The sequence below is a fragment of the Spinacia oleracea genome, chromosome 3, assembly GCF_020520425.1.
Source record: "Spinacia oleracea cultivar Varoflay chromosome 3, BTI_SOV_V1, whole genome shotgun sequence".
Taxonomy (NCBI): domain Eukaryota; kingdom Viridiplantae; phylum Streptophyta; class Magnoliopsida; order Caryophyllales; family Amaranthaceae; genus Spinacia; species Spinacia oleracea.
Genome location: NC_079489.1, coordinates 26,433,012 through 26,505,100, shown reverse-complemented (window position 1 = coordinate 26,505,100; position 72,089 = coordinate 26,433,012). Strand labels below are relative to the sequence as shown.

Here is a 72,089-nt window from a genome sequence, read left to right as displayed (position 1 = left end):
AATCAAGTTTGTCTAATCTCTGCCTTAAGCAAATGGATTTACCTCCTGTGGAAATCTCCAAAGATGATTACCGTAAGACGGCAGCACCATATGATGATGATCCCTTGGTCCTGGAAATTAGGGTGGCCAATCTCAGGGTGAAAAGAGTGCTGGTAGATACGAGGAGCTCGTACGACATAATTAGCTTGCAATGCCTGCAAAAATTAAAGCATGATCCTGGAACGATAAAAAAAGGGTTCAGGCCCCTTGTAGGTTTCGGGGGAAGTATCGTTCGCCCCATTGGCTCCATCTTGCTTCCCGTCTCCATTGGCACCCCTCCAGTGACTAAAGAAGGTGCTATCCGATTTACAATTGTAGCAAGCCTCACCTATTTCAATATCATACTTAGCCGCCCAGCACTCAATGACCTAAAAGCAGTAATTGTCCCCCATTTACTACTAGTTAAATTTGTGGGAAGTAATGGTCGCATTGGATCCCTCTACGGAAACCAACAATTGGCCAGAGATTTCTACCTATCTACGTTAGAACCGGCAGCCTGGGGAGCTTCTCCGAAGAAGAGCAAACAGTTGAAACCGCTGAAAAGCAAGCGAAAACTCAAAGAAACACCTATGGCTCATAGTGCGGACAGACGTCCTGAGCCAGTGGGAGAACACTATGATAAAGTTCTGGACCTAAAGGATCCGTCTCGAACTGTTCCTATTGGAATCCCGCCTGACGATCCCATGGGAGCAGCACTGGTACAGCTGCTAAGAGAATATAAAGAAATATTCGCCTTCACAGTAGAAGAAATGCCCGGCATTGATCCAGCAGTAGCCGTGCACAAATTGAATGTAGATAGTGCCATGAAACCAGTACGACAGAAGAAAAATAATCATGGGGAGACAAGAAATTTAGCTGCCGCCGCCGAGGTGCAAAAATTGATGGACGTAGGCTTTATACGCCCATGTCAGTACCCAGACTGGGTGGCCAATGTAGTACTTGTACCCAAGCCCAATGGGACGTTGAGAATGTGCGTCGATTATACAGATTTAAACAAAGCCTGCCCCAAAGACAGCTTTCCATTACCAAAGATAGATCGCCTCGTCGATTCAACGGCAGGGCATGCAATGATGAGCTTTATGGACGCCTACTCTGGATTTCATCAGATTCCCTTATGGCCTGAAGACCAGGAGAAGACATCGTTTGTCACAGAGCAGGGTCTGTACTGTTACAAGGTGATGTCGTTTGGCCTAAAAAATGCACCAGCCACCTTCCAACGTTTGGTGAACACAGTTTTTGCAAAACAACTTGGAAGGAACCTAGAAGCCTATATTGATGACATGATTGTCAAAAGCAAGCAAAGGAAGGACCACCTCGGCGACTTGCGGGAGACCTTCGAGACCCTCAGGGCATACCAAATGAGGCTCAATCCAAAGAGATGCATTTTTGGAGTCTCTTCTGGAAAGTTCCACGGTTTTCTAATTGACGAAAGGGGCATTGAGGCCAATCCTGACAAAGTACAAGCAGTCATCACTATGACGTCCCCAAAGATAGTTAAAGATGTGCAACGCCTGACTGGTTGTCTAGCCGCCTTGGGACGATTTTTGTCTAGAGCCGGAGATAAGTGTCATTACTTTTTCAGCACCATAAAAAAGGGGACCCAGTTCGAATGGACGCCCCGAGCAGAGGCTGCTTTCCTTCGTTTGAAGGAGCATCTGCACACTCTGCCGCGCCTAGTCAGTCCTCTCCAAGGGGAGGTTCTATGCCTCTACCTTTCCATCTCAGACTACGCTCTAAGCGTCGTCTTACTCATACCCGTCTACTTCATCAGCCACATGCTACAGAACGCCGATCTTAAGTACCCAACTATTGAAAAATTCGGCTTTGCTCTGTTCTTGGCTAGCAAGAAGCTTCGTCCGTACTTCCTGGCCCATCGGTTGATAGTATACACAGATCAACCTCTGAAACGGCCATTTACCAATCTGGAAGCGTCCGGGAGAATGCTCAATTGGGCAGTTGAACTCAATGCATTCGATATTTCATATGAGCCGCGGAAGGCAATAAAGGGGCAGGTGTTAGGGGGGAAAATACCCTCTTGGTGACGTGGGCATGCGTGGCAAGAATTTTGTGCGTGGATGCCAACAAGGCGTGAGGTGGCACTATTCAAACGGTCTTCCCAACTGCTAGGCTCAAAACGGACGTTACAACCGTTGATGAAGCCGGACTTCATTACGGATTTATTATCTAATTATGGGCAATTATTCCATAAACGTTACACTCATGTTGTAAATGCCTATAAAATGGCTTAGTCATGTTTGTTTTATATACGCAATTCTCAAGCAATAAACTTACAATTACCTTATGCTTTTACTACTTGTTCTCACCATATTCAATTATCTAGCTCGATCGATTGTTAGCTCCATCATCAAGACAAGTTCGTCCCTAAGTCGAATTTGTCCAAAACAATTTGGCGCCCACTGTGGGGCTGACAATCAAAAGCAGCTCGATAATACCATTCCAATCACCATGGCCGGAAATGCTAGCTCATCTGACGACATCACTCGTCGCTTCGAAGCCATGGAGCAGCGCATCAGCATCCTCCAAAGGGAAAACGAAGCGCTGCAATCCCAAGTCAGGTCTACCGCCTCCATCGCCGCTGGATCCAGGTTCCAATACCGACGCGACACCTCCGGGCTAAGCCGCCGCTTGGATCTTGATGCTGCCCCGGATCACCCCCTCCATGTACCCTTTGGCGAACCTGGAGGTCCTGTTCTCCAGCAGATCCGCGAATTCGATCCACTACCGAATCATCCCCGCTCTAACCCGAGTTGGCTTCCCCCACCTCCAACTCAACCATTTTCCACAGGAACATCGACGACAACCGTCACCACGACGGCTGCTCGGGTCATCCCATCTCAGGCCGGCACGGCGACATCCGCCATGATGTCAATCCCTACCTCCGCTCCAGCATCCCGACCGTTACCTCCCCCAATGGTGACCATGTCGATGCCTCTACCCGTTTCACTCCCAACACAAGGATTGGCGCCGGTAGCTCAGATGCAACGGGACCAGATCCTCTCTCAGCAAGTCGTCCAACTAGTTGTCAACGTAGTCGCTTCGGCACCAGAAGCAACCCCCCAGTTGATGACAGCTCTTCCAGCCAGCCAGGCGCCACAAGCAGCGTTTCCAAGCGCACTAATGCGACCTGACTCTTCTCGAAACTATTCTCCATACACTCCTCTTAACAGGTCAGTCGCTCCGGTTAGTCACGGCTTTGTAACGCCTTTCCCTTATGTTGCAGGTACCCACGCGACTCAAGGAACGCCCCAATATATGCAAAAAGTGGTACCGCAGTTTACTCCCCACCAACCTCATGGCGTATACCCCCAAAATACCTATTATCAGCATCTCCACGCCAGTCTTCCCGAAACCTTCAGCCCACTCGTCCCGGTGCTCAACAGCATCTGCGAGAACACCAATTACCAACTCCAACAAATTATGACCATGATAAACAAAATCCCAGGAGTACCAACACCAATCAAAGAAGCCAGCCTAGACAGTTATGCCGACTCGCCGTATGCTGATCCCATTGATGCAATAGACATCCCTAAACGGTTCAGTCCACCCAATATGCCTATGTATGATGGAACGTCCGATCCAAGAGAACATATCCTAACCTATAAACAACGGATGATGACCATTCCAGTTCCCAAACAAATGAGAGAAGCCAGCCTCTGCAAAGGGTTCGGTTCGATGCTAGTTGGGCCCGCCTTGAAATGGTTAACCAGCCTACCAAATGGATGCATCACCTCTTTTGCTCATCTCGACAATATGTTCAATCAACAATTCGCCAGCAGCAGGTGCCTAGATAAGCAAACAAGTGACTTGTACCGAGTAATTCAACGCCCTGACGAACCTCTGAAGGACTACATAGCCCGTTTCATTAGGGAGAAGGTGACCGTCCCTGAATGTGATGTCCCAACAGCTATCGAAGCATTCAGACAAGGGTTATATGGCGAAACCGACCTCTGGAGGGATCTAATCAAATACCCCTGCAAGACGTTCGAAGATGCTCAAGCTAAAGCAATGCCCCAAGTGAGGTTGGAAGAAACTCTTCATTCTCGGAAAGGGGGCAACGACTACTCGAAGACCGAAAGACGATTGCCCTACCCCAAGAGAAGCAATGCTCGTCCTGCTCCTTATTCCTGACCTCAGCACGTAGCAGTGGTGGAAGATGATGACGACTCCGACTGGAAGAACAGCCCGGATCTACCTCCAAAAATTAATGAATATTCTTTTTGTGTTGACACTGTAGGTCTAATGAACCATCTTTCAAAGATGGGGAAAGCAGTGCAATGGCCGCCAAAGTCTAGCAAACCCGAGTCGAAGAAGGATCGAAATGGTGCGACTTCCATGCTGACATCGGCCACACAACCAACGATTGCGTCGCACTGAGGAGAGAAGTGGCTTATCTGTTAAAGAACGGACATCTAAAGGACGTCATGTCAGACAAAGCTCGTGGAGTCGTCTACAAAGACAATTCTAACTCTCCATCTAGACCTCCTCCACCTCCTCCTCATACTAAAACTGTGAATTTTATTGCTGGAGGTTCTGACATTTGTGGTTTAACTTATTCTACAGCGAAGAGGCACGCTCGAGAGAACGAGATAGATAGACCGGCCCGAGCCGTAGCCGCCAAGTATCTAACCCCTATATCCTTTGATGAATCTGATGCAGGGGACATCTCAGATAAACATCACGATGGCCTAGTGATCTCCATTCCTGTTGGGAATTGCATGATCAAACGCGTCATTGTCGACAACGGCAGCTCAACTAATGTGATGATGCTTGATGCCCTCAAAGAGATGAGGCTTAACCCGGATACGGACGTCATTAAAAAATCCACCGTGTTGATAGGGTTCAGCGGCGAAGCAAAGACTACCTTCGGAGAAGTAATCCTACCTGTTTACGCTCAAGGGATCAACCAACATGTAAAATTTTGTGTTATTGATTGCCCTTCATCTTACAATATTATCTTGGGCAGGCCATGGATCCACGACATGAAGGCCATCCCTTCGACGTATCACCAAACCATCAAGTTCCCAACTCGATGGGGAGTTCAGGAAATCAAGGGAGATCAACAAGAGTCCAAAGAGTGCTACAAAGCGGCCCTGAAGCCTTCGGCCACTAACAAATCCTCTTTCTAGCAATTACAGTCCAGTTCCGAACCGGTAAGCTACAACGAGCCCAAGTCCGAACAGCTCGATGAGGTCATCCTGGATCCCGCAAAGCCAGACCAGGTTGTTTTTATTGGATGCGATGTTCCTGACGACATCAGGTCGGAACTTGTCGCATTTCTCAAGACCAACGCAGATTGTTTCGCATGGTCCCATGAAGATATGCCCGGTATCAGCCCAGACGTCATCACTCACAAACTCAGTGTCGACCCCAATCATAAGCCCGTCAAGCAGAAGCGACGAAAGTTCGCTCCAGAACGCAACCAAATTATCAATGATGAAGTTCAGCAACTGCTAGATACAGGGAAGATCAGGGAAGTGAAGTATCCGGACTGGCTAGCCAATGTCGTAGTAGTAAGAAAGAAGAACGGGAAGTGGCGAGTCTGCATAGATTTAACCGACATCAACAAAGCATGCCCCAAAGATTCTTTTCCTCTACCCCACATCGACGCCATGGTTGATGCTACTACAGGACATAAGATGCTCTCATTCATGGACGCGTTCAGTGGATACAACCAAATTTTGATGCACCCAGAAGATCAAGAGAAAACCGCCTTCATCACGGAGTGGGGCACTTATTGTTACAAGGTCATGCCGTTCGGCTTAAGGAATGCCGGCGCCACCTACCAACGCTTAGTCAACAAAATGTTCAGAAACCAGCTAGGCGACACAATGGAAGTCTACATCGACGACATGCTCGTAAAGTCCAAAAAAGCCTCGGATCATATCACACATCTCCGACAAGCTTTCGACGTTTTGCGAGAATACAGCATGAAGCTCAACCCCACCAAGTGCTCATTTGGAGTCTCTTCTGGAAAGTTCTTAGGCTACATGGTTACGCAAAGAGGGATCGAAGCAAGTCCTGATCAGATCCGTGCAATCATCAACCTACAATCACCTCGGAACCAGAAAGACGTGCAAAAGTTAGCAGGCAGAGTGGCCGCCCTCAACCGCTTCATCTCCAGGTCGTCCGACAAATGCAAATTATTCTACGATATTCTCAGGAAGAATGAGAAGTTCAGCTGGACCGACCGCCACGAAGCCGCTTTACAGCAACTCAAGCGATACCTGTCGAACCCTCCCCTGCTATCCAAACCAAAAGACAATGAATAATTACAGGTGTACCTTGCGGTCACGGAGTCTACCATCAGTGCAGTATTAGTACGAGAGGAAGACGGGAAACAGCTACCTGTTTATTACATCAGTAAGTCTCTACTTAGCGCCGAAACAAGGTACTCTCATCTCGAAAAACTTGTCCTTGCACTAGTTGTTGCTTCCGTTAAATTACGTCCTTATTTTGAATGCCATCCTGTTATTGTTAGAACTAACTATCCCATGAAGTCAATCATGAGGAAACCCGAGTTATCTGGCAGGATGTCCAAATGGGCGATTCAATTAGGTTGTTACGACATCAGGTATGAACCTCGCACAGCCATCAAGTCACAAGCTCTAGCAGATTTTATGGCCGACTTCAGCCCGAGCCTCCAACTCGAAGTCGATCGTGAAGTAAACATACTAACCGACACTGGATCCTCCTCAACATGGACCCTACACACCGACGGCTCCTCAAATATACGGGGAACAGGCCTCGGCATCGTGCTGAAATTACCACAAGGGGACACCATAGTGCAGTCTGTCTGTTGCGAGTTCAAAGCTACCAACAACGAGGCAGAATATGAAGCTTTGATCCTAGGATTATCACTAGCGCTTGACATGAACATCCGCCGACTTGAGGTACGTTGTGACTCTTTATTAATTATCAGTCAGATTAATGGTTCGTATGCAGCAAAGGATTCGAAGATGCAGGCTTACTTGGAAATAGCAAAAAGGCTCGTGAACAAGTTTGACTCATGCACTTTACAACAAGTACCAAGAGATCAAAACACCCAGGCCGACGCCTTAGCCAATCTCGGCTCCAACATCAAACCTAAACTCACCTCCATCCCCGTAGTCCACTTAATGTATCCAGCCATCACCAAAGATAACCTGCCCATCACCGAACAGCCCCAACCCACTCAAACGCCCTCATGGCGCGACCCATACATACACTGGCTCAAACACAATACCATCCCACCTGGAGTTACCCACGAAAGGTCCTTCCGCATGAAAGCCTCCAGATTCATCCTCATCCACGGAGTATTGTTCAGAAAATCAGTTGTAGGACCGTACCTGAGATGCCTAGATCATGACGAGATCGAGTCGACACTGCGCAACATACATGATGGCGAGTGTGGAAACCACGCCGGAGGGAGAAGATTAGCCCACAAAACCCTTACCATGGGATATTTCTGGCCCACCATGAAGAAGGACGCAATCACCTTTGCTAAGAAGTGCGACTCCTGCCAGCGGTTCGCATCCATCTCTCACCAACCTTGTGAAGTACTCCACCCCATCTTGTCCCCTTGGCCCTTCATGAAATGGGGGATGGACATAATGGGACCATTACCACAAGCTTCAGGGCAGTGCGTCTTCATGCTGGCAATGACTGACTACTTCTCCAAATGGATCGAAGCAGAAGCTTTCAAGCGAGTTCGAGATACTGAAGTCATCTCGTTCATCAAACGCAACATCCTCAGTCGGTTCGGTATCCCTTCCGAGATCGTCTGCGACAATGGTTCTCAGTTTATCAGTAACAAAACCAAGGAATTCTGCAGCAGATATAACATTACCCTACACATTTCAACACCGAGATATCCTCAAGCAAACGGCCAAGCCAAATCCAGTAACAAAATCATCATCAACAACCTCAAGAAACGTCTCGACGACGCCAAAGGAAGATGGGCAGACGAGTTACCTATGATCCTCTGGGCCGACAGGACGACACCCAAGACGGCGACCAATCACACTCCTTTCTCCTTAGTCTTCGGTTGCGAAGCAGTCATTCCTCCCGAAGTCGAGCTCCCCACAGCAAGAAGTAACTTCATGACTCCAGGGATGAACGACTCAGTCTTGGCTTACGACATCGATACCGCTGACGAACTCAGAGAAGCAGCATTGGTTAGGATGGTATCCTACCAGCAAACAGTAGCAAACAGCTACAATAAGAATGTAAGGGTTCGAGTATTTCAACAGGGAGATTGGGTTCTACGCAAGGTCTTCCCAAACAAAAAGGATCCTCGACACGGTAAGCTGGCCCCGACATGGGAAGGTCCCTACCGGATCGTAAGACGAACAGGTCATGGAGCGTAAGAGTTGGTTGACAAAGATGACACACCCATCCCAAGAAGTTAGAATGCAACACACCTAAAACTGTACCACTTCTGAACACTCGAATGTTTTTTGCTTTCTAGTTTCTTTTTAAACGCAACAGGTACTCTAGCAGTCGTCACCATTATGTCGACACCCCCGAGATAGGGTGCGCACGGCATATTGTGAAGTCAAGAACATCTCGGGCTGTATGCACAAATAGGCAACCAGAAGTTAAGTTCTTCCCCTCTATCTTTTTCCTTTCCTTTTTACATAATATTACCATTACTGACTTAGGCATCGGAGGGTCGTTGACACCACCAACGGCCAATCCTCACGCCGCCATCTCGTTTTGCAGACAACATCATGACGACATCATAAGTATACACTTGGGAGGAACAGCAAACATAAGGATTCGACTCGACCTCGTCCAGTATTCTTCCTTGAACTCCCTCTTTATCATTTTCTCCTTGTCGTAATTTCCTTTCATTTTCATGTCGCTCCATACTGACTTAAGCATCAGAGGGCCGTTGGTGTAGGAACATATAGATGCATAAAGCGGAATTTCAGGAAACAATTTCCTAACATCTATCACAGGATCTCATGCATAACAATAGTATAGATCAGATTAAGTCGAAAGAATAATCACCTTTGAAGCGTGTTCTCCCGTTCGTATGCAAGCTTCGAAAATTTTAGAGCCCCACTTGTTGCTCATCTACTCAGTCCACAAGCACGAATTGAATCCCATGTATGCTAATACGGAAGAGAACGATCACAATCTGTCTCTTGCTTTGTTTGGGATGTACGGCGTTTAGAGAATGACAGTTAGGGTTTTTGTGTTTTCTTTTTGTGTCAGATATTCAATGAACGTAATTTCTAAATCCCTGACATTATAACTATTCTAATGTGAGAGTTTTAGGTTAACACAAAACCAAAGCCCAACATTCTTCCCTTAACAGACCGGTTGCCATCGGGCCTTTTGGGCCCATTCCAATTAATGCTTATATGTGTGACCTTATAGGATTAATATATTTTAGTTGTAGGTCCAATCAATATTGTCCTGCTAATCACATTTATTCTCTAGCAAGCAAATATGATTACTAAAATAATTAACTTATTATCTTCATAATTAATTCCTATTTATATTTAGTAATTGCCGGAAATGTCTAAGGACATAATCCCTTCAATCTCCCACTTGTCCGAAGACAAGAACGCAATGCCAAATTCCTTAAGTCTCTTAATGCCAAAATTTGATAACACACTGTTATTCTCAAATTCTAGTTTCTTGATCGCCGAGTTCGAACTGTTCAAATAAAGATTAACTTTTAATCCCATTCCGCATGGCCATGCAATTTTCAGTTCTCGCTCATCAAGAGGCCCAGACACCATTCCTATCAAATAGGAGGACTTATTCACTCTTGTATGACCATAACTCCCATTCAATTCTTAGCCCACCTGATCACTGCCTTTATAACCTCCTTTTACGGCGCGGCGTTTAACAGCGTCAAAGTTAAACTAATTGTCTCGTGGTTATTAAGACATACTCATGTCTAAGGAATCCACTAAATATAGAAGTTTGATTCTACTTTTAGAATCTAGTTAGGTCAAGTCACAATGCATCAAGTATACATCCATATAATCAATTAGACATCCCTATGTCTCCATAGCCCATGGAACTGCACTATCAATTAATTACATGCTAGTCTTCACATAAATCACTTATGTCCAATTTAGTGATTTAGACTAGGGACTTAATAAGTTGTGATTTCATTTCACTTTATAGGGTTCCATTATCAAAACGTTTTCGATAATCCTATTTGAAAACACAAGTTATTTGGACATTTTATTTAATACTAAACCAAACAATTAAATAAGAATGAACTTTTATTGATAAACATTCAAAGCATAATAAATGTCTTTACAATTGTAAACATAAAGTAAACAAACTAAAGCCATTCTCCCATATGCCTAAGCCCCATAGACCTAGTATGACTCTCATGCTTAGGTTGAGCAAGCGGTTTAGTCAGAGGATCAGCCACGTTATCCTCAGTATGAACCTTTCTTACTTTCACATCCCCTCTTTCAACGATCTCTCAAATGAGATGGAATCTCCTGAGCACATGTTTGGATTTTTGGTGCGATCTGGGTTCCTTGGACTGGGAAATGGCACCATTGTTGTCACAGTACAACTCAATGCCATTTTCAATGCTAAGAACTACACCAAGTTCACTAATGAACTTTTTGATCCAAACAGCTTCTTTTGCTGCATCACTTGCTGCAATATACTCAGCCTCTGTTATAGAATCTGCGATGGTACTCTGCTTAGAACTCTTCCAGCTCACAGCCCCTCCATTGAGACAAAATATGAAACCAGATTGTGATCGGAAATCATCTTTGTCACTTTGGAAGCTTGCATCGGTGTATCCAGTGGCAACCAACTCATTATCTCCACCATAGACCAAGAAATCATCCTTAGTCCTTCTTAAGTACTTAAGGATATTCTTTGCTGCCATCCAGTGCGCCTCTCCTGGGTTTGACTGGTATCTGCTGCACATACTCAAAGCATATGCAACATCCGGTTGAGTGCATACCATGGCATACATAATGGACCCTACTGCAGAGGCATAAGGAACATTACTCATGCGCTTGACCTCATCAGGTGTCGAAGGACACTGAGTCTTGCCAAGTGAAATGCCATGTTGCATGGGAATGAAACCTCTTTTGGAGTTTTCCAGCTTGAACCTTGCAAGAACCTTATCAATATAAGTCTCTTGGCTAAGTCCAATCAGCCTTTTGGATCTATCTCTATGGATCCTTATTCCCAAGATGTATTCAGCTTCTCCTAGGTCTTTCATGGAAAAACAACTTTTAAGCCATTCCTTGACTGACTCAAGCATGGTCTTGTCGTTTCCTATGAGAAGTATGTAATCCACATACAAGACTAGGAAAGAAATACTACTCCCACTCAACTTCTTGTATATACAAGATTCCTCTTCATTTCTGAGGAAGCCAAAAGATTTGACTGCCTCATCAAATCTGAGGTTCCAACTCCGGGATGCTTGCTTAAGCCCATAAATGGACTTCTTAAGCTTGCAAACTTTTCTTGGACTGTTTGGATCTTCAAAACCTTGTGGTTGTGTCATGTACACATCCTCTTTCAAGAACCCATTCAAGAAGGCGGTTTTAACGTCCATCTGCCAGATCTCATAGTCATGAAAGGCAGCAATCGCAAGAATTATCCTAATGGATTTCAGCATGGCTACTGGTGAGAAGGTTTCATCATAGTCAATACCATGAATTTGTCTAAAACCTTTTGCCACTAGTCTTGCCTTAAAGACATCAATGTTTCCATCTTTGTCCTTTTTCAGTTTGAAAATCCATTTGCAACCTATGGGTTTAACCCCATCAGGCAAAGCAACCAAGTCCCATACTTGATTTTCAAACATCGAATCCATTTCGGATCTCATGGCTTCAAGCCATTTCTCGGAGTCTTGACTCGTCAAAGCATTTGTGTAGCTAGTAGGTTCCTCATGTTCTAAAATCTCTATTTCAGAACTTTCAGTCAAAAGGAAATCAATATATCTCTTTGACGGAATGACGGTCCTACTAGACCTACGTTGGGGAACAACAGGAGAAGTTTCCACCTCATTAGGTTGAGGGACTTCGCATGGATTATCTCCAAGTGGGACGGTAGAAGGCGCGTGAATGGAATGCACCGCCTCCTGAGCATTTTCATGCTGGGTCGTCTCTGACGAGGTGTGAGCCTCATCCATTTGTTGCTCATCTCGAATTTCTTCGAGATATACATTACTCCCACTTGTTTTTCTGGAAATAAACTCCTTTTCCAGAAAGACACCATCGCGAGCAACAAACACTTTGTTTTCGCTTTGGTTGTAGAAGTAGTATCCCTTAGTCTGTTTTGGGTAACCCACAAAAAGACACTTATCGGACTTGGGTGAAAGCTTATCAGAAAGTAAACGTTTTACATAAACTTCACAACCCCATGTCCTTAGAAAAGACAATTTTGGAACTTTTCCAGTCCACATCTCATATGGCGTCTTTTCTACTGCTTTGGACGGAGCTCTGTTGAGTGTGAATGCCGCTGTTTCAAGCGCAAATCCCCAAAATGAGGCAGGAAGGTTAGCAAGACTCATCATGGACCGAACCATATCTTATAAAGTTTGATTCCTTCTTTCGGAAACCCCATTCAACTGTGGTGTCCCTGGTGGAGTCAATTGCGTAAGTATTCCACAATCTTTCAAATGATCACCAAACTCTTGAGATAAATATTCACCACCACGATCGGATCGCAATGCTTTAATTTTCTTTCCAAGTTGGTTTTGTACTTCATTTTGGAATTCCTTGAACTTTTCAAAGGATTCCGACTTATGTCGCATGAGGTAAACATATCCAAATCTACTCACATCATCAGTAAAAGTAATGAAATACCCGTACCCTCCCCTAGCCAAAGTACTCATAGGTCCGCAAACATCAGTATGTATGAGGGCTAAAAGATCATTGGCCCTATCACTTGAGCCTGTGAAAGGAGACTTTGTCATTTTCCCCATTAAGCAAAACTCACATACTTCAAATGATTCAAAATCAAATGATTTGAGAATTCCATCCTTATGAAGTTTCTGTATGCGCTTTGAGCTTATGTGGCCTAATCGACAATGCTATAGGTAAGTAGGGTTCAAATCATTTGGTTTGTGTTTCTTGTTTTCTATGTGATAGATATGGTTTTGTAAGTCTAGTACATACAAACCATTTGATAATTTAGCAGAGACATAGAACATACCATTCAAATATGCTGAACAACAATTATTCATAATTTGAAATGAAAAACCTTCCGAATCCAAAATCGGAATAGAAATTATGTTCTTGGTAATAAATGGAACGTAATAACAATTATAAAGTTCTAATATTAAACCAGAAGGCAAGCGTAAACTATAATCTCCTACAGCTAAAGCAACAACTCTTGCTCCATTGCCTACTCGGAGATCCACTTCGCCTTTGCTCAAGCTCCTACTTCTTTTTAGTCCCTGCACATTACCAATAATGTGAGATCCACAAGCGGTATCAAATACCCAAGAAGCAGTTGTAGCTAAATTAACTTCTATGACATAGATACCTGAAGTTAAAGCACCAGTCTTCTTATCCTCCAGATATTTGGGGCAGTTCCTCTTCCAATGACCAATCTTGTGGCAGTGGTAGCACTCATGTTGAGCAGCTACCTTAGCCTTGGGAGTGGCCTTTGGCTTGGTTGAAGAGTTCTCATTGGATACTACCTTGCCCTTGTTCTTCTTCATGGGAGCCCCTTTCTTCTTGAACTGCTTACCTTTACTAACCACTAGAACATCCTTATGTTTAGGTTTACTTGGTAAGTTTCTCTCAGCCTGAATTAGTGAACCATGCAACTCTTGCAGGGTAGCCTCCCCTCCTTGCATGTAGAAGTTCAACTTAAAGTTATGAAAATCTTCAGGCAAGGATCTGATGACTATGTCAGTTGCCAGGTCCTTAGGATAAGGGAAACCCAATTTCTCCATGGTCTGAAAATGTCCAATCAAATCGAACACATGCGGACCAACGGGCTTCCCCTCTTCCAACTTGGAATCCAGAAGTTTGCAGTTTGCTTCAAATCTCTCCAATCTAGCATTTTTCTGAAACAAAGTTTTCAGTTGCTGGATTATGCTGTAGGCATCCAGACCATCAAAACGTTTTTGATACTCTGGTTCCATGCAAGCAAGCATCAAGCATGTTACTTGCAGGGAGTTATCCTCTAGAGTTTGTCTAGCTCGCCTTTGAGCTGCAGTAGCATTTTCTGGCAGGGGTTCAGGGAGAGGATTGTCAAGAACACTTTCTTTTCCTTCCGCTCTGAGAACAATTCTCACAGCCATTTGCCATTGTAGGAAGTTGGTAGCATTCAGTTTGTCTTTTTCAATTAGAGGGCGCAAGTTAAAAGTAGAGTTGTTTGCACCAGACATGATAACTACAATAAAAAAATAAAGCACGATTCAATATAATGTTTATCAAAAGTAGCAATTAAACAAATTCAATTCACTACCACCCTTTATTCAAAATTAGAAGTCCCCATTGAATAAAGAATTAACCAAGATCCCTCCCACTACAATCAAACGGACTTTGGCCCTGCTACTTTAATTTATAGTATTCGAGGTAAGTAAACATTTTACTAATTATAACTAATTATAACTCTTGGTAGACAGGTTAACAACTCTTTGTATTTTCCTATCTCTTAGCTTCAAAACCCAAAACTTTGTCTTTTGATAGTTTTGTTGAGTTAAACCATACATTGACATGTAAGTTTCAAAAACCTACCCTACTATCCCCGGAATTATAAGCAACACCCTGCTTTGGCAGAACCTATTACTCATGATCTAAGGCTTTATAGGTGTTGTATGGAAAAGCACTTAAACTCAATATTATTTTGGGACCTAAGTTTACTATGTTGGTTAATTTAAAAGTGAACACATTGCTTTAAATAACCACATACATAAACTCAATAAGCATTTTAAGGCAATATAAAATGCATAAAAATTAAATGTGATCCTAGTATGGCCCCTAAAAAATAAGCTCAAATCTTCTTGGGTTCCTGTTCATCTTTCTTGGATCTCCATCCTTGAATTTTTGATTGAACCTTCTTACTTCATCGAACTCATAATACGAACTTTATAATCTAATTTAAACTTTTAAATTAAATTACAACAATACAGAACGATGCGCATATCGTATTTCAAAATTTACAAGAATACAAAACGATACGCAGATCGTATTTTCTATCCTATTTTGGGCCATACTAGTCACTTGCCTGTAACAAAATATCATAATATTCCATACACGCATATAATATTAAAATACATTAGACAAAAATTATTTACTTATTAACTATTAATAAGCAAATAACATTTCCAAAATAATACTAAAAAACTTAAACAATTTAAGTTTAACGTTATTTGGGAAACTTTATTATTTTAATTCAATTACTATTTAAATATGGCTAGAATAATCTTATTAATAAAAAATTTGCATTTGAAAGGAAATTTATGGATTTATGCTCAACATTGAAAATATGTTTTTCAAAAAAAAAATATTTTCAAGTTACTCAAAATATATTTTGGAAATTATTTTTAATTTAGAAGAACTAAACCCAAGTTAATTTCCAACTCTTCTTATCAATTTCAATTAATAAATGAGAATCGAACCAAAACACCAAATTTCCAAAACCTTCAACCCAGACTATTTCCCAAAACCTTTTGGAAAACAATCTTTAATTTGAGAAAATTTCTAACTTTTCCAAAAAATTAGGAGATCTTATTTCCAATTTTTAATTCCCTTTTCCCGCCGGAACGCCGTCCTAATTATCCTCCACCGTGGCTCCACCGTCGCGGGTGGTGGCCACCCAGCCATGGAGGTTGTTATTTTAATTTGGGTAACAATTACCTAAATTAAATTAATCTTTATTCAACTTTTGTTAAAGATTAACAATTTAATTAGGGTTTAATTATCCGAAAATAATGGCAAAAAATTTGAATAAATTAACAATCCTTAAACTGAATTTTAGGGTTGTTAGAAGTTAGATTTCAATTTAAACTCTTTATTAAAATTAAATCTAACAAGAATTCAAAATTTAAGGCATAATTATCTCATTTTATTCAAATAATTCAAGAAAATAACAATTATTGTCCAAAAAATTCGAATTAAATTACCAGGCAGATCTATTGAATTTTCTTAACAAATAAAATCAAAAATTTTAATTGTTATCCTTAAATTTTATGATTAATCGAATTAAACATAAAAATTAACCAAATTCAATAATTAATATACAAAAATTCCGAAAATTAGTTAAAAAATTACCAAAAAATTTCGGCTATTGTATAAAAATTAGGGGATAATCAGTAGATTTATTTAACAAATTAAAAATCAAATCTTTAATTGTTAACAAATTATTTCCATGATTAATCTTATTAACCATTAAATAATTTAAAATCTGACGAATTTAATTTTAAAAAATCCGAAAATTTTTATGAGATATTAACAGTTAATTTCGACCCTGTGATAAAAATTTCGGAATTTTATAAATTTATTTTGAGCAAAAATTAATTAAATCACGATTTAATGATTCCAATCAATTAATATCATATATTAATTGTGCAAATTCAAGCCATAAATAAATCTTCCCTTAATTGAATCAAAATAATAATGTTGCATACAATCATGATCATAAAATATTATGCAAGAGGCTAAAACTGATACCACTGTAGGAACATATAGATGCATAAAGCGGAATTTCAGGAAACAATTTCCTAACATCTATCACAGGATCTCATGCATAACAATAGTATAGATCAGATTAAGTCGAAAGAATAATCACCTTTGAAGCGTGTTCTCCCGTTCGTATGCAAGCTTCGAAAATTTTAGAGCCCCACTTGTTGCTCATCTACTCAGTCCACAAGCACGAATTGAATCCCACGTATGCTAATACGGAAGAGAACGATCACAATCTGTCTCTTGCTTTGTTTGGGATGTACGGCGTTTAGAGAATGACAGTTAGGGTTTTTGTGTTTTCTTTTTGTGTCAGATATTCAATGAACGTAATTTCTAAATCCCTGACATTATAACTATTATAATGTGAGAGTTTTAGGTTAACACAAAACCAAAGCCCAACATTCTTCCCTTAACAGACCGGTTGCCATCGGGCCTTTTGGGCCCATTCCAATTAATGCTTATATGTGTGACCTTATAGGATTAATATATTTTAGTTGTAGGTCCAATCAATATTGTCCTGCTAATCACATTTATTCTCTAGCAAGCAAATATGATTACTAAAATAATTAACTTATTATCTTCATAATTAATTCCTATTTATATTTAGTAATTGCCGGAAATGTCTAAGGAAATAATTCCTTCAGTTGGCTCCACCAACGGCCAATCCTCACGCTCTGCTATGTTGACAGTATGATGCCCACATGGTGAAGGTAAAACAAGGAGAAAACAGATGAAGCGAAAATGTGCAGTGCAGCATACAGGAGAACATAATTGAAATTGCGTACGCGTGTTCAGAGACACAAAGTGATGAGAAATAAACGTTTGTTTTATTCAAACATGATTGTATACATTACATGTTACGAAGCTTACATTTACAATTTACATCTTACGAGTTGGGCCATACAAAATGCCTGGAAAACAACTATACAAATTACAAAACACAATTTAGGCCATTACAAAAACGTCTGGTACACTACAATGTACAATACACATACAATGGACTACAGTTTGCATCTTGCAAATTCTTCTCTGACGGGATGGAGGCGTCGCCAAAGTCGATCTTGAGGTATGTGCCCAACCTGCAAAAAAAAAAAAAAAAAAAAAAAAAAACACACATTTTTTCCAAACACAAACAAGCAAACACAAGATTGGAAACCCACACAAATATTTACATGACTTGTCCCCTTGGACAAGCCCCAAAAGCATCCAAAAAGACTGCCGCCTTCAAGGCGAAACACAGCCACAAAATATCTTTTCGACCTTCCCAAAGGCCGAGCACACAACACATTGTTTAAAAACAAAAGAAACCATTGTTTGACAAACACAACATTCAAATAATTAATTTTTTAAGGAGGGGGGACAGAACTACTCCTGATGGTCTGCTGGGCCTGCATTCTCCCCTTGTTCGCCATCGCCTGGTGCCGCCATCGTCTCGACATCGGGGCTGGTTGCATTTGCACCCTCCTCGACGTCCTCTTCATCGCTAACGGAACCAGGGGGATATAGTCCTCGGGGAATGCAGTGTTAAACTGAGCAATGTCCTCGTCAGGAGTCCAGTTCACATGTTTGCCCGCCTTGAACTCCTCCATCATCTCGGCCTTCATTTTCCAAGTGTAGTAACCAGCACACTCGTAAATCCTCGCCTTGACTTTGGAGAGAGACGTCTTCAGCTCGTCAACTTGGAAAACCAGCGTCTCCTTCTCAGCATTCAGCTGCGCAACCTCAGCAGCCCCCTTCTCTTGACTCACCTACAGCGCCTCAGCCCTTGCCGTCGCCTCCTTGGCCACATCGCCAAGGCGACCAGCCTCCTGCTTTGCCTTCTTCATGTCGTTTTTCAATTTTACTATTTGATCTTCTAACATTATGACATGATGACGTGTGGCTAAAGCAAATTGCAGGGACTGTTTGAACGGAAAAGAAAAAAATTCAAGAGTCACTACACTGACGAGACGAAGATGGCATGCAAGGAACGAAATTACAATAAAACAACAAAGGGAGCAGAGACATACCCTCCAGGCATCCGAGACGCTCTCAACAGTTGCAGCAACTGGGGACGGGGTCTCTTGACTCTCCCGGCTCGACGGCATCCTACGACGATCAACCTCGGGCCAGAGCTGAACCCTTGGCGCGTCTGTCGACCCATAGTCGTCAGGGAACTCCACTGCAAACTTCCTCTTCCGAGGCGGAGGTGGCAGTTTCTTCTCAGCAGGCATGAGCAAGTTGGTCTCCCCTGTCACCGTGGTGTCCGTTGAAGTCTTTGGCGGCTTCGGAGGTGACAACATGGTGATGGGTTTGGCTCGGGACATATTCCCTAGCGACTCAAGCCGCTTCTTCAGCAGTGCATCCGCAGAGGGGGCCTTACCAGAACGAGTCGAGGGGCTAGTTCCTGTTAAACAGTATTTATTGACGACTTAGTCTCGTCACAACAATTGTAATTTAAAAAAGGGCAACGAACCCGAAGTTGTAAACTAATCCTAACCCATGTTTACCTGTTGATGTCGACATGCTCATAGGTTCAGAGATCTCTTCTTCTTGAGGCTCTTCGCGCTCGAACTTGATGCCGATAAAGGCTCTGTCCTTTAGAGGAATTCCCAGCAGCACAACAGTCTTCTCTATGGCTTCAGCACCGACACCAACTGTGTCAAAGGATGCACCTACAAAAACAAAAAAAGTGAGACAAAGTCAAATCAACAAGCCCAAAAACACCAAAAAAAACAAATACCTCTAGCCATCCACTCCCCCGTCAAAAAGTCGGAGTCGGACCCTAAACTAGCCAACTCCACAAAAAAGAACCGACCCATCCACCCGCGGTCGTTCGACTTGTCCGCACCAAGAAGGGCCTCCCTGTCATCCTTGACATGCAGCAAGTACCTACCAGCCCCATAATTCTGGACCTTGTAGGTGTACACAAGGTCCTCAACCCGGAACTCCATGTCCAGTTGGCCCGCCAAATGGTCAACCAGGCGCATTACCCTCCAAACCTGTGGCATCAGTTGCGCCGGCGGCACCGCCAGCGCCCTCAGAACTCTTCTCACCAAAGGCGAGAAAGGATAAGTGTATCCAATTTTGAAGGGGTACTCGTAGAAGCACACCCAACCTTCCGATACCCAGTCGGCCCGTTCATCGGGCTGCGGCAACCAAATTACCGCCGTCGGAGGAAAGCCACACTCCTCCCTAAGTGCCTCCACATCCTGTTTTCCCCAAGTGGTCGACCGAGCATTCTTCTTGTCCAGTATATGGGTAGGGGCGAAAATTGGGCCCTCAACCAGATCGCACTCTACCACCACCTTCTTGTTCTTCGCGCGAGTGGATTTCATTCCCACTCGCTGCGACATGAGGAAAATCGGAGAAGAAGAGGAAAAGTAAAGAAGAAGAAGAATTGAGCAGTTACCTGAGGAAAGGAGAGAGAAAGGGCGCCGATCGTTTTTTCTGGGAAAGAGAGGAGAGAGATTGCAGAAGTGATTTCGGATGGTTGGAAGTGCAGCCTTATTTATTGGCGCAGGTGGACGGTTGGTTTCCCCAAGGCAAAGATCATCATGACTCTAACGCGGTCAGCGTTGGGGAGGTTAAGAGGCGGTTTCCCTTTTCCTATTTCGTGAAACCCATTTTTCCTTTTTGAACTTCCCGGAATAAAATTCAAAATGGGTTTGGGGACAATTGTTAGGGGGGGAAATACCCTCTTGGTGACGTGGGCATGTGTGGCAAGAATTGTGTGCGTGGATGCCAACAAGGCGTGAGGTGGCACTATTCGAACGGTCTTCCCAACTGCTGGGCTCAAAAAGGACGTTACAACCGTTGATGAAGCCGGACTTCATTACGGATTTATTATCTAATTATGGGCAATTATTCCATAAACGTTACACTCATGTTGTAAATGCCTATAAAATGGCTTAGTCATGTTTGTTTTATATACGCAATTCTCAAGCAATAAACTTACAATTACCTTATGCTTTTACAACTTGTTCTCACCATATTCAATTATCTAGCTCGATCGATTGTTAGCACCATCATCAAGACAAGTTCATCCCTAAGTCGAATTTGTCCAAAACAGCAGGCCTTTGCTGACTTTATTGTGGAAATGACTAGGCCAGCCCACTTGAAAAATGACAAGACACAATGGGTAGTCCGTGTGGACGGGTCTGCCACCCAAAATGGGTGTGGAGCCGGCATCATCTGCTAGTCGCCAGAGGGGGGGATGTCTATGAGTATGCAATGTGCTTCAACTTCCAGACGTCAAACAATGAAGCCGAGTATGAGGCTTTAATATGTGGAATTCAAATGAGCAAAGCAGTTGGAGCAGCAGAGGTCTTGGTCTTATCTGACTCGTAGCTAATTGTTAGCCAAGTAAAGGGAGAATACGAGGCAAAGGACGACACCATGATGAGATACTTGGAAAAAGTCCGTCAAGAAGTACAATAGCTAACTAGCTTCGAAATACAACATATACCGCGGTCTGAAAACAGCAAAGCAGACGCCTTATCCAAGCTGGCCAGTTCTGTGTCTTGCGACACACCGCGTCATGTATTCTGGGAGGTGAAGCATACCAAGAGCATTGACGTCTTGAGAACGGCTATCCTAGACAGAACGACCACTTGGATGGAAGATATAGTCAATTTCAAAATGAATGGAGTACTCCCTGGAAATCCCAAGCAGGCAAAAAGATTGCAAAAGAAATGCACCTGGTTCGAGATATGGAATGGGATTTTTATAAAAAAGCCTTCTCACGGCCTCTTCTTCGCTGCGTAACCCCAGAAAAGGGGCACAAAGTACTAGAAGATCTGCATCAGGGGCTATGCAGCTCTCACATGGGGGGGAGGGCCTTGGCAGAAAAAGCTTTAAGAACTGGATATTATTGGCCCACTCTCAAGGAAGATGCCCTTGACTTGGTTAAGCGATGTGATAAATGTCAACGGTTTGCTCATCTAATTCGACGACCGGCTCAAAGACTAACACCCATCACAAGTCCCATACCATTTTCCAAATGGGGGATGGATTTACTAGGTCCTTATACGACGGCCCTAGGGGGACTGCGCTATGTGATAGTTGCTGTTGACTATTTCACCAAATGGGTAGAAGCTGAAGCCCTGAAACATACCAAGGCACAGGACGTGAGAGCCTTCATCTGGAAAAACATAATTACAAGATTCGGTGTGCCTCAGTCCATTGTCTTTGATAGTGGGCCACAATTCAAGACACCCAAGTTGGAAAGCTGGTTAGCTGATCATGGCGTCACGGCATGCTTTGCATCAGTTGGACGTCCTCAAGCAAATGGGCAGGTGGAAGCATTCAACAAAATCATCTCTGAAGGGATGAAAAAGAAGCTAGATGAAGCAAAAGGGTTGTGGGCCGATGAGTTACCCAATGTCTTATGGTCTATACGGACAACGGCAAAAAACTCCACAGGAGAAACACCATTCTTATTAGCATATGGAGCTGAAGCCGTCCTACCTATCGAAATGTGTGAGCCAACTTTGCGCGTCATGTTATTTGATGAAAACGCCAATTGGGAAATGATGAATGCGGCCTTGGATTTCTTACCGGAAACCAGAGGGAACGCGGCTCTACGCCAACAACTATCCAAACTCCGAATGACTAGAGAGTACAATAAGAAGGTTTCTAGAAGAATCTTAAAAGTTGGAGATTTTGTGCTAAGGAAGAGGGAAGCCGTTGGACGTGCCAATGAACAAGGAAAACTCACCCCTACCTGGGAAGGTCGATATGAGATCTATGAGGAAGTTCGAGACGGAACCTACCGAATTCAAGACATGCAGGGGCGTCCGATTTTACGTACTTGGAATGCGGACAACCTGAAGAAATACTTTTTCTAATTTGACATCTATGTTATCTTGATTAATGAATGAACATTTTGTAAGAATGAAGACGTCCACACTATAGACGCATCATGTAGCACGGTTTATTGAATTTTAAATGAAAAATCTCCCTGCAAGCCGGCCTTGCTAGGGAATCTTTATTTATGCCAAATACGTTATCAAATCTCCTAAAGAGGCCCAGACAATAATATTCTCTTAAGAATTAAAGACTAGTCGTTTAAAGGCCTAAGAAGTGGCCCAGATTAGCACCCTCACTAGGCTGATCACCTAGAACACAGGGGATACACATTTTTCAGCAGCTATATGAAGTAGCAAAAGACCTTGGCAATAAAGACCAAGGCAAATAATTGCCGTCCATATTTAGGGGCGTCGGCTATAAATGGTGAACTAGAGAACATCATAAAAATAAACAGGAACGACAAATAAGATAAAGCAAAAAACAGAAACATTCAAAAGACGCCTATTCATTCCAATGAGTTAGTCATAATTACAAAATTATGCACATAGCGCCATTAAGCGAGGCGTCGCAAAAATAAACCCAAAATAAATACAAGGCCCCTAGCATGCCTCAATCATCATCGTCGCCGGGAACATACTCAGGGGGAGGACGTCCTTCTTTCAGGGCTTTCTCCACCTCCACCTGATAGTCTATGAACTTCTCGAACCAGCTGAAGGGGCGCATATTGGCGAACTCTGCGTTCCAAGCCAGTTTGATGCCCCCTCGGATCGACCTCTCGCCCAGCACGGCAGACTGGCTACGCACCTCCTTGGACGTAGCCACTTCCTTACGAGCCGCCTACAGCTGTGACTCCAGTTCCTTAGACTTGGTGTCAAGACGAGAAAGCTCAGCCTCCTTTTCCTTTGTCTTCTCATATAGATCCTCCATCTCTTGGAAGTTCTGATCAATCTGTTCAAGACGCTGCTTATTTTCAGCGCGTTGAGAAGCCAAGGATTTGGTCAGCTCGTCAATCTCCTCCTTCCTCTTGAAACGAAGCTCCTCTAGCCCAGCAAAATGCTGATTGCCGCACTGACTAGAAAGAAGGCGGTGTCTAGCCTCTTCATGCACCAGGGAAGTACACCACTTCTTCAGCGAATCTAGCAGTATAAACATCTACAAAGCGGCAAGTGTAAATTTCAAAACGTAAATTTGTGTTCAAAAATATCTTCATAAGGACAATATAACTTACATCCAGCACAGAGGACTGCATGGCAGCAAGATGAGTCTCGGCCGCCTCATGAAGAGTCTCAGCGTACTTCGGAGGAATAGCACTGCGTACTTGGTTCATTATCTTGACGCGGTCCCGAGAAGTGAACCGACCTGAAGAAGGGATCTGATTCAACTCAGCATCAATGGCTTTCTGAGGGTCGGGTATTTCTATTGGAAAAACAACAGCCTTAGAATCTCTGGGAGAGACTATAGAACTTCCATACGAAGACGGCAAGTGGTTACGATGTTGGAGTAAAACTTACCAGCCGAATTCCTATCCCTCTCCGCCGTCCTCGGAGGAATGTTCCGGCGGACGTCTTCCGGAATTCCCCCACGCGGATCAATTGTCCTCTTAGCTTTCTGGGAGCTAGGAGAGGCAAACTCTCTTTGGCACGCTGGAGACGCCTTCGCTGACGAAGACGCCTTCGAAGCTGCTGGCTTGAAGAAAGGTTTGCCTGTGCCACCAGCTTTGCGCTTGGAGGAAGGCGTCGCAGTCGTGGCGGCCTTCCTCGAACCCTAGGAAGATAAAACAACATCAGTCGCAAACACTGAAGGAGATCACATATTTTAGAAAGCACAAGTAATAATACCTTCTTTTCCTCCGCGGGAGGATTAGGCTGATGGACGACCTGTTCTGGGTCGGTCTACTCAGCGGCCTTCTGGCGTTGTAGTGCTTGGAAGGTACTTGTGTCAAGCACCTCAGCCAGCCAGGACGACATGTCCACTTGACCCTTGGCTGCGTTGTCCAGCTTCTCCATCGCTTCGTCTGGAGAAAAAAAAAAAAAAAAAGGAGAGAGAGAGAGAAGAGGAAGACGTCAAGAAAACATAAAAAGAGGACAAGACAACAAAAGACTCAGGTTACAAGGTATTACCTCTCGGCATATACGGACACAAGCCCATAGCCCAGAGGAAGATAGGATCGTCCAACTGATCCAAATGAGGCAACCACCCCTCAGGTATATAGGCCGTCTTGGTTCCCACTGTGAGCGGCTTGGCCTTGAAAAGAGACGAAATTCGGTCCCAAAGGGCAGCAGAAACCAGAGGAAAAGAACCACTTCTTCCAACAAAGTTGGCTTGAAGCGTCCACCGCCTCATTCGGCTACACATCTCCAGATTAGTAGTCCTGATAACGACCCACTTCTTTCGCCAGTGGTGTCATTTGTACGCCTTGCCCATGACGATCCTATATGCTCCCTTATAACTAAGCGTCAGCCAACCCTCGGCGGCCTGAGGAACTTTGGACATTGAAGCTATTTTGAGAAATGCCGGGTAAGAAGGGGTGATGCCCTCAAGTTCACACCTGGCAATGTATCTAAACACGCCGGCCCAGGAGTTGGGAGACATCTGGTTCAACCCTATGTTGAAACCTTCCAGTAGCTCCACCACGAAAGGGTGAGGAGGAAACCTCATGCCTAATTTTAAAAAGGAGTTGTACACGGCAACTCCCCTTCCACCAAACCAAAGTTGGTGCAATCTATGTCGGCCGTCATGCAGAACTTGTATTCAGAGCCCAAGTTCAAAGACTCCCCATAATCAACTCCCTGCTCAGTTAAATAATGCAGCCACGTCTGAAGGGGGAAGATGTCGCAAGGATGAAGGTGACCTTCTTCACTCTTGGACGGGCCCGCTGGCGCACCCTCTGCACGCTCATTTATGGGAGCGTCCTCTTCCATGGGAGAAGAAGATTCCCCCTCGAAGCATGGATCTTCCTCTATCTGCACCATGATATCCTACACGGGCTGAAGAATTGGCTCAAGACAGGGGCACAACTTGAAAAATGAAGACGTCAAAATAGCGGGTCGCCGTCCTTAGTCTTTGACCAGATCAACGTATCAGGAGAAGGGAACAAAAATAACAAAAATCAACAAAAACACGTTTCCTTGAAAGAAATATTACATGTTGGATTAAAGAGAAGACTTCCAAAGAAATTCAATTCCTCTAAGATGATGAACTTCAAGAACAAGGGTTCGAAGACTACGGTGGCGCTACAGTACCTCCTGGTGGTTGCTAGACGCCAGAAATCGCCTTCTCTTGTGTCTCTCAAATGATTTTTAGAAATGAGGGGGAAATCACTCAAAGCAGTCACTTATTTATAGAGGGGTAAGAAATGATTACCCCTGCCACGCGTCATTACCATATAGGATAATCCAAGAGCACTAAAAACTAACATCCGTTTTCACTCCTCATGAGGGGCAAATGATGTGGGCTTGAATATCTCCACAATAAGGCCCATGGGGATGAATGGTGAGTGCAGCCCATATCTGGCGATTCATGGGTCTAAAGATTGGAAGATGACCCAAGCCTACAAATAAGAGAACAATGTCTTAATAAAAAGCCCACCTTTGTTGGTGGCCAGGCCCAAATTACAAAGGGTCCATAAATTATTGCTCAAAGGACACGTGTCCCCAATCCTCAGTAGGCAACACATCCTGCAGCTAGGGTTGAGGGATCAATTCCCAAGAAACCGTAGCCCTATAAATAGCTCAGAGCCCAAGGTAAGAGGGACAACCAATTCATTCCCACCTACCTAAAAGCTATCTTTGCTCTGCCTTCTCTATAAATCACTTATCTCTCTAGCCTATACTTACTTAAGCATCGGAGGGAATATTCCTACGGGAATATTCTTGTTTTGCAGGTTGCCAGAGGTTTGTGCCAGCTCATACTTGATACCTCCGAGGAGCGTGACACATCATCACCGGAAAAGATCCCACAACACCTCCTTATGTAAGAACACTTCTTATGGTAAGAACACTTTTACACTCTCTATGTTCTAAATTTGTTCAACCATGTTCTAAATTTATTCAACCATATTCTAAATTTGTTCAACCATGTTCTAAATTTATTCAACAATGTTCTAAATTTATTTAACCATGTTCTGAATTTATTCAACGACGTTCTAAATTTGTTCAACCATGTTCTAAATTTATTCAAGCATTTTTTTGATTTTGTTCAACCATGTTCTAAATTTTTATCCTCGTGTTCTAAGCATGTTCTAAAATTATTCAACCATGTTCTAGATTTTCGAGCTCATGTTCTAAATTTAATCAAGCATGTTCTAAATTTGTTCAACCATGTTCTAAATTTATTCAACGATGTTCTAAATTTGTTCAACCATGTTCTAAATTTATTCAAGCATGTCCTAAATTTATTCAACAATGTTCTAAATTTAGAACATGAGAACCTAGTCAACACATATACATATATACATGTTCTAAAATTTCAAGCTCATATTCTAAATTAATTCAAGCATGTTCTAAAATTATTAAACATGTTATAAATTTTTTCAACCATGTTCTAAATTTATTCAAGTATGTTCTAAATTTATTCAAGAATGTTCTAAATTTATTCAAGCATGTTCTAAATTTATTCAAACTTTCAGCATGTTCTAACTTTATTAAACCGTGTTTCAAAATTTATTCAAGCATGTTCTAAATTTATTCAAGCATGTTATAACTTTATTCAACAGTGTTCTAAATTTATTCAAGCATGTCTAAATCTATTCCAGCATGTTAGAAATTTATTCAAGCATTCTCTAAATTTATTCAATAGTGTTCTAAATTTATTCAAGCATGTTCTAACTTTATTCAAGCATGTTCTAACTTTATTCAAGCATGTTCTAACTTTATTCAAGCACGTTCTAACTTTATTAAAAAAAATAACAACGTACAATACACCCTACTAGCTATATATAAAAAAATCAGCAACTTCAAGTTAGTACTTTTTTAAACATCGAAGAATTTTCGAGATCAATAGTTAAATTCAAGTTGATCAAGGTTAGAATGTACGGAGCATAGACTAAGTACACCGATCTAAACATCATCTGATGAATTCAATTAATTTTTTTTCAGAAACACAATCTAACATTATTCCTTGCTGAGGATGACTGAGTTTGTTTGATATCTTCAGCACATTCAAACACATTCAAAAATCATGGACAGAGTAATACTAATTGTCAACCTTATTAGGAGGTGTTCGGTAATCAATCTCTTGCACAACAGACAGCGGCGGTGGCGGCGAGAAGTGACCACCGCGAGAAGGAACCACCACGAGAAGGAGTGGCCGGCGAGCAGCCAAATCGATTTCGAAATCGCGAGAAAGAACCACCGCGAGAAGGAACCACCGCGACTGGCGAGAATTGGCCGGAAATAATGAAAACCGCCGCCACAATCGATTTCGTTCGATTTGGTTTGAATTTGTTCGAATGCCGATTGAGTATTGTCGTTCAATTTTGGTTCGATTTCGATTTCGTTCAAATTGAGAAATAATTGATTTCGATTTCATGGCAACGAAGGAACCACCACCGCAAGCAGCCGCAGCGGAGAGAGGCGAGAAGTGACCCACGAGAGGCAATGGATGGATGTCGCCGGATGTTGGTGGTGGCTACGAGCAGAAATCGCGGCAAATTTGGGGCTAAAATCATCGGCAATTGAAGAAAGAAGAGAGAGAAAGTTGTGAGGAGTGGAGAGAGAAAAAAAATGCCGACGAGGAAGAATAAAAGGGTAGTCTGCACATAAAATTACGAATATGTCCTTACTATCCTATCAAATTTGTGCGGTTATATTTGATTTCATCCTACGGTCCAGAGAGTGTTCTTACCGTAAGAAGTGTTCTTACTAGACCTGTCAAAAATCGACCCGACCCGAAAACTGACCCGAACTCGACCCGAAAAAAGCGGGTCTTGAACAAGATTTTCCGACCCGTAACCCGTTTTTATCCGAACCCTAAGAACCCGATATTTTCGGGTCAAGAATGGGTCGGGTCTGGCCCGTTGGGTTAAGGGGTAAAGATGAAAGAACTTTTATTTTTGAATAAAACGAAAAAACAAACCTAAACCTAAAACCTAAAACCTAAAGTCAGTTTAGCCGCTTTCCTCTCACCTCTCACCTCTCAAGTCTCAAACACTCCATTCTTTTTCTTTCTCATCCTCTATGGTTTATAGAGCAAGGCAGGCATGGTCGACGGTCTCTAAAATCTCTCATCTTTCTTTGAGATGTTCATTCCCTGTAATTAATTTCTCGTCGGTGTTGGAAAAATTGAAGCTGAGATGTTTTCATTCCCTGTAATCAAAACATACGTACAATGGTACTTGTAGATGAGTTTGGATGTTCTTATTTTTCTATTGTTTGGACATATTGAAGAAGGAATAAACTAGCATGAGTGTGAGGAATATTGAATTTTGACTCACTTGGGAAATCTTGCCAGGTGGACTCTATTATTTAGTTTTGCAGCCATTTTTCCACGCTTTAATTTATTTATTTTAATTTATTTTATAATCTACTATATTTCTGATAATCTACGCTTTAATCTAGTTGCAGCCTTGCGGGTAGTATTAAATCGTAGGTAATAATTAAAGACGTACAGTTTGGTTGTTGTAAATTCTCGTAATTCTCACCATATCCCAACCCATTAATTTTTGTTAATACACCGGCTACATAAAAAAAACATTAAATTGTTTTTAGAAAAAAGGCGTAACAAAAGCTCTCAACCCGTTGGGTCAATCGGAACCTGAACGCTCTAGGTCTTGAACAAGCATTTGTCAACCCGAACCCGAAAGTGACCGACCCAATAGAACCCGAACCCGAACCCGAAATTGACCGACACTGACCCGACCCGACCCGTTAGATAGGTCTAGTTCTTACCGAGTAAAATGTTCTTACGAGAGCCTTTCTCTATATATATATATAGGGGAAGGATCCGGTAAGAACACCTCCTTATGTAAGAACACTTCTTATGGTAAGAACACCTTTACACTCTCCATGTTCTAAATTTGTTCACCCATGTTCTAAATTTTCAAGCTCATGTTCTAAATTTATTCAACCATGTTCTAAATTTATTCAACGATGTTCTAAAATTGTTCAACCATGTTCTAAACTTATTCAAGCATGTTCTAAATTTATTCAAGGATGTTTTAAATTTGTTCAACCATGTTCTAAATTTACCAAGCATGTTCTAAATTAGTCCAACCATGTTCTAAATTTGTTCAACCATGTTCTAAATTTGTTCTACAATGTTCTAGATTTATTCAACAATGTTCTAAATTTTCAAGCTCATGTTCTAAATTTATTCAACCATGTTCTAAATTTATTCAACGATGTCCTAAATTTGTTCAAGCATGTTTTAATTTTATTCAACCATGTTTTAAATTTTTAAGCTCATGTTCTAAATTAATTCAACCATGTTCTAAAATTATTCAACCATGTTCTAAATTTTCAAGCTAGTGTTTTGAATTTATTTAAGCATGTTCTAATTTTATTCAACGATGTTCTAAATTTGTTCAATCATGTTCTAAGTTTATTCAAGCATGTTCTAAATTTATTCAACAATGTTCTAAATTTAGAACATGAGAACCTAGTCATCACATATACATATATACATATATAGTAGAATAATGTTAAATTGCCGCACTTACAAACAGCTCATTTGCAGCATTTTTTGGGTCGTTGCACCATTGAGGGCTGCAATTTACAATTGTCATTTGCCGCGCGAAAAGAATGCAACAAAAAAAAGTCATTTGCTGCGATTTGGTTCAAAAAATGAAGCAAATGTAAATATCAATTGCCTCATCTTTTACGCAGAAACGCGGCAAATGTAATTGAATTTTTTTTAAAAAAAATATAAATGCAGGAGCTTCACCAGAAAATAATCATTTCATATTGACAAAACCTGACAAAAAAATTGACAGAAAGCATTCGTCTCAATTTGCACTTTGTTATTTTTAATGCCTATTTATACACAAATTTACTCCAAAAAAGTGGAGTTGACATGTAAACAAAAATATAATTTATTAACTACAAGCTTGATGGATCTGAGAGTATTCACAAAGGATGGACTTCCAATTGGTGGGATTGCCCATCGGTACCATCATAAAAAAAATAGCAAGAAAAAACTAAGCATACGATAGTTATACAGTACCAAATCAAGGAAAGGCGCAAAATATAATGTGATGATTATAACAGGAGTGCAATTTAACTGAACTTACATCTGATATATCAATGCTTGCTGTGCAATAACTTCTGATTGTCAATTTTGTTGCCGAGAACGAGTATATGAATCCCAGTTAACGATGGATTTTCAAGAAGTTTATGTAGCTCACTCTGGGATACAGGGATATTATTTCTATCAGCAGCATGTACTTCGTACCTGCATTAGATAGAAAGCAGACAACTGAATGTTCTCCTAATTGGTATGATCGTATGAACATGATGACCAAATAAGTGGCTGCATATAATTTGCTGATAAGAATTAGGGAAGACTCAAAAGTCCCAGAAGATCAAACAAAGAAGTCAAGGATCCAATCAGCTACACACCTGAATCTCATTTAAGACAAAACTAAGACCCTTGATAACTGCTATGGCATATGAAGATTTTGTATTATCTCCAGAATGTGAGACCTCACTCAGTTCTTTTAACATGCTTAGGTGAGCAGCCTTTATCTCATCATCATTTCCTGGGGCTGACAGGCTTTGCAGAGTGGTCAATGCATACTCCAGTAAATTTCCCAAGTAGTTCCAACTTTTAAAACCTAAGAAAACGAAGGACGATCAACAACAAACATACAATAGTAAGTTATATGACAATAGATAGCATTGTTCCTATGATAAATGATATGTCTATGAAGCACCATGGTGTCCACAGGCTTGAAAAATTAAACTACATGTGAAAGGATATCAATATTAATCGTATCAATAATCTCATGTCGCCAGCTACAGGGAGACATCTTGCACAGTCCATCCCTAATTTCTGCCGTAAGTTTAAGAACCCAACTGAAGTCAGGCTGCTTCTGGTTCATAGATTCCAAGATACCATCCCAAAAGGCTTTCTCCATTGTCTCTTTAATTTTCACCTGCAAAACCAAATGACGGATTCAAGACTTCACATGTGAACAACGCCAATATAAGCACATGACTAATGCATCCACCAAATGGTTCTAAAGGATAGATGAACAAAAAACACCAATGCACCATGGACACACCTTAAAATCGTTCTCAGCTTCATCATCCATGTAGAGCTTGTTGGTGAACCATGACAATGTTCATGGACTATCTCATTTACCAAGAGTTCATTCTCTGTGATTGGGTAGTTGTACATCTGCACCATGTGCTTCTTGTGTTTCTCTTTCTCCATTCCTGATCAATTTTTGGTTTAAAACCTTTCAAGAATTTGCAAGTCGCATAATCATGAATGAAAGAACCAAAAGCCCCACACTTTCCCCACATTTTCCATAAGAACGAGTAAACTAAATTATTTTGGTAAAATACGAGTAAAGCTCACTGGCATCACTGACTATCGCCAATGCACAATTCATGAAATATTTAAGGCATGTGAATAAGTTATTAACAAAATTGAATTGCCCAAGGTGAAAGTGTGAAACCAGTTACCTTCTAACATCTGCAAGAAAACGACTCTAACAAAGGAACAACATCAGTACTTCCAGCTGAGAAGCTGGAAGTACCTATGTCAACACTTCTAGCAGAGGAACGACGTCAATAGAATTTCCTTCAGCAAAAGAATCAATCTCGACCCAATATCCCAAAATCTATTTGTAGAGTTTCATGAAATCCTCATAATTATGCATCTTCAAACACCTAATTCTAAACGAAAGAGATAAAAAAAACCCTAGATTAGTAGATTGTCCCTCTTTCGATTAAAAACTAAGAGCAGCCCAAATTGAGGAGAGGGAAAATGGTGTAAAATAAACGAAAACTAAACAGAAGATAACCAATTTATCTCTCCCAAACAACAAACAACCAAAATAACTTGAAATTATCTGAAAAGAAGCAAAATTTGACAGAAATTCATAATGGATTTGTTCCAAAATTAAGAATTTACATTAACAATAAACAAAATAAAAATTCTCGCTTGTGCATCCGGTGGTTGTGTTAGTACAAATTTCGACTTTTAGATTAAAGATGGATTGATAGATCTTTAGCATAATTCAAGTAGAAAAACCCTAACCTTTAGAATCAGATTATTACTTTTAGAACTTACAGCAACATCATCGAAACCAACAAGGAGAAGCAGTAACTAGCAGCGAGAAGAATGCGACAGCAGCGTGAATCTAAGGTGGAGCAACACCTGAGTTACGACGGCGAGGTTGAACTGAGAGGGTCCGCTTGTGGTTTTGCGCTAGGAGTAAAGAGTTGATTAAAAATAACAAAGGGGGAACAAATTAATAAAGGATTTTAGGAATACGGAAGATTAGAAATATACATTTAATGCTCTTTCTTACCAAAATGCGGCAATTAGAAAGTAATTTGCACCATTACTAAAATAACTAGCTTTTGAGCCCGTTTATAGAACGAACAGTTGTATAGTGGTTGTTCAGATGTCTTTTGAAGTTTTAATTAGTGAGTACCTCTGATTTTTGGTAATATATGAATAAAATAGAGGTATAATTTGAAAGTTGGAAAAATATAAAAATTATATGTTGAATAAATATAGGATGTTAAAGGGGTGGAGTGGAAGAGACTAATGAGTATATTAGACTATTAATAACTTGATGTTGAATAAGGAAAATGGAGTGGAAGAGGCATTAGAATTTAGATGTTGTAAATCATAGAAACAATAAAAAAAAAAATGATGGATGAAAGGAGAGATGCCACATGGCTTCTAATAATTAGATGACACATGGCTTCTAATAAGCTATGATGTTCCTTTTTAAATACTAGGTATAGAGGTATAGACTAGGTATAGATGAGGCAAATGAGGTGCGGCAATTCACCTTTATTCTACTAGTGTATATTCTAAAATTTCAAACTCATGTTCTAAATTAATTCAATCATGTTCTAAAATTATTCAAGCATGTTCTAAATTAATTCAAACATGTTCTAAAATTATTCAACCATGTTCCAAATTTTTAAGCTCGTGTTTTAAATTTATTCAAGCATGTTCTAATTTTATTCAACAATGTTCTAAATTTGTTCAAGCATGTTCTAAATTAATACAAGCATGTTCTAAAATTATTCAAGAATGTTCAAAATTTATCCAAGCATGTTCTAACTTTATTCAACCGTGTTTCAAAATTTATTAAAGCATGTTCTAAATTTATTAAGTATTCTAAATTTATCCAAGCATGTTCTAACTTTATTCAACCGTGTTTCAAAATTTATTCAAGCATGTTCCAAATTTATTCGTGCATGTTCTAAATTTATTAAAGCCTTATTCAACAGTGTTCAAACTTCATTCAAGCTACACGGTACAAGAAAATTTGTTGAGCTGAGAATAACATCATAAAATTTATGGCATCGTGATTAACCATTCAATAAAAAACAACATGATCGACCAGCAATACGAGGCAATTTCGACTAATTTTGAACAATAATATAACAACTATAAGTTTCTGTATTGGTATTGAAAAATGTCAGATAATATTGCATACGTAATTCAAATTGACAATTAATATCAAAATCTAGGAACTATCTTACGACAACTTCACCCCGCAAGGAATCAAGCTCTAATTAAGTAGTTAATCTGACATATCAGAAATCTAGGAACTATCTTCGGATTTCGATTATAATTTCTGATTATAATTTCATATTAGAAATCACACTCACATTGATTAACATTTCTGAATTGAGAGAACTCGATTTTAATTCCAAGTTGATTGAGAAAACGATTGAGAAATCGAGTGAAAAATCGATTAAGAAAAATCGATTGAGAAATCGGTTGAAAATTGCCGATTAAAATTGATTCTGAATTGAGAAATCGAGAAATGAGAATTGATGAATTGAAATTACCAATTTCTGGTTCGATTTAGTTTGATGTTTGCGATGTTGTTCAACTTTTGGTTCAAGTTCTAGTTCGACGACCTTCGATAAGAATTGATACGAGCGGTGGTTAGCGGAGACCGGCGATTGAAGTGATTTTGCCGATTGATGGTGGTGGCTAACTGCTAGCGGCGGCGGCAAGCTACGAACAGCGCCGATGAACTACGAGCGGCGACCAGTGAAATTATTAGAGCGCCGGCGACCAGTGAAATTATTAGAGCGCCGGCGACCAGTGAATTTGCTAAATTATTAGAGCGCCACGTAGGAAATCTAATGGTTTCGGCCAATGAAAATAAGATTTCTAATTTATTTTTGAATTAAAAAAATCGAGTGTCATGTAGATAATTAATTAGGTGCCACGTAATATGTTAATTAATTAATTACTAATATATACAACTCCATCCAAAATAAAACACTATAATAATTATAAAATAAATCTAAAATAAAATTCGTCCAAAATCAAACACTAATCTAAAATAAAATTCAATCAAAACCAAACGTCTATCCAATATTAAAGCGCCACGTGCAAAACCTAATGTTTTTAATATTTAATATTTTTTCACATACGAAATTGGATATATTAATAGTTAAATATTGCATTGGAGTTCGTGCAAATAGTAATTGTAAAGTTCTTTTTGAAACAGAGGTAGTAAATAAGAACGGAGGAAGTATAATATATATAATATAGCAGTTGATATATATAGGAGTTTTATTTTAACCTAACAATTTAATAGAATCCGTGCATCGCACGGGCTAAAATCTAGTCTAAAACGAAACTCAATCCAAAATAAAAAACTAACATAATCTAATCTAATATATATATATATATAAATATATATAAATATATATATATATAAATATATATAATATATATATATATATATATATATATATATATATATATATATATATATATATATATATATATATATATATATATATATATATATATATATATATATATATATATATATATATATATATATACATATATATAGAGGAAGGCTCTCGTGAGAACACTTCCTTACGGTGAGAACACTTTCTATAATGGTATTTTCGTAATTTTTATAAACAAATACCCTAATTTAATAAATCATCGCCGTCAATTCCTCTCTCTCCCCTCAGTTACTCTCTCTCTCTTCAATTACTCTCTCTCTCTCTTCCCTTTTCGATCGCTACTGCCGCTGATCGCCGCCGGTGATCACCGCCGCTGCTCATCTCTCACCTCTCGTTGCAGCTCGCCGCCACTCATCTCTCGCGTCTCGCCGCAGCTCGCCAATCACCACTCGCCGTTGTTGCTCATCTCTCGCCGCTTCTTCTCTCCTCTACGCAGCCGCTTCTTCTCTCCTCTACGCCGCCGCTTCTTCTCTCCTCACGCCGCTCGCCGCTCGCCGCTGCTCGCAGAAATTCGTCACCGATCACGGTGGTTGTGGTTCGCGAATCGGAGTTCGAACTCTCAGGTTTCTTTGATTCTTCGATTTAGGTTTCTTTGATTCTTCGATTCTTCAATTTCGATTTCGATTTTAAATCAATCGATTTCGTTTTTCTAAGATTCTAAATCAATTGATTTCTTTGATTCTAATATCAGTAAATTTATCCGAATTCATGTTCTAAATTAATCCGAAATTTATCCAGTTTCATGTTCTAAATTGATTTCTTTGATTCTAATATCAGTCAATTGATTGTTAGGAGGTTTCAAAATTGAATTTTAATCGGCATTCTCAATCGATTTTTGAAATTTGAATTCAACAATTAAAATCGATTTCAATTGATTTCTCAATTCCAAAAATTAAAATCGAGTTCACTTTGGTGGCTGCGAAATATAAATTTAGAACATGTTTGAATAAACTTAGAACATGCTTGAATAAATTTAGAACATGGTTGAACAAATTTAGAACATGTTTGAATAAATTTAGAACATGCTTGAATAAATTTAGAACATGCTTGAATAAATTTAGAACATGAACTTAAAAATTTAGAACATGATTGAATAATTTTAGAACATGAGCTTACAAATTTAGAACATGGTTGAACAAATTTAGAACATGGTTGAACAAATTTAGAACATGCTTGAATAAATTTAGAACATGCTTGAATAAATTTAGAACATGCTTGAATAAATTTAGAACATGAGCTTACAAATTTAGAACATGGTTGAACAAATTTAGAACATTGTTGAACAAATTTAGAACATCGTTGAATAAATTTAGAACATGCTTGAATAAATTTAGAACATGCTTGAATAAATTTAGAACATGAGCTTACAAATTTAGAACATGGTTGAATAATTTTAGAACATGCTTGAATTAATCTAGAACATGAGGTTAAAAATTTAGAACATGGTTGAATAAAATTAAAACATGCTTGAATAAATTTAGAACATGGCTGAACCAATTTAGAACATTGTTAAATAAGTTTAGAACATGGTAGAATAAATTTAGAACATGAGTTTGAAAATTTAGAACATCGTTGAATAAATTTAGAACATGTTTGAATAAATTTAGAACATGCTTGAATAAATTTAGAACATGCTTAAATAAATTTAGAACATGAGCTTACAAATTTAGAACATGGTTGAATAAAATTAAAACATGCTTGAATAAATTTAGAACATGGCTGAACCAATTTAGAATATGGTTAAATAAGTTTAGAACATGGTTGAATAAATTTAGAACATGAGTTTGAAAATTTAGAACATTGTTGAACAAATATAGAACATAGAGAGTGTAAAAGTGTTCTCACCATAAGAAGTGTTCTCACATAAGGAGGTGTTCTCACCGGATCCCTCCCCTATAGATCTATATATCTATATATATATAAATAAGACATATTTGCTGAAATATTAGAGCGCCACCTAGGATTACTATTGGTTTCGGCCAATGAAAAATAAAATTTCTAATTTATTTTTGAATTAAAAAAATCGAGTGCCATGTAGAAAATTAATTAGGTCCCACGTAGATATTTTAACTAATTCTTAATATATACAACTCCATACAAAATCAAACACTCTAATAATTAGAGAATAAATCTAATATTATATATATATATATATATATGTATATATATATATATATGTATATATATATGTATATATATATATACATATATATATACATATATATATATATATATATATATATATATATATATATATATATATATATATATATATATATATATATATATATATATATATATATATATATATAAAAGGAGGCCTATTTGCTGAACTATTAGAGCGCCACGTATGGTTACTAATGGTTTCGACCAATGAAGAATAAGATTTCTAATTTATTTTTGAATTAAAAATTTCGAATTCCACGTAGATAAATAATTATGTGCCACATAGATATTTTAATTAATTAATTAATAATATGTACAACTTCATCCAAAATCAAATACTCTAATAATTAAAATACCTAAAATAAATTTTAATCAAAAATCAAACACTAATCTAAAATAAAATTATGTCCAAAGTCAAACACTAATCCAATATTTGAGCACCACGTAGGAAATCTAATGGTTTTGGCCAATGAAAAATAAGATTTCTAAATTATTTTTGAATTAAAAAAGTCGAGTTCCACGTAGATAAATAAGTAGTTGTCACATAGATTTTTTTAATTTAATTAATTACTAATATATACAATTCCAAAATCAAATACTCTAATAATTAATAAAAAAAAATCAAAAATTCAATTCAATTCAAAATCAAACACTAATCTAATCTAATATATAAAATATAACAGTTGTAATATGAGCTTTATTTTAACTTAAAAATTTAATGAAATCCGTGCAACGCACGGGCTAAAATCTAGTCTAAAATAAAATTCATCCAAAATAAAACACTAACTAAAAACTAAATTTCATCCAAAATTAAACATTAATCTAAAAAAACTTCAATCCAAAATCAAACATTTATCAAATATTAGAGCACCACGTAGAAAATCTAATGTTTTCGGCCAATGAAAAATAAGATTTCAAAATTATTTTTGAATAAAAAAAAGTCGAGTGCCACGTAGGTAAATAATTAGGTACCACGAGTATATATTTTTATTAATTACTAGATTTTAGCCCGTGCGATGCACGGATTCTATTAAATTGTTTTGTTTAAATAAAAATCCTATGTATATACCACTTTTATATATTAAATTAGATTAGTTTTTGATTTTGCATTGAATTTCATTTTAGATTTTATTTATTTATTATGAGAGTGTTTTTTTTGGATGAAATTGTATATGCGTAACATTAATAATTAATTAATCAAAAATATCTACGTGACACTTAATCATTTCTTTACGTGGCACTCGACTCCTTTAATTCAAAATTAATTTTGAAATTTTATTTTTCATTGGCCGAAACCATTAGATTTTTCTACGTGGCGCTCTAATATTGGATTAATGTTTGATTTTAAATTGAATTTTATTTATTTTATTTTAGATTATTGTTTGATTTTGGATGAATTTTATTTTAGATTTATTTTTTAATTATTAGAGTGTTTGATTTTAGATGGAGTTGTATATATTAGTAATTAATTAATTAATTAATTAAAATATCTACGTGACACCTAATTAATTATCTACGTGGCAATCGATTATTTTTTAATTATTAGAGTGTTTGATTTTCGATGGAGTTGTATATATTAATAATTAATTAATTAAAATATCTACGTGGCACCTAATTAATTATCTATGTGACACTTGGTTTTTTTAATTCAAAAAGAAATTAGAAATCTTATTTTTCATTGGCCGAAACCATTAGTAATCCTAGGTGGCGCTTTAATCTTTCAGCAAATATGCCTCCTTTATATATGTAACTAGTGTTTGGCCCGGGCGATGCTCTGGTTGCTACTTTGAATAATTAAATTTTGAGATTTTTCGTCAGATCTATATGTTTGACCAAAATACATGTAGTCCATGCATAAAAGTGAAAAGATTCATTAAATTCATCAACTACACATGTACACCACGTACTCATTTATCATGCGAAGTAATTTTTCAATTAGATTATCTTATAATTCGTTTAATTTATTTTCTAATGGAGCTAAGTGATTCAAATTAATAAACACCAAATTACATGCCGGTCATTTATATAGTTGATGCTTATGAGACTTATGATATCATGTTTAATTCATGGTTTTCCTAATGTTTTAATTGTTATTTTCATTCCAATATAGTCCATAGGAAATAACAGGTAACATAAAGATTTAGTTGTTTTAGACTTTATGTTTACGTGCATTTATAAATTAATGTGCATGAATAAACAACAATTAGTGGTTGGTTAAGATGGTAATGAGAGTTATTCTCCAAATTGGAGGTCTTGTGTTCGAGCCTTATTGTATCGATTTTTTTATTGTCAATAACATTACATATCCTTGGTGAGTGAATGACGTGGCGTAAGTAGGAGAGTTCTACGTGACACATTAAACTTTATTCACAACGCCTTTTAATATATTAGTATAGATATTAGATTAGATTTACTAATATTACGCATATACAACTTCATCCGAAGTCAAACACTCTAATAATTAAAAAATAAATCTAAAATGAAATTTAATACAAAATCAAAAACTAATCTAATATAATATATAAAATATACTCCCTCCGTATTTATTTAAGGAATACACTTGCCTTTTCCGGTCGTATTTATTTAAGAGATACACTTGCCATTTTTAGTAACTTATCAACCCCACCATCTAATTAAATAATAAATAATACATCTAATTTACCCTATAACCCACCATCCTATTAAACAAATAATTTCATAACCCCACCCCCACTTTCCACCCCCAAAATGCCATGGCCCCCCTTATTTACTTATTAAAATATCTACCTAATCCCACTTGCTTTATTATTTCATTTCATTCAATTCTTCTTCTTAATCCCCGTGCCCGGCCAAGTGTGTTATTTTAACTTAATAAAGTAATAGAATCCGTGCATCACACAAATTAAAATCTAATATATAAAATATATGTAAAAATTGTATTTTAACTTAATAATTTAATAAAATTCGTACACTGCACGTACTACAATCTAGTATCAACTAAAGTACTAAACCGAACATAACCTCCCACCTTCAAAACTAAAACGAAAATAATAATAATTCAGAAGCTCATTACAGTACAAGTTTCCAACTAACTTTTTTTCCCAGAAAAGAAAAAGGTAAAGAAAACCAACACACAAACTCAATTCATCCCTCTCCCTCTCCCTCTCTTCTTTTGCACGGCCGCCGGTGACATCGCCGCATCTACACTCATCTTTCTTCCGCCTTCTTCGTGATTTCTCAAAGGTTGTTTCTTGTTAAATAGATTTGTATTCTTCGTTGCCTTTTTGTTTGATCCTTCTATTCGATGATTCGGTGATTTATGGCCTGATTTTGATGAATAATTAGTTGCATGCTGAGTATTTGGGGGGGCTATTATGGCTTACATCGATCTATTTTGGTTACTTCGGGTTTCAATTTTTCTTGTTATTGTAGTGATTTTATTTTTGTAAATTAGGGTTTCAGAGCTTCATTGATGATTGATTGGTTATCTTGAAGATTATCATTAAGCATTATAATAATATTCGCGAGATTTTGAGAAATCGGTAAATTTTCATTAATTGATCAATTTGAGTATTTGGTATTAAGTACTCAGCGTTATAATGTGATTCGTAAGATTCTGAGGAAATTATCAAAAAATCATTCGTTGATCATTCATCATTCGAGTTTTTGGTATTAAGTATTATAATGTGATTCGTAAGATTTGAGGAAATTATAAAAAAAATCGTTCATTAATAATTTGAATATTTAGTACTCCCTCCCTATTTTTTTAAGAGATACACTTGGCCGGGCACGGGTATTAAGAAGAATAATTGAATGAAATAAAATAATAAAGCAAGTGGGGTTGAATAGATATTTTAATAATTAAACATGTGGGGACCATGTCATTTTGGTGGGTGGAGGATGGGGTGAGTTTATGAAATTATTTGTTTAATAGGATGGTGGGTGATAGGTATATTAGATGTATTATTTAATTAAATGGTGGGGTTGATAAGTTACTAAAAATGGCAAGTGTATCTCTTAAATAAATACGGCCGAAAAAGGCAAGTGTATCCCTTAAATAAATACGGAGGGAGTATGAAGTATTATTATGTGATTTGCAATATTTTAAGGAAATTATCAAAATTCATTTGTTGCTCATTTAAGTATTTGGTGAGTGCATGTTGGGTTGGTGTTCCATATCAGTGGAATGAATACTGGGTTGTTCTTGTTTTGTTAAGTACTTTCTTTGTCGACTCATTAATTCGAAAATGATAAATGTCAAAGTTATATTAATAGTTTTCCTTTATCTTTCTTGTGCTGTATTGGCTATTAAATTTTTGGTATTATTTGGAGAATATTGACGAAAAAGGAGTTACTGTTTGTTGTTGTCCTTTTTGATCACTTTGTGCCTGTGAGGGCATGTCAACTTACCTGTTGCATCTCGTAAAGCAAGTTTCTTATTGCATTTTCTCTATCATTTCATGTCCGAAACTCCGAACTGTGCAATTTTCCTTTTGAGTGGTATAAAAGGATTTATTCTCATTAAATTGTGTTTTGTGGTTGGGCAGATAACATGTCGTACGGACGAACTTATCAACCTCAAGGAGGTACAATGTATGAACAGCGTTGGCCATCCTTTCCCAGAAACCATGACAACAGCAGCGTTTTTAACAGTGATGATTATTTGCACTACAACAGATATAACCTTTATGGTAGTAGGCATGACTTTAACTACAATGCCTTAGGAAACTGTAGAGAACGAGCGCTGAGAGAAAATAACTCAAGACCTAATGGCTCATCATCTTTTAAGAGGAGAAAAATATCTGAGAGTGCTTGGGGAAATGATGGGGATTTTTATTTCCAACCAAATATGAAGAGTGTTGCTGCTTTCATCCCCTCAAATGACGGTACTATTTTTCCTACTATAGCTGCACCTAGTACAAGTGCTCATTGTTATACATCGGGTAAACGTGGACGGTCGGATCTGGAAGATGAAGATTGCACGGTTCTTATGTCTAGGGAGGATATTGAGAGGTGTTCCCCTTCAAGAAAAGATGGGATTGATGCATTACATGAAACACGACTGAGGTACTCGTATTGCGCCTTCCTTCAGAACCTTGGGATGCGGCTCGATATGTAAGTTTGACCCTTGGCTACTGGTTTTCTAATAACTGAGCAGTGTAGCACAATTCTGACTCAAGCTGAGCTTTTGTTATTTCTCTCTGTTTCCTGTTGCAATTCAGCTGCTAAATTTTATCAACTTTCCCTGATTTGTTATCAAGTGCTTTGCTTTCTTGACCCATTTAACTATTTTACTACTGGATATTGTAGGCCTCAAACGACAATAGGCACTGCAATGGTTTTATGCCACCGCTTTTTCATCCGACGATCACATGCCAGCCATGATAGATTTGTAAGTTACTTCAATGCCTTGTTATATCCATTGGGGTAGCTCTCTTGAAAGTAATGTTTGTCACTTTTTAATGTCAAGTAGCATATACGAATTACGAAGTAGTATTTTTACTAGTACTAATTTGATGGTTAAGGTAGCTTATGCAAGAATCAGTTCAGTGTACACTAAGTCCCTTCATGCTGGTGTATAACTGTATATCTATGCAGTTGGAAAATAATCCTTCCATCCCTTATTGTTTGCTGCATTCATTGTGCTGGTGGACCTGGTGGTGATATTGGGGGGGGGGGGGAGATACGACTGTAAATTGTCACTAATGTATATAAAAAGTAGTAGGGGTTTTGTGTTGATGTGTATCGTTTTAGCATTAACAAATATTTTATTAATATGTAATTTAAAGATATAAATGGTTGAAGGTGTGCGGTGTGCATTTGGAAACTGTGAGTACTTGTGGGTTTTTTTGCTAATTGGAAAGAAAAGAGTGAATTTTTGCACAATGTTACTACTCCTTTTTATTCGCGTTTATGTCAGTCATTCAAGTTTACCAGGTTCTGTGGAACTATGCTGCTTGTGGAATTTCAAGTTGTATATGCATGTTGGCATTTATCAAAGGACAATGCATAATTAAGAGTTTTATTTGGGGGGTGGAGTAGGGTAATTATTTTTAAACAGTAAACTTGTAAAGTTGTGAAGTCAATGTCATTTTTAAACGGTAAACTGATAAAAGCTTTGTGGCACTTGGCAATGGGGGATGATCTTGTTTCACCCTCTTCTTTAGTATTTTTAAAATTGTGCTTTAAAGTTAATATACTGATTTCTCTTGTAGTTGATTGCTACTGCTACACTCTTCCTTGCTGCAAAGTCTGAAGAGACGGCTCGCCCTTTGAATGATGTGGTGAAGGCATCTTGTGAAATTCTGCACAAGCAGGATCTTACCATTTTGTCGTACATGCTCCCTACTGTGAGTATACTGTCCTTTGTTCTTAGTATATTACTGGACGTGGCCGCCTCCTGATATTTGCTGTAGGATGCTTAACTGTAACATCTTCCTTGAAAATAAAGATGGGCATTTGGCCAATTGCATAATGTGTGATGGACCTGATGGTTGTTATTCTGGTTCCCAATCATCCTACTAATGATGCTTCTTTCAAGCTTAATATGAGTGCTAAGAATGTAGGCTGATGACAATGTCAGTTTTCTGTTGATTACAAGTATGGTTGGAATAAGTGACAGCTTAATATGAGAGCTTAATGTAAAGTATATATGTTGGTTGAATTCATGTTTTTAATATGATATGACTCCCTGGAACTTGTGTATGTGCTTTTTGGATTGTTACTTACGTGGGCAGTCCTTTATTTTTGTTGACTGTACTTAAACATCTAATGTAAAGTTAAGCTTTCTGTTTCATTCTCTATTAGCTCCACCAAATGCTTCCGTAGTTCAGAATCAACTCCTTAAATCTGACTGTTGATCTCTTTTTTTTAACATTGATGATCTGATCATTACTTTTGTTGGTTTGAGCTCTTGCACAATGTTCCTTTAATTTATACATCTCTCTTGTAAACATATGTATCGAGATGTTCTATTGTTATTTTATCTACTGTCCTAATGTCTAGTTTACTTTGCTGTCATCTTATAAACTGCTCCTTTTTTCCATTTTAGTTGCTTGTATATTAATACATACTCCCTCCGTCCCGAAATACTCGCACCGGTTTGACCGGCACATAGTTTAAGGCAATTTAATGAACTTATTATTTAATTAGGTGGTAGTTGATATTGGGTATTTTTTAATATAGTTAGTGGGAAATGTGTCAACTTTTTGAGGGTGGTGGGGGGTGGGGGTGATTTTTTTAATGTTTTTTAGGTGTTAGGGATACAAGTGGGACCTTAGATAAGTGAGAGAAACAATATAAAATTAGAAAAAATATGCCTTTTATAGAAACGTTGCAAGTATTCCGGATTTCTGGGAGGGCTTTATAAGGAAAGCGGTGCAAGTATTCCGAGACGGAGGGAGTAATTAGTAAAATTTACATGTATGCATGAATAAGTTTTTTGAGGGCTGTCACACGAACAATCATACATACACAATTATATTGTAAGGAAACATTGATGAACGACCAATAATAGGTTCGTGGAATTTTTTACCCTTTTTTGGTGATATGACTAGCGGTCAAAGGGAGGAGTGGAGTGGGGTTAATTAGGTGGTGGTGACTTGGTTAGGGAGGTTAAAAGTTAATGAAGGGGGTCTGGGTTGGGTAAGGATTCATTAGGATTATTAATGTGATGGTTGGATTTAAGTACACAATTATAGATTAAAGGTTTTATTTTAACACCCTTACTAAGGATTGAGGGGTAAAAAGTCTGAGGCCCTTCTTGGGGGCTTAGTTTTAAAAGGCGCGAGGCGCACCAAGGCACAAAAGTCCGTGGAGCCTAGGCGCAAGGCGAAGGCGCGCGCCTTTCGTACTCAAGGTGCCAATTTTTTTTAACTTTGTTTGGTCTATTTTAAAATAAAATCAAAAGTAATACTTGTTGCCACAAGGAACAAAATAGTAATTACAACAAAATCAAAAGCCTTTTTAGGGAAAAAACCGAACAAAAAGGGGACTAAGGAAGGTTCGAGTAACTTTTTAGCCACTCGTTATTCATTTCGATTCTCAAAAGAAGAGCGCCACACCTTACATTAAACAGTTTAAAATAGAAAAGGAGGAGTTTGCATGACCTGCTGCTGAAAGAGACAAGGAAAAGATGGAAAATTTTACGGTTTTCTCTCTCTTTTCAAAATAGTAAATTCTAACTGTTAGGGAACCATTAAAGTCATGTGGTTTTGGCCTTTTTTAAAAAAATTACTTGTCAATAATCAGGGCCTTACACTATAAGGCGCGTAATGCGCTGCGCCTTTAGCCCGGGAAAAAGGCGCAAATGCGCGCGCCTTTTGGAGGGTGCTTGAGCTTGTCATGGCTAGGCGCCAAGACCTTTGCCTTGAGCCTAGGTGTGCCTAGGCGCACCCAAGGCACGCTTTTTAAAACTAAGCTTGGGGGGGAGAGGGGGGGGGGGAGGGGAGGAGGATGGTCAAGTGGACTTTATTACTGCTATGTTTGGCTTGGTTTTAAAATGTCATGCATTTTATCCCAAGTCATTGATGGATTTTGCATCTCAATTGAGTATGTATTGTGTACTACATTTTCCTTGGCCTTGATACTGTTCTGTTTTCTGGACTCTGTGATGTAGCAATATCGAGTATCCTAGACCGTTTCCACACAAATTATGCAATGATGATTTTCTTGATTATATTTTTTCACAATGCAGGATTGGTTTGAGAAATACCGGGAGCGGATTATTGGGGCTGAGCAGTTGGTTCTAACTACCTTGAACTTTGAGCTCAGTGTACAACATCCTTTTGAGACTTTGACATCCATCCTTAACAAGTTAGGTGTTTCACAGACACATTTGATGGACCTGGCATTAAACTTGGCCAGTGAAGGGTAAGTTTATTAATCCTATTATACTCCTCCGTTTGGCCATCTTTTTGTTTGAAGAATTGTTATGCTGCGACTTTGGAGGTGATAGGAGACAGTTCATTCTATTGCAAGGTGTTTCGAGCCTGATTGCAAAAGCTTTATTATGCTTGTCCGTTTATCGCTTATTTTCCATAATGGAGAGCTCAAGTCTAGTACCTGGATGTCATTTCCCTTGAATATCTGCTAGCTTTTGATTATTGGCATTAAATTATTCAAGATGCTAATTTGTTTCTCATGCTTTTATTTTCTTCTGATTTCTTCTTGTTTTATGAGCAGTTATTTCTACATGTTAAGGCATAGAATATTGATTATTTGGCACGGGAAACAATTGCAGGGTTGATATGCCTAGCTGGCGGATTGTGATTTGCTATGATGAAGTTATGTTTTACATCTGAAGTTGAACTGCAGTTGTGTTGTGGTTGCTTAACCTTGAAAATACCTGTCAAACTGGTGTTGGCTGTAGCAGATATAAATAGACTCATTCCAACATCAGTTTTAGTAGTTTTTCCAGATTTCTTGGTGACATCAAAGCTAGAAATGAAGGAGCAAAAAAGAATATTTACAATATGATTAAATATTCTTTGCTGCTATATTCTGATGAATATATAGTTTGTCAGCAACTGAACTTGATTTTTTATTTTATGGCCTTGTGGTGGTCAAAATGTGATGGAGAGGAAGGGGAGAATGCTGGAGTGTAAGGAGACGAAGGATTATATGCCTATATGGACATAAAAGCAAAACTTGCTGTGGACATAACACTTGTCTTTGTGTTAGGGTGGCACTCCTGTTTTGTGTTAATTTTGAAGGGATATAGTCAACCAAAATTTAGGGTCTTCTGGTATTGTAGCCTGTCCTACTTAACCCCGGTTTTGGAACTCTCATGTTCCGACGTTCTCACACCTTATGTTGTCCTAAAATTTTGGATGTGCTGACAGTGAAATTTTTCCTCTATGGATACTTAATAAGGAGTGAATTCCTGCACGCACTGTCTTCAGTGTCTATTCATGGAGTGGAACTTGTTCTCTGGAGTAACTTGACGCTGCAAGTCTGGTATGTCAAAACCAAAACCAAACAGTTCAAATCTCGTGCTCTGCAGCATAAAATCTTGACCTCTTGAAACAACTAGAGTTACGAAAATTCAGGTTAGTTATCCCACTATAGTAAGCATCATAATAACCAGGCATGGCTGGCCGCTGGCTTACTGCTGTATAGGTTTACTTGAGACCCGGAAAAAATTGTAGGGGAGAAACAGAGAAATTCTTGGGGGAAAAAGATGACCTGTAGCAATTGAATTGATATACTAGCCTACAACGTAAGTTTAAAACCCACGTTCTCTTTTAAGTGTTAAGGATACCTCTATTTTTGAAAGCCATTCTTCTTGAACAGACCTATTTTCCCATTATCTGGAATTTGAATCATTTTATGCATGAAGCTAAACACAAAATTGAATAAGCAATTGATTTTTTCTTAGTTTATACAAATAACTCAATGTTAGCTTTTACCTGGCAATATTAAAAAAGACCTAGTCATTTATCTTTACCACACCCCCCCCCCCCCCCCCCCCCCCACCTTCTTTGCGAAATAAGGTTTCTGCAAATTTTTCTTCTTGTCTTCTTCACAATAAAATATGATAGTTTACAAACTGCTGAAGTAGGGTTTGAACTAAGAATAGTAGATTTCTGGTCCTGTTTAAGCTTATTTATTGCATATTGTGATTGGTGAACGGCAATGCATTATCTTTGTGCTTATTTCCTTTTCCTTGGAGCCGCATATTTACATACGTGTATGTCCAGGGAGATTTGCACTGCTTCTTTATCTGTTTTTTCCGTTTTTGTTATTTGTGTTTGGTTTGAGGGGGATTGAGTGATGGTTATGACTTTAGCCATTATTTGTGATGGTGCAGATGTGTCTTTTAATTCTTGCTAAGTATCAACGTAAAGTTAAAACTGACCAATCCAATTTTTGTCACATGTATACAACCAATTATTTTGACACTAGCCTTTCTGCTCCGAAAAATAAAATATATAACTTTATGGTATTTGGGCACGGGTTTTATAATCGTTATTGAAGGTAATTTAATTAATTAGAAGGGGCACGGGTTTTATAATCATTATTGAAGGTAATTTACTTAATTGGAAGTGTGAATGACTGAATGCTAACTAGCTTACTTGGTCAAAGTCTTGAGGGGACGGTACTCAAGACCGGGATCGATTTCCGTATACATCATTTTCCCTTTGAGGAGTGAAGAATAAAAGGAGGAGAAAGTGTTAAGATAGAGGTATAAAAAAAAGGATGATGTGATGAAGAAAGAAAAGAGGAAAATAATATCTAAACCAATGACTTGTATTTCGGGGAGTAACCGAGTTTTTACCCTTTCTTATTCCGGTGTCATAATTTTTAATATTCTTGAGTTTGCATTCATAGGATTTCAATTTCCCTGCCTGCTTGAACTAAATTTGCCTCTTAGTTCTAACTGTCAAACTAAGATATATACTGGCTGCTATTAATACAAGTAGTAATGGTGAATTCTACCATAGCCATGTCTATAGAGAGCATTTAGTTTATCTGTTGCTTTGATCACCTGCATATGCCTTAAAGGATATCTTTAGTTTTAATCAATATGACTGAAACTCATGATCCTGTTATATTGTTATTATGTTCACTATATCCCATCTGGTTCTTTCTGCAATGTTGTAAGTTAAAGTCGCTAACAAACTTCAAATTGTAGAATTATATTGTTATTCTTTTGTCCCTCAACAGAAGGATTGTTTATTTTATTGTCATGTTTTGTGGCATTTTACCTGTTGAGTTGGGCATTCTGTAAGAAGGTTGGAGATTCTTATTTGCATTCTACGAATATGAAATTTGTAATAAAGTTATGTATGACTTGTCAGTTGAACTTGGGCTATCATAAGTTTCCAGAATCTGTACTCCATCTCAAACCTTAATTGCCATCTACTTTAGTGTGTCCTAGTTGCAATTTTCTACGCCATTACCGGACTTAGGTTCATGTTGTTACCGGCATGACTAGCTGCTTGTTTGTCTTACTAATATTGATCAAGTTTTCACTGAGACCGGGATATCATGCTTCATGTATGAGAACTGCGAAGATAGGTTCTAGGCTTCTGGAAAAAGAAAAAGAATATTGCTTGCTGCAAGTTTGTGTTAAATAGCATATATTATTCTTCATGGGTTATTTCCATTGTGTTGACAGGAAAGGTCTTTTATACGATTCCTTAAATATTTCTCTTGAGTCTGTGTTCATTGCCATGTTATAACAATTCCTTAAATATTTCTTTTGTATTGCATGTGAATATGTGATATCATAGTCTGCTTTCATAATAATATTCTGTTACCCCTCACTTATATAGTTATATGCTGGCCTAAATACAGGAGAAATAACTTTTATTCTCTTCTGTAGATAAATGCCTTTAATAATAATATCAAACTAAGTGATGCACCACCTTCTATCAACTGCAGGAGTTCTAAAGAACTTGTGTATTAAGACATGGTATTATGTACTATTGCCATCATAGATGTCTTTGGCAGTTTGTTCATATGTTATGACTTATGAGCCTTGGATCTTAAGTTGTGCCAATGAAATGCCAAGCCTGCGACTTAGCTTGAGATAAAGGCTCTTAATTGAATCGGGGATAGGTTACTGGGAAGAACTACAACATCTTATATTGCCTTGCAAAAAGTTGGTAATTGCGTAGTGCTTAAAAATTAGCAAGAAAAGGAATATAGTTATGTTCTATTGTTCTTTTTTTAATTTATTATTGTTAAATGTTACTACTTCGTATATCTTTCTTGAATGCTATATATGCGCAATTCTAAACAACTTTAACCAGGTTTTAAGCAGCGAAATTTACAAAAGTACATATGTATTAGACATAAGGAGCGTTTAAGGTGATCAGTTGCACGAAAATATATATATATATATATATATATATATATATATATATATATATATATATAGCATTCAAGATCTGTTGAAGGCTGAATGTTCTAGGTGCTAGGGGTAATTTGGCGCGATGGTCAAGTGTCTACTTGCTATCCGCTAGGTCACGGGTTTGATCCTTGGAAACAACCTCTTTATGAAAATAAGGGTAGGGCTGTGTACGTTTGGACTTTCCCAAGACCTGGCCGCTAAATAGCGTGAGCCTTGTGCATTGGGTATGACCTCTTGAATCTCCTCATTTTGGTACCAGCATACTATTTTGGGGAATAATATGACTGAAATTTGAACACTTGACGAAATCCTTCAAGCAATGTTCCTAATTCTGTGACGCTCTCACATTTTGTTATGATAATGGTCACTTGGATTGCTTCAAATTTGGCCGAAAGGGAAACTTAGATATTCCTAGTGAAGAATTTCCATGTAGTCTGGGATCCATACCCAAATTTTGATACTTGATTTGAGTCCAAGCATCATACTGAATGTGCGTAGAAAGAGCAAAAAATGGTTGTCTGGAATCTCACCTTGTAAATTAGTATGCAGTCTTCGCACAATTTCTTGCCAAATTTCTCCAGACATGATGGTGTTGTACCATCAGCTGCCAGAATATAGCTGTTAGATTCAAAATATCACCACGGCTAAGGGACTGTGTAGCTTATACCTAAGGTGTGAATGGTTGCTTCAATTCTGTTTTAAGAACTGAAAAGCAACTAGCTATATGAATCATTGGGAAGAGGTGGCTGAACTTTCTAAAAGGTTGGCCGCGTGTGGATACCTTTTATTTCCTCTGTGTTTCTCCATCTGAATGTTTTGAGATGCTGGACTTCAAATACGCACGTGGGAACAAAGCTACAATTAGAACTTCCTTGGAAGTTGGTATGAACACTTTATGGTTGTGAAGTGCTTCTGTAGTATTCGTAATCTTTTCAGCAGTTCACCAGAAGCGTCCAGCTAGGTTGCTGGTTAAATTTTGGTAAGGAAACATGTCTTGGTCTGTTCTTTATTGCAACCTAGTTGGAATCAATATTACTTTTCTGCTGTTTCCACCCTCTTCTTTTCTTCTGGTGTTTTTGGCCTTTATATAGATGTAGTTTGTTCTAATGTGATGATATGCCAGGCTTCTGGAGGTATTTCTGAATTTCTGCCGAAAATATCGTTTTTGCTGTGTTCTTTGGGTGTCCCTTCATCCTGGACGGGCGCCTGCCACCCTCCAACAATTTTTTTGATGATATCAATTTTTTTGCAGGTTTCGGAGCTCACTGTGGCTTCAGTTTAAACCCCATCAAATTGCTGCAGGTGTAGCATATCTCGCTGCCAAGATGCTGAATATGAACTTTGACTCCGTCAACATTTGGCGGGAATTTCAGACACCACCAGCTGTTCTTGAAGGTAGGTGTATTATGTACAGTAATATACAGTACTCCGTATTATGTATCATTTACTGACTTGCCTTTTTTCTTTTCTTTTTGTTTTTCTTTTATGGAGAGTTATATGTAGTGACCTAGTAGTTTGGACCTTTTTATATATGGTGGACAGATTATGTTTTTTGATTCCCGTGGTGCCCTTAAACTGTTTCATGGACCTTACAATTTTTTTGTTTTGGATAAACTGGATAACTTTCATCTAGCAAAACCCCTCCAACACATTCAATTTCCTCTACAGAAGGCTCACTAAACTTTTCTGTTTTCCTGACTCAAATTGTTTTCTTCGTTGGTCTTTAGTTCTTTAAGATGACTTCAATAACATTTAAGGGATTTAAAGGAATAAAAGGGTATAAGGATTCCATTTATATATTTGAACCAACTTTAGTAATTACTCCCTCTGTCCCTTAATACTCGACCTGTTTTGACTTTTTGCACTATTCACATAATTCACTTTGACCCTATTTTATTTCTACTATATGAAAACAAATGTTAGTATATTATATATTGCTGGCTTCATCTTAATATATATTTTCAAAATATAATATTTTTATAATTTGTAGTTAAAGAAATTGGTGGTCAAAGTTGTGCATTGGCAAGCGTGTCCGGTCAAAACAGGTCGAATATTAAGGGACGGAGGGAGTAGTACTAAAGGTAACAGAGAGATGATTCCTGGGGTGGTCAACATGACACTCTACAAGGAAACTATTTGAATCTGCAATATAAAAATGTCCATAATATGTAGGTTTCTAAGGTAAGAAATTTAAAATGATCCTTGAACGGTTTCCCAATCAAGATCATTCTTTATGAGATGTTTGCTCAGTACGACAAAACAAACTTAGCTATGATTTGAGATGAGTGACGGGAACAAATTCTGTTGATAATTAGTGACAAAGAAACTAATGTGTTACTATATTGTCTGTGTTAAATTGTGTGATTTGTCTCACTTAATACCTTTGTCCTTCTGAATTAGGACAGAATAAGCCATATGCATATTTTGTTTTCCTCTGTTTCAACATTGATTAATTTATTATTTTATTGCCATCCAAGTGATTGTAGATCTCTTATTTTACTCGTGATGATTTGAAGTAATGTACTTTGTATTTGGTAGGGCACTATAGCCCATCTAATGTCTGCAATCTGAAATGATCAGTATTTTCCGATGACTAATTGTTTTTGACTTCTTAGCTACTTCAGCTTTAGATTTTAGCTCCTTCATCAAGTGTTTTCTCCCATGCCAATTATTTCTTGAAAGAAGTCTCGTCAGAGTCTTCACCACAATATTAGCCTTAATCTTGATCTGTCGTGAATAGCTTCATGAGTTCTTGTTTGTTTGATGGTTTGTTGTCATACCAGCATTTCGCAAAGTGTTGTGTTCTGTTCTGATGTCTGATTATCTTTTGTGAATATCTTGGCTTCCTTTGCATGTAGATTACTTCTACTAGTTCCTTTTTCTTATCGTTATATTTTGGTGTGATTACTGTCTATTCGCAGATGTAGCGCAGCAGTTGATTGAGCTATTCCAGAACTAACAGCTTCTACATGCAAGTTCTGGCTATGTATGCTTGTATCAACAAATATGATCAATTTACTGGCGCAGTGTTAGTGCTTCAATTTAACAACTGGAGCTGCTGATTCTGATGAGTTAGTAGGAAGTGTACTTAATATTTAGATGTACATTACATATTTTACGTTGTAGGGCACATACCTTGTGCCTGCAGGGAAGGGTGGTTCTTTAGTTGGACTTGTAACATTCGCAGATGTTTAGTATGGTGTTTCCCGTGAACCTGGTTGTGAAGATTTTAATTTGTTTTGTGATTGTGAGAAAATTAATGAGCTCTCTATTACTATACTTTTATCTGTTTTCCCCGTGAACCTTTGTTGATGTTTTACACAGTTCTTCGGCTAATGCACACATTTTAAAGGTATGTAAGATTTTTGGTTTATGTACTAGGTAGTCTCTGCTAAATGCTAGTGCACACAGTTCTGCCAATCAAAGTCGAATACCTAAATTTTTGTAAGATTTTTGGTTTAGGTACTAGGTAGCCTCTGCTATTGTCACATGATTTTTTTTTCCGGCATGCTGTGATGTACTCCCTCCGTCCCAGAATACTTGAAACGCTTTCCTTATCGGGCCGTCCCGGATTACTTGAAACGCTTCTAAAAATGGAAACTTTACATAATATTTTATTATTTTATCACCTTACCTAAGGGCCCACCAACAACCCTACTACCCCAAATAAACATTAAAAAATTCATGACCCCTCACCACATCCCACTATCTATATTAAAAAAAATACCCTACTACTAACTACCTTTCAATTAAATAAGAAGTCAATTATAATGAATTAAACTCCGTGCCGGTCAAACGGTTTCAAGTATTCCGGGACGTAGGGAGTACATCACAAGTCATTTTGTGTACCATTCATTAAAAAGAAAGTACCATTTCATTAAACGGAGTACCAGTACGATAAAAACATGTACCATTGAAATTCAATTTATTTACAGAAATGCCCCTGTGATGTGTTTTGAAACACAACACAGCATGCCGAAATGACTTCCTCTACAGGATAGTAAAGTCGATTAACTAAAAAAGTCACATGGCATCTACCAAAGAAGTCTAACTTTAACAAATGCATGGCAATTTTTTTTTTTTTTTTTTTTTGGATAAACAAATTAATTCATTGATAAAAAGTCATACGACATCTACATAAAGATTTAAATCTAACAAATACATAACAATCGAATCGAATAAAAATTTCCTTTCACCATAGCTCCGATCGTAGTATATCAAACATTCTGTATACCCTCTTTTATATCGCTGTGATTTACAGCCTTCATTGACGAGGGGTTCTATAGATCTGTTGTAGCCGTGACAAATATGATTTCCATCTGATTCGTCTGATGTAGTCGAAAGATTGACATCCTCTTCGATCCCTCATAAATTTTTACCAAAGAAACAACCTGAACTAAACTAAACACACAAAACTTAACTAAAAAGAAACCCATCATATGGGTACTTACTACACTGAAACAATCAAACCCACCATAGGGGTAATTACTACGCTAAAACTATGAAGTTCTATTGAGATCTAACGCAAAAAACACAACAAAATTGAAAGAAATAACCAAATTGAACAAAATAAATGTTTTCTTTATCATAAGTACGACATTTTAGTAGATTTTGTAATGTGGTGATCTCTCGTGCACATCACTAAAATGCACAACCTTCTTGGGGAGACAAGCCGTGAGGATGAATTTCTTCTGATTCATCTAAATGTATTCCTACAATGGTACCGATTGCAATCCCATATGAGTTTTTACAAATGAATCAGTTTTATGGTAGTCCGAAACAAGGAACAAAAAGAAAAGTCTCTCGCTAAGAGAGGAGTACAATCTTTGTCTTTTGAGGGAGAAACATAATTGTAGATTTATCGCATGAGGATAAAACGTTTATCGCATGAGGAGAAACGTTTATCGTATCAGGATGAAACATAATTGTAGATTTAAAATAAAACAAAAAAATAAACACACTTAAAAATTTTGGGCTTTCCATCGGAATAAACTGATGGAAGCCCCTGTTATCGTGATGGATTGTATTAAAAGAGTATGGTTGTATTGTTTTTTTTTTTTCTCAATTATTGTTGAATAGAAAGGATTTCGTGAAATAAATTCAAAGAAGTTTGCAATGACTTTACCGAGTAATGCATTTCAAGTTTTTTTAATGAACAAAGCTGATTTACAAAAAACACACACACACACAAACTATTTTTAGCTACCAATCAAATGTATTTTATGTTGGATAGTGTGTATTCGGCTTTTACTGATTTTGTTCTTTGGGGGACAGAGTTAAAACGTTTGCAGGTTGTATGATCGGGTTTAAGTGGAAACCAAGGGAAAATGCTTAGAAGCGTAGTTCATTTCAAGGTGTTCGTGATGTGGAGTTGTACGTGTTTATGTATATTTTATAATGTTATCTAGTTCTTACCTTTATAAGTAAAAATATGGTATTTATTACTCCCTCCGTCTCTTAATACTTGCCCCATTTTGACCGACACAATGTTCTAGGCAATTTAATTGACTTATTAATTTATTAAGTGGTAATTGATAATTTTTGTGGGAGTTTTTCCTTATGTTGCTGACGAGGAGGTATGCCTCGAGTTGTTGCTGTGGTGAGAGAGAAAAATGGTGAAATCCCTGCTAGCCAAATATGTGTGGATCCTAAATGGATGAAGTGGCTGGAGAAGAATGGAAAAAATTAATTTGATGGTTTGAACATAGGGTCTGGTTATGAGATGAGGTTGTCGGCTAGTGAGGCCTCCACTATTTATGACGTGGTCCCAGGAGAGTTTCCTGTGTACAATGGGGCACTAAAAAGAGGTTTGCGATTTCCCGTCCATCTCTTCATGGAAGAAGTTTTGGATGGATTTGGCCTCGACTTATGCCAGTTTACTCCTAACTCCTGGACGAGCGTGCTGGGGTATGTGGCCAAGTGCGAGTTCTTGGGTTTGAGACCGTCTTTCAACGCTTTTCTGAGGTTGGTTCGTCTACAAAAGGTCAAAGGAGCCGAGGGGTGGTTCCAACTGGCCAATAAAGGTGATTATGCAACTACTTTTGACATAACGTCCAAACATCATCTCTGGAGGTTAAGGTGGGTGGTGATGTGGATGGCAGATCAGGAAATAGAGCTGAAGTGCAGTCGTTGGCAGCTAGAGCCTCGCTTTGCTGGGGGGAGTAAGGAGCTGCCGGCTTTGACTAGGCAGGAGTGGGACCAGATAGCCATCCACTTCCAAGTGGAATCTTTAGCGGTCCAAAGCAAAAATTTGAATATTCCCAAGTCTTGGCTCCCGTCTTGTTCCCAATTTCAGGATCCCGTTTTTCTGGCTGCCGCAGATCTGGACCATAGGCTGGACCAAGATATCTTTGATAGTTTTGATTAATCGGCACGTCGTCGCTTTAATTATACTGACCATTCTTTCTTGTGCAGCCTTTGCCATGTCTAAACTTCCTCCTGCTGAGAAATGCCAAATCGGCACTAAGGAGTGGCTTACTCAGATGGTTGAGCAAAAGCTGAAGGGGATCATCGGCGGCCCTCCGGCGAAGGTGAGTCTCTTAGTTATTTACTTTGTCTCTTTGGGGCCATACTCATTTTTCTTGTCTTTTTGGGATTATTATCTTTCTTCTGAATTGGTAGAAGGGTGAGAAGAGTCAAGCCGCCCCCCAAAAGGAAGGCAGACTACAAAGTGGCATCGGCTGGTAAGCGTCCAAAGGTGAAGGTGGGCATCAAGCGTCCAAAAAAGGAGGACGTCGTTGAGGGGTTGGTAGATTCCCCGGTGGAGGTGATTCCTATGGTGGTGACGCCTCTGAGGCAACATCCGCCGCCAGAGGGTTCGGCGAGGTGGGATGATGCTAGGCGGGAGACCGCTTAGAAGGGAGTTCTTTAGCCTTCATCCGTCGAGATTCTTGATGAGGAAGGTGAACCTTCCAAGGATGGCAACCCCGTGACGTCTCGTTAAAAGGCTGGTGAGGAGGACGGTAAGTTTTTGTTTTAGTTGAGTTATTTTGTGAATTATGATATAGATTGAATGACAGTTCGTTTTGTCTTGGTACAGTGCCTAATCGGCAAGCTGCGGTTGGGGAGGAGGTGCATCTCATTCCTCCTTCGAAGTATTTTTCTTCGAAGGAAAAGGCCAAAATCATCTTTGCGGTGATTAAGGCCGTGTCCAAGGATTATGTGGGGTCATTTCCCTCGTCTTCCGATGGCCGTATTGGAGCCATGCAGTCATATCTCCTGGACGTAAGTTAAATATGTGTGTGTGTGTGTGTGTGTGTGTGTGTGTATATATATATATATGTATATATATATATATACATATATATATATATATATATAGAGGCATATATATTTTATATTTGCTGAATTATTAGAGCGCCACATAGCTAGGATTACTATTGATTTCGGCCAATGAAAAATAACATTATTAATTTAACTTTGAATTGAAAAAATTGAGTGCCACGTAGATAATTAATCAGATGCCATGTGGATATTATGAGCCACGTAAATATTTTAATTATGGTCAAACAAATTTTATATATTTACAAATATTTATTATAAAGCTATAGACTCGTGTGAAAACAAATATGTATAAAAATATACATTTACAAAAAGATAAATATAAAATATATATTAACAAATATTTATCTTAAAGATATATGTAAAATATAATCAAATAATATTTCCACGTTTGATAAATATATAAAAGATAAATATTTAAGTTTATTTACATGATGTCGCATAAGTAAACATTAACGACTTAGATTGTAGATTTTTAAATAACATGAAATAAAAAAATTATTTGTTACTTTTTGTTATAGAACTACGTACTACTCCTATTAGATAAAGATGTCTATGTTGGAATCTCGTGTAAATTAGGTACATTGAAAATTCTAATCAAATCATGATTGTCTATAACTCTTCAAGATAGGAATTGAAAGTTCTAATCATATTCAAATTTATAATTGATTAAGTCCTATAAATTGATCGTATTGTTCAATTCACAACTCATACACAATCACATATTTGACTTTTAATTTTGGTTATCAATGGCTACTTCTTTGATCCATGATTTAAAAAATTAAAATTCATCCAAAATCAAACACTAATCTAAAATAAAATTTAATCCAAAATCAAACACTTATCCAATATTAAAGCGGCACGTAGGAAATCTATTGCTTTCAGCCAATGAAAAATAAGATTTTGAAATTAGTTTTGAATTAAAAATGTCGAGTGCCACGTAGATATTTTTATTACTCTAATAATTAAAAAAATCTAAAATAAATTCATCCAAAATCAAACACTTATCTAAAATAAAATTCAGGCAAAAATCAAACATTTATCTAATAATAGAGCGCCACGTAGGAAATCTAATGGTTTCGGCCAATGAAAAATAAGATTTTGAAATTATTTTTGAAATTAGAAAAGCCGAGTGCCATGTAGATAAATAATTAGGTGTCACAAAGATATATTTATTAATTAATTATTAATATTACGCATATACAATTTCATCCAAAATCAAACACTCTAATAATTGAAAAATAAATCTAAAATGAAATTCAATCCAAAATCAAAAACTAATCTAATGTAATATACTTCTAAATTCAATCCAAAATCATAATCTAATACAAAATATTGCAGTTGATATATATAGGAGTTTTATTTTAACTTAACAATTTAATAGAATCTGTGCATCGCACGGGCTAAAATCTAGTAGTAAAATATTACGAAGTAATAAATATCAAATGGTAGCTATCTTCTGAAAACAATTATAAAATTAATAAAATAGTTAGATTATTTTTATTAATAAAGTTAAACTAAACAATAGATTCAAAAAGATAAAACTAGATACAATTCCAAAGTAAACCAAACATTAACAATGGATATAGAATTCATTCCAAAGGTGAACCAAACAATTTCACAATGGTATGGGATTTTGAATCCATTCCTCCCTGGAATGGATATCCATACCAATCCATTCCAGTTTATTGAACCAAACGCCCCCTTAGTGAAGCAGTATGAGAGGAAAGGTGCTAAGCCAAGTTGTATGATGGAAATTGATCTTCATAAGGCTTATGATACTGTGGATTGGGGTTTCCTTAAGGAAATTTTGGAACACTTGGGGTTTCCTAGGGATTTTGTGGCTCTTACTATGGAATGTGTGACCACTTCAAAGTTTCCCTGATGCTCAATGGGACAATGCATGGTTTTTTCAAGTCAGGAAGGGGGTTAAGATAGGGGGATCCCATGTCTCCTCTCCTGTTTGTTCTATGCATGGAGTATCTCTCCAGAATCCTTCATAGAATGAGTGAGTTTCCTCTATTTCAGTTTCATCCTAGGTGAAAAGACCTCAAGCTCACACACTTTTGCTTTGCTAATGACTTAATCTTGTGTAGTAAAGGTGAGCTCCCATCAGTGTATCTTCTACTTCAAGCTTATAAACTCTTTTCTGATTCTTCTGGTTTGTTGGCCAATAAGCAAAAGTCTGCTATCTACTGATGTGGTATGCCTGAAAATGACATCATTAGGGTGGTGAATGTCTTTGGTTTTATTAGGAGTAACCTCCCTTTTAAGTATCTAGGGGTCCCCATTTGTGCTAAAAGAATTTTAGCAGCTCATTGTGATGTTCTGGTGGATAAGATGATTTATAGGATCAAAGTGTGGAGTTCTAGGAACTTGTCATACACAGAAAGAATGCAACTAATTAATTTTGTCCTTCTCAGTATGCATATGTATTGGTCTCAAGTTTTTGTCCTCCCTAAAAAGGCTCTGCAGGATGTTACTAAGGTTTGTAGAGCATTTCTTTGGAGTGGTCAGGCTTATAGTCACAAACCTAGCAATATTTCATGGGAGAGCTCCTATTGTGTTAAGAAACATGGTGTTCTTGGCTTCAGAGATGTATTCACTTGGAACACTGCAAACATGGGAAAGTATGTTTGGGCCATTGCTTCCAAACAAGATAATGTGTGGATTAAATGGATCAATGCTGTGTATGTTAAAGATAGGGATTGTTGGGATTATCAGCCTTCTGCTTTTGCTAGCAAGTATTGGAAGAAGATTTGTGCTACAAAGGAACTGATCAAGTTGGTGTACACTCAGGCTGATTTTATTGATATGCCTCATTATTCTGTGAAGTCAGTTTATGAGAAGATTATTGGTTCAAAACCTTTGATTCATTGGGATAGTATGGTATGGAATAGGTTGAACACCCCCAAACATAGATTCATATGCTATCTGGCAGTGCAAGATAGGCTCCAAACCACTGCAAAATTGGCAAAAATAGGTGTCTGTAATTCTGCAGCTTGTTTGTTATGTGGTCAGTTTGATGAGGACCATGCTCACTTATTCTTTGCTTGTCCTTACAGCAGCAGATGCATCACTACTCTTAAGGATTTGTTGGGAATATCTTCTACCTCTTGTAACCTGCAGCAACTCATGAGAGTGATAGGCCATAGTAGACTGTCTAAATACATGAAGCAAGTGGTGTATGCAGTCTTAGCAGCTGTAGTGTACTTCATTTGGAAAAGCAGGAATGAAATTTTTTGGGATGCTTCAGTTCCAACTGTGCAGCATGTGGTGACTAGGATTATTAAAATTGTTAGAGGATGAATCTTGTTTGTTATGCCTAAGAAAGTGAGTAGGAGAGATAGCTTATGGGTTTCTACCTTATAAGCTTTGTATTAGTGTGTTTTTCCTAGCTCTTTGATGAAGGGGTCCAAGCTAGTTGGTTCCCTTTGAGTTAGTTTAGGTTGTAAATTGGTTTGAGCCATTTAATATTATTCTCACTTGCTTGCTTAGCAAAAAAAAGTAAGTTCATTCATTCATTACTAGTCATTGTTCCTACACCTCCTACCTAGATCCCTGTTTAGACTCCTCAAGAACACCATTGTGGAGAGATACATGACCTACAATATGTTTTATATGTATGAGGAGGATGGCAAAATTGAGGTAGTGCTATACGATTCTGCCTGCAGTATATGGAACAATTGTTGTAACACCCCGACAATTCTCTCTTTTCTAAAATAACATTTTTATATAAAACGTAGAGAATTATCAAGGCATTATCGCCCGTGTGAAAACGTAGCGGCTTATTCAGAATTTTGCAGCGGAAAACATAAAACTAACTTTAGGTTTATAAATAATCGATTACAGATTTAATCCCAAAAATCATCCAACGAAAATAAAGAAATATAAATAGTACGACAAGTTTAAAGTCCCAATTAACAAACCCAAGTTAACTTAGCAAATCAAAACTAAATACAAGCTCTCTATTCCCGATCCCAATGATGCAACATCTTCAAACCTGCAGATGGACAATGCTTATTGATCCTTAGAGACTGCTCACCAAAGATTGGGTCATCACAGGATCAATAAGGCATAGCCATGATCAACATGCACAAGAAAAAGCACGTAATCAGCAAAGCTGAGTACTACATACTAAATCAATAATAATCCTAACATGATTCTATTAAACGAACGATCCTAACATGGTACTAAATAAAACATAAGTAAGGATAATCAAGATATATCGACTTGAGGACTATATTTGACTGAAATAGACCTTTGTATCATTAACATTAGTTTAATTGAAATAGTCAATGGACTGAGTTGTCTACTAGAAACTTCTTCTTCTTCACAAAGGAAGACGAGGTACGGGCGCGACTCCGTAAACCCCAATGACCTGCGATATCGAGGGAATTTTTAAATAAAAATAGAACCGGTGATCAATCCGGCCCCAGAAAAAGCCATAGGCTACCCATGACCCCAACTCCTGATTGTCCGTCACTTTAGACGTGCACAGTCTAAAGCTATTGCTATTCATTTTCACTTTACATGACTTAACTTTTAATACGTGGTTATGACTCATCAAACATAAATATTATATTCAACAAGTAAACACAACTTCTTTTATCTTTGAATTAAACCAGTGATCACAACATTCAACCAAGAGCCAATTCCAACTATTTTAATCATTCCTTTATCCATATTTTAAAAACCTTTATTAGGTATAAGGTTCAACTACCAAACAAGGTCCTCGGCCCTTATAAAGTAGTGAAAATCTAAAGAGGAACAACGATCAATAAAGATCTAAACCAATATTAAATACTATAAAGTTCCCCAAAACCAACATGCTTGCATCAATATTCCATGCTAACATGATTCAATTCTTATAAATAAAGTTCTATGTTCAACGCATTAATTCAACGACATTAAACATGAAAATCCAACATAAACAAGTTCATAAATATATTCATCATATTCTCAATACAACACACATCCAAGCACACGGTATGTACGTACCTTGTGTAAACAAACTGATAGGCCACTTTAACGAATTCAAAAGTCGCCCACAAATAATTCTCCGCCTAAAAACAACCAATAAAATTCCCCAATCAATTTCAAACAATTAACAGCAATACTAGAGTACTCTAAATACATCCTAAACATATTTTGTACCATCCCCAATATCGAAACTTAACTAATTAACCTCCAAGCATAATAACTATTAAACTAATGATCCCAAATCGTTCTAAACTCCAATAAAACATCCCTTTTAAAATTTCCAGCAATCTAAAATAATTAAAAACTTGCTCAAAATATATTCAACCTCTTTAAAATCATAAAAATAATAACTTTAATAATATATAATCGTTCTATTATGATTTAAAGCCATTAAAACCTCAAAAGTCACACTTTACTACTTGAAGACACTAATTTAACCAATATAATATAATCTGAAAATTAGTAACTTTATTATATAATTCGTATAATCTGAAATCTATAATTTAAATCATAAAAACTATAACTTTAATTCAAGAAAACATAATTCGAATTAATAAAACATGATTAAACCCTAACTTATATTTTAATCAACCAAAACTGAAAATAATTAGTTTATAATATCAACTCCAAATCTGAAAATCATATTCAAACCATAAAGATTATAAATTTAATTCAAGAACATAATTAGAATTAATCAACATAATTAAAACATTTAATTAGCTTAGGGTTTAAGAAAATCAACCAAATCAAGAGGGGAAAGAGGGCGGCCGGTGGTCAGAGGCACGACGGCGTGGAAGCGGTTGCGGCGCGGCAACGGTTGTTGTCGTGGGAGGCAGTGGTGGTTGTTGGTCGAACAAAGACACTGCGATTAGGGGGAGAGAGTTGAAACCGAATCCAAGGAGGAGGAGGGGGGGTTGCCGGCTGGACAGACGCTGCAGGTGGGCGGCGCAGCGTGGAGGGGAACGACGAGTGTAGATGGCGGTGCTCGGTGGTTGTGCGTGGCTGCGCACCAACAGAAACGAGTGAGGAGGAGAGCAATAAAACTAAGGAGAAGAAAGAAGGACGAAGCAAGAGAGGGAGAAGGGAGAAGTTACCGGCGGCTGGCGAGGGAGAAGCACGGCGACGGTAGTCGACGGCGCTGCTGAAGCAAGGAGTACGGTGGTGCGAAACAAAGAGGAGAATTGTGGTTTCACGTGAAAACGACAGTGAAAGGGAAGAGTACGTGAATTTTGTTGTGGGTTTGAGTTGAGAGGAGAGAGAAACAATAGTGATTAAACTTTGGGTTAGTTGGGGCTTAGATATTTTATGGGCTTAAAAATCTAATTGGGCTAGGATTAGTATTTGTTTTATAATTTGAATTCAACACTGCTTAGGATTGTTTTCTAAATTCAACGAGTTTTCCTGATTCAAATTTTTTTCAACATAAAATTCTAAAATTATTTTTGATTGCACAAACCGTTAAAATCTTTAGAATATATTTAAATGAAATTAAATATACATTAAATATATAAATATAATAAAGTTCAAAAATCGTTAAATATTTAGAACGTACTTAAAATAAAATAAATATACGTTAATTATATATTTATTACTTAAAATTCATAAATTCTATTTAAATATAAATAATATACGTTAAAATATATTAATAAAATTTATAAATTTACGGGGGATTACAATTGTATAGCCAAGAAGATCATATCCTGGGGCATCATCGACGAGACAAAGAAGGTGAAATGGACTTTATTTTGGGCCTCATAGCAACAACGAAGCCACTAGGGTCACAAACTTGATGTGGCTGCTGGAAAACAGGCCAGCCTCAATACCAAAAACACCATAACGATTAAAGAGACGCAACACCATGTACAACGTAGCAAGTATCGAATATCTGGAACATGGTGTTCAAGTAGCCTCACTTTTGGATGAAACGATCATACAAGACTCAACATCCCACTCCCCATATAAATCAATTATATGAGAGTTACTGTAAAAAATGGCCATGAAGCCAGAGTCAGTGCCAAAGCTAAGAGCCTAAATCAATTATGCCATAGCCAAGACCCTAAATCTATTACTCCTAGTAGTCAAGTATTGGAATCACCACGCCTATACTTGACGAATGGTCAACTCAACGAAATTGTCCCTTTACTAAGATAATTTTGGATAAGTTCACAAAGTTCCTTATCAAATTAGAGGGCATTTGTTATACACATTTTAAACTTTGCCTTTAGGTGGGGCATATGGCTTCCCTAAAGGCCTAATAAACAAATGCGGAAGCCCAACAACAAAGATCAAGCCCAAATCCGCGAAAGGCTAGAAGCAAGGCCAGTCCAAGGGGAACATTAAGGCACAGGAATCTGGCAAAATAAGGAGAGTATAATTAATAATCAGCAACACTGATTGAGTAAAATAACAACCAACAAATAACTTAGAACATTTCTAGTTTTTCTCTAGCTTTAGCTTTAGCGTGTATCGTAGCCCTAGCCCCTAGACTTAATGACCTAGCAATAGAGTAGCATAGTTCTTAGCGTTTCCACGTATGGAAGAACTCCAGTTTCTAGCATCACTGTACTTTTTCAAGCATTGGACCATGGAGGTATTATTAACCTTTGTAATCATAAATTCATAATTAACCTCAAACACGAAAGTTATTCCTCAATCCTCACTATAACAATTGTAAAATTGTTCAAAAGTTTTTAAATATGGGCGTTTCTATCACAACAACATAAACAAAATTGTGGAACGACTCGAACATAATTTAACAATTATAAACTAATTCACGCTCAACAATCATATACGTATATATTTGTGTAATTTTGTTAATTTTTGTTCTGAATCTTTTTCACCTCCTTTCCCTCAATGACTGCTACCTAAATCACAGTACGTTACAACTCCGCAATTAGTATTGCTGTTTACGAAGTACAAATAGTTATATGTGCATTTGTATTTATTAACCTTTTACAAATAGATATAACAATAAGATTAGGCATGTTCTAAAGCGCAATCCACAAATTTTATATAATTGAATAAGGTAATTTCGTAGTATATTGCACAATAAAATTCAATAGCTTATGAAAGGTCACCATCCACGTACCATTCTACCTTGCCCATTTATTCTCTCCAGTTGATCTGATATCTTTAAGTTTAGGAGAACGGGATAATTAACCAGCCCATGAGTTTCTTTGAATCTGTGGTATGCAGATTTTTTTTATCATTGTAGATGCCGTATGGCTTATTATTAAAGGATATTGTTCTTCCCCGTCAAAAAAAAAAAAAAAAAAACCAGCCCATGAGTCAAGCATGATGCAAATACAAGCATAAAGTAACTTGAAAATTATTGAGTATATCCTTCCCGAGTTCAAATTTTCAACTATTATCACCACTTCTTGTTGCACTTTTAATTCTCCGCGTCACCAGATTTCGGCCATAGCATTCTGTTTTTATGGGTAAAGCATTATACAGAGTATGGTACTTGATTCCTAGAAAAATTTAGTGTATCGCTATTCGACGCCCGCCCACGCTAAAAACGCCCTACTATTCACAGTGAAAGTACAGAAATACCCTTATAAAAACTTACTCCTCCCTTTCATTTTTTTTACCCTTCTCACCTCACCTTTCCCTCACCTCTCTCTCAACCCCCCTTCCCCACCAACTGGCTGCCGGAATGACGCCGGAAAAATGAAATTCCGGCGAGTATTTTTTTACCCCTTTCATAGTCGCCGGAAAACTGAAATTCATACATGTTTCTTCATTATTCGCCGGAAAACTGAAACTCCGGAAAACGTTTGGTTCTTCATAATTCATGTGGGAGTTGCGGCGGTGTATATAGTTGTGGAATTTGTCTCGCAAAATCGGCTCCCGGAAAGCTCGTAAGCTTCAATGGAGGAGGTAAAAATGGTGTTTTTTTTTGTTTTTTTTATTAAATTCTGGCGCACACCATTTGCATTGGTTCCATGGAACTGGCGCACGGAATTTGCACCAGTCCCATGAACCTGGCGCAAATTCTGTGCGCCAGTTTCATGGAACTGGCGCACAGAATTTGCGCTAGGTTCATGGAATTGGTGTAAATTCCGTGCGCCAGGTTCATGGAACCAATGCAATGTTTGTGCTCCAGTTACATGTCCTTCATGCAATGTTTGTGCGCCAAAACTAAATCTGAAATTCAAATTTGTTTAAATAAAGTTTTATTTTTTAATGTAAAGTTATTCAAATTAGTATTATAATTAGTTAATTTAATAATTATTTATTTAAGAAAATTATGTTAGTGATTTTAGAAATTTGTAGAAATTGAAATTATATAGTTATTTTAAAATTTATTTATTGTAGAATTTATGTTAGTTATTATGCGCAAAATTAATATTATAATTTATTAATTTAATTTTTATTTAGTTTAGAAAATTATGTTAGTTATTTTAGAATTTTTTTATTTTAGAATTTATATATTTTAGAAATTATGTTAGTTATTATGCGCAAAGTTAGAATATAATATGATAATTAAATTTTTATTTAATTTAGAAAATTATGTTAGTGATTTTAGAAAGTATGTTAGTTATTACGCGCAAAGTAACATTATTTTAAAAATTATATGTTAATTTAATTGTTATTTAATTTAGAATTACATGTTCATTTAGGAAAATTTAGAAATTACATGTGTCATTTTAATTGTTATTTTATTTGGAAATTATATTTTAATTTAATTTTTATGAATTTTAGAAATTATGTTAGTGATTTTAATTATTAAATTATGTTTTATTATAGGCCCCACTACCGGATTATGGTGGCGACGGTGTTGATTATAGTTATCTATTTGCAACAAATTAAATATTCGATGGATTTGAAAACGCAGCGAATTGGGAAAAGCAAGTGGCTATCGGATCGGGGTTCATATTGATAAGTAGCTCGTACAAAACGACGCAAAAAGATGGTCGTAAGTACCGCTACTTGAAATGCGATCGGGGAAGGAGGGAAAACAATTGATTGTGACTTGTGGCCTCTTGCCACACACTTCAATGTGGTCGTTGTCATCTTGAGTATCGGCAATCGTGGTGGTTTATTTCCTAACTTCACTATTCTTCCATTGGAAAACAGGTACGAATCTAATTAATTATACATACATTATTATGCATATATATATGTTTAATCAATCTTCCATGCTTGATTGAAATTCAAAACAGGTATGAATCCACGAGGCCAACCAAAGAGATCGTGTTGGCATTTGTAAATACTAATCACTATATTCTTCTGGATTTGACTCCTGATTTTCCGTTACCAACCATTCCACCGCGTTGGAGAGATCGAATTGGCAGATTATAGCGTTCTTGAATGGGAATCAAGATATCAGACTAGGAGACAAGCTTGGGATCGATATTCAGATGAGTTTAATTTTAGGAGGGGTAGATCATAGTGTAATTTAAAGGCAAATTTGTCAAAAACTACCTTATAAAATATGATTTTTGCGAGAAACTACCTTATAAAAAAAATGTTGTAATAAACTACCTTATAAAAATGTTTTGTTGTAAGATACTACCTTTGGCCAGATTATGAGCATTAATTCAAAATTACGACGTTGACTTTACTAGGTGCATATTACGCGACATCTAACGGGAAAGACATAATTAAATGGCACGTGACATATATATGGTAAAGTCAATCCCGGAATTCCGATCAAACGTTCGTAATTCGGGAAAAGATAGTATCTTACAACATAAATTTTTTATAAGGTAGTTAATTGCAACATTTTTTTTATAAGGTAGTTTTTTACAAATAATTAATTTTATAAGGTAGTTTTTGACAAATTTGCCTAATTTAAATATTTATGTTGTAATAAACTAACTGAATTATGTTGTGCTTCATTTTAGTTTGTATTAATTAAAAGACTTTGACGTAGTTACTTTGATTTAGTTATTTAGAAATGCGATGTTAACGAAATTACTTATAAAAGTCAAATATAAAGTAAACAAACAAAATCATCCCAAATTAAATTACAAAGTCCATTCTAAACGTCCAAACAAACACGAATTAGAAAGTCCAAATAAACACGAATTACAAAGTCAAAATAAACACGAATTACAAAGTCCAAATAAAAATTGAAATACAAAGTCCAATGCAACTGAAGTTCATGAAAAGCTATTACAGTCACTGGGAATGCAAAATAAAGTTCCAATCATCCAACAACTTCTGGGCGGCTATCACCATCGGGTGATGAGGATCATTATGAGCTTCAATAAGTCCATGAACGACTTGGTTATATCGCGCAATCCACTGCAATATGAATTTAGGAAAATGTTAACGACAACCAAATGTTTAAAAAATACAATTATAAAAGTAAATAGACTTACGTATTCAGTGTGAGAGCGGTCAGGTACAACTACAGTCGGTGGAAATGCAGCAAAAGCAGGACAAATGTATGGATGAGAGTGACCCATAAACCATGTATCATAATCATCTTCAGACAAGTAAGGCACACCATCTGGAACAGGAGTCAGAGACGCGAGAATCAAACTAGCAGCATAACCATCAACTACGAAACGTTTCCACAACTTGTCTATATGTGTCAAGTCATGAAACTCCACCTCATACTTCCTCGAGTTAGGTGGCCGATACGCTTTACCAAAGAAAATGACTTCCTGCGGAACACGCTGCACATAACCCAATTGCCGAGTAACCCGATCAGGGTTGTACATTTCGCCAATGTCACGATAACATATGGGCCCAATATAAGTAGTCCTCTGACAAGGTGCGGCGGGGTTGGCGCCAAATGGCGTCCACAAAACCTACGAATAATGACAACATCAACAAAATATTATAACTAATATAAAACATAAGCAATATGCCCTTAAAACAATTAATTATGTTTGTTATATTACCTGCTCTGGTGTGAGCTTGTCTAGTCGAGCACGAAACGATGCCAACCTAGTCTGATCCTTACTCTCTGGAGCATAAATCCATCTCAATGCACGAGGATCATTATGTTCTATATCCTTCCTGACTGATCATGGTCGGAAGCATGGAAAATGCTCATATATCCACGCCTGAAGAAGCGTGAGACAACCTCCAATACCTCGTGACTCTGATCGTGTAGCCATACCCAGCTGGAGATAAAGAAAGGCTAAGCAAGCTGAGCCCCAATAGTAGCTCGGTACACGATCCAAATGATCTAGATTACGTAAGATCTGCGAGCGAACCCAACTTCTACTCTTATCAGTAAACAAACAACATCCAATAGCAGTCCATAGCCAACCAGTCATCTCACAATCTGGGTCCCTAGCCAATCCCTCCAAATTGCCAATAATAGTAGAAGTCTTCACACAACCGCGTTGCCATATAGGCGCTTTCCCTGCTTTAAGGGTCGCCTCATCGCTCACCTGAAGCAACTCAAGAATAAGACTCATAAGAGATCTGCTCGTGTCGTCGTAGGTACAACTCACTACACTCCCCTCAACAGGAATCCCAAGTATCGCCTGAACGTCATGCAACATGATCGTCATCTCTCCAAATGACAAGTGAAAAGTGTTCGTATCCGGTTGCCACCTCTCCACGAAAGCTGAAATCAAAGGAGCGTCAATGTGGGATGCCATCATAAATGGAAAATGACTCAACGAACTTTCACCTAGCTTATCTCGCAAATCTTCTTTCATTCCACGATACCACTTCATTAGCCGCTTACATACCACTACTCTACTCTGGCAATGCAATTTACCTCGATCGAACGTGGCTTCCCATAAGGACCTCGCAACGTGAGCCGGGTAGCTAGGAATAACGCTACCGTCTGAAGGACCTCCGCCCATCGGGCCAGTAACTAACCATGTGTCTCTAGTCCCCTTATCTCTACGAAAACGTCTGGTGGTACTCATACTCCCCTCAGGGTTACGAATAAACTTCCCTTTACGTCGATGAATAGTAATAGGAGCATTAGAGTCGCGCACCACGACGCGAGGTGGAATGACTGGCTCCTCATCGCCCTTAGAACCCTCATCCTCATTGCCCCCAGAACCCTCATCCTCATTGCCCTCAGAACCCTCATCCTCATCGCCCTTAGAACCCTCGTCCTCATCGCCCTCAGAATCCACGTCATAGTCATGGCAAACCTTCGACCCATGAGAAGACTGAGGTGGCGAGCTATTCAACTGCGCCTGGGGTGAGGTGGATTGCAAGGCGTTATCCAAAGCAGTTGTGAAGTCCTCCAAGTCCTCCTCAATATACTCCTCACCCAATGGTAAACCATCTCTCTCTCTCTCTCTCTCTCTCTCTCTCTCTCTCTCTCTCTCTCTCCTAACCGAAGCATTTACACACCGACTTCTCGTATGCCTCACTCCAGAACCAACAAAGACATCATTCACATCATCCACATTATCCTCATCAAATTCGATGTTGGTCTTCGTAAGTCGCTATTATTCAAACGTGACATATATTAGGTTGATTTTCATTAAAAATTAATTCCTACATTAATATTCAATTATATTTTCAAATCGATTCAAAATTACGTTACTCATTTATAAAGTGCTAAATATTGCTAATAAAGTATTCAAATTTACGTTACTCATTTCTAGTGTTGCTAAATATTCTAACATGACATATGCTTGTTAACAACTATTGATTCTTAATACCAACGTGACCTGGATTACATTTTTAAATTTTTATTAGCGTGACACATACTTGTTACCAAACTAACATTTATATATCGTTTAAACGCTAATAATTTTATAATACATTTTGATATTATTTACTATATTTTTATTTATATAAACTATGATGTATATAATAATTTAATAATATTTACTACTCCCTCCATTTCTTTTTGATCTTCCTGTTTCTATAAATGCCGTTTCTATTTGATCTTCCTGTTTCTATTTTGGGACATAACTTTTTATCATAAATTTCCCCACCATCCCTTATTTAATTCATTCACATTTCCCTATTCACCCACCCAACCCCACTTTTATGATTTTTTATTACTTTCATAAAAATATCTTCTCTCTCCTTCATTTCTTTATTACTTTCTTCATTTATTTATTATTTTCTCTTACACCCAATCATTAAAAGATTCCAATTTCTTAATTTCCACCCAACACTCCAAACAGGAAGATCAAAAAGAAACGGAGGGAGTAACATTTATCAATTAATAATATTCCCTAACATCAATTAATAATATTCCCTAACATTAATAATTAATTCCGTTAACATAATAAATTCCCTAACATTAATAATTAACTAAAATATTATATTGCATAATCTAAATTAAAACAGATAATTAAATAATAAAAAAATCGAATATTTTTATTTATATAAACTATGATGTATATAATAATTTAATAATATTTACTAACATTTATCAATTAATAATATTCCCTAACATCAATTAATAATATTCCCTAACATTAATAATTAATTCCGTTAACATAATAAATTCCCTAACATTAATAATTAACTAAAATATTATAT

General features: G+C 37.7%; 2 protein-coding genes and 1 long non-coding RNA gene across 10 annotated transcripts; 1 reads left to right on the top strand and 2 right to left on the bottom strand.

Moving 5' to 3' along the window:
• Window positions 1-18,433: 18,433 nt before the first annotated feature.
• On the bottom strand, window positions 18,434-19,293 carry LOC130470734 (uncharacterized). 2 transcript variants are annotated; one of them, XM_056841254.1, is made up of 3 exons: window positions 19,175-19,293; window positions 18,695-19,071; window positions 18,434-18,586 (listed from the first exon to the last, which is right to left on the bottom strand). In XM_056841254.1, the coding sequence occupies exons 1-3, from the start codon at window positions 19,194-19,196 to the stop codon at window positions 18,434-18,436; spliced, it is 552 nt and encodes a 183-aa protein (XP_056697232.1). In that variant the 5' UTR covers window positions 19,197-19,293. The 2 variants fall into 2 exon arrangements, with proteins under 2 accessions (XP_056697232.1, XP_056697231.1); XM_056841253.1 differs by having other exon boundaries at window positions 18,434-19,071.
• Window positions 19,294-30,148: 10,855 nt separating this feature from the next.
• On the bottom strand, window positions 30,149-32,887 carry LOC110791395 (uncharacterized). Of its 6 annotated transcripts, none has more exons than XR_008931456.1 (5): window positions 32,712-32,887; window positions 31,696-31,849; window positions 31,031-31,566; window positions 30,703-30,863; window positions 30,149-30,386 (listed from the first exon to the last, which is right to left on the bottom strand). It is a non-coding gene; the product is annotated as an uncharacterized lncRNA (long non-coding RNA). The 6 variants fall into 6 exon arrangements; XR_008931455.1 differs by lacking the exon at window positions 30,149-30,386 and adding an exon at window positions 32,102-32,314 and having other exon boundaries at window positions 30,489-30,863; window positions 32,699-32,887; XR_008931453.1 differs by lacking the exon at window positions 30,149-30,386 and adding an exon at window positions 32,102-32,314 and having other exon boundaries at window positions 30,489-30,863.
• Window positions 32,888-40,574: 7,687 nt separating this feature from the next.
• LOC110791400 (cyclin-T1-4) lies at window positions 40,575-53,669 on the top strand. 2 transcript variants are annotated; one of them, XM_021996141.2, is made up of 7 exons: window positions 40,575-40,774; window positions 42,079-42,646; window positions 42,842-42,923; window positions 43,747-43,881; window positions 46,227-46,402; window positions 51,643-51,785; window positions 53,312-53,669. In XM_021996141.2, the coding sequence occupies exons 2-7, from the start codon at window positions 42,084-42,086 to the stop codon at window positions 53,347-53,349; spliced, it is 1,137 nt and encodes a 378-aa protein (XP_021851833.1). In that variant the 5' UTR covers window positions 40,575-40,774; window positions 42,079-42,083; the 3' UTR covers window positions 53,350-53,669. The 2 variants fall into 2 exon arrangements, 1 of the variants encoding a protein (XP_021851833.1); XR_008930245.1 differs by lacking the exon at window positions 53,312-53,669 and adding an exon at window positions 46,773-51,369 and having other exon boundaries at window positions 40,581-40,774; window positions 51,643-51,780.
• The last annotated feature ends 18,420 nt before the right edge of the window (window positions 53,670-72,089 follow it).

Coding starts and splice junctions, on each gene's coding strand:
- LOC130470734 (XM_056841253.1), bottom strand. CDS start 19,196: ATGAGCATGTCGACATCAACAG. Junction 19,072..19,174: donor GAGCATGTCGACATCAACAG/GTAAACATGGGT, acceptor ACTGTTTAACAG/GAACTAGCCCCTCGACTCGT.
- LOC110791400 (XM_021996141.2), top strand. CDS start 42,084: ATGTCGTACGGACGAACTTATCAACCTCAAGGAGGTACAATGTATGAA. Junction 42,647..42,841: donor CTTGGGATGCGGCTCGATAT/GTAAGTTTGACC, acceptor TGGATATTGTAG/GCCTCAAACGACAATAGGCA. Junction 51,786..53,311: donor ACCACCAGCTGTTCTTGAAG/GTAGGTGTATTA, acceptor GTCTATTCGCAG/ATGTAGCGCAGCAGTTGATT.